This window comes from Schistocerca piceifrons, chromosome 5 (genome assembly GCF_021461385.2).
Source record: "Schistocerca piceifrons isolate TAMUIC-IGC-003096 chromosome 5, iqSchPice1.1, whole genome shotgun sequence".
Classification (NCBI taxonomy): domain Eukaryota; kingdom Metazoa; phylum Arthropoda; class Insecta; order Orthoptera; family Acrididae; genus Schistocerca; species Schistocerca piceifrons.
Window position 1 is genome coordinate 385,361,703 of NC_060142.1, and position 72,089 is coordinate 385,433,791.

Sequence of the window (72,089 nt, forward strand, 5' to 3'; positions counted from 1 at the left end):
AGGCTATGCTAACTATCGTCTCGGCAAATGAGAGCGTAGTTTGTCAGTGAACCATCGCTAACAAAGTCGGCTGTACAACTGGGGCGAGTGCTAGGAAGTCTCTCTAGACCTGCCGTGTGGCGGCGCTCGGTCTGCAATCACTGATAGTGGCGACACGCGGGTCCGACGTATACTAACGGACCGCGGCCGATTTAAAGGCTACCACCTAGCAAGTGTGGTGTCTGGCGGTGACACCACACATAGGACTGAATCTCAACACATTGCGCAAAAATTCGTAAGTCTGCTCTTAGCTACTATGTCACCTACTACTTTGGTTTAACGCCGCGTTATCGAACTGATGAAGTGGCGTCGAAACTTTGAGCGCCAAACTGTTGAGTGTCAGCAACCAACCCAAAAAAGGGTCCCTTTATTTTTACCCTTCTTTCATCCTATTAAGTTTAGACTGTGTCAGAGAGTGATATATTGTGGGTTCCCCTTAACAGTTGAAAAGTGGAAGGCGTTTGCTAATCTCATTTACCGGTCAATTTGAGTTCCGAGGTTGAAAGTAACGGATGTGTGAATTGGCGCATTGATACCATCAGGATAAGCCTCTATTAGTGTAAATAATTGGTCCGACAGTAAAAGTCCAGTGAACTGATGTGGTCGTGGGACTACACGTGAGTAATACTACGAAGAAGTTGTTGCACGACGCCCCGAATTTATTGTGCTCTGTAACTCACTTGCCCTCCTGAGAACTGTCATTGCGCGCAGCGTCCACCCCAAGATGGATGTGCAGCGCGCTCCGCCTAGCGGCCGGATGTAGACAACTCTTCGAGGAATGGCGAATCTGTAAACACAGCGCAATCGCAAACCGGCTGTCGAAACGCCAGTGCCACAGGAGTCCCCGCCAGAGGCGCTTTCTCTGGGAAGCGGGTCGCCGCTGCGCGAAAGTAACGCAACATGTGTAAACAGAATGGCGGCGCCAGAGGCGGGGCGTGTATAGAAACTGAGTTCACCGGAAAAAAACTTTACTCACTCCCTTAAAAGAGCACACTGGTCACCACGGAACGCTATAAACGCTGTAAAAGTGGGAAAAAGGAGACTATTTGACCCTCCATAGCTCATGCGCACTGTTGTAGGGAATCAGCAGGGTAAGATGGATCGACGTGTGGGCACTTGACGGAATGTCGGGAAAGAATTTTCGTGTTTGAACTTGTCCATGTCAACACCGTGAGTGAAGCTGCTCTGTTTGTTGATGTATCAACGCGGAATGTGACACTAATGCGGAGTTAACACAGACAGTTTTACGAAATTCCTTCACCAAGGAAGACGAAGTAAATATTCGGGAATTCGAATAAAGAAATGCTGCTGACGTGAGTAACTTAGAAGAGATACCCTCGGTGTAGCGAAGCAGTTTAAATCAATAAAGGCAAGTCTTCTGGCCCAGGTTGCTTACTGTTTTTGTTTCAGAGTATGCCGACGTAATAACTCCATACTTATAAACCATATAATGCCGCTCGCTCGGATTAAGATCCTGACCTAAGGATTGAACAGTTACACAGGTCACATAAATACAGTAAAAAAAGTAGAAATAATTCGCTAAATTGTTAATCCATATCGCTGACGTCGATATGCAGTACGATATAGGAAGCTCTACTTTGAGCGAACTTTTTAAATTAGCGTGAAGAAAACGACATATAGTCAGCAAAGATTTAGAAAATTACGTTCTTGTGAAACACAACTGGCTCTTTCTCTAAAAAAGAAAAAGAAATTGTTCAAATGGCTCCAAGCATTATGGGACTTAACATCTGAGGTCATCAGTCCCCTAGTCTTAGAACTACTTAAACCTAAGTAATCTAAGGGCATCACACACATCCATGCCCGAGGCAGGAGTCCAACCTGCGACCGTAGCAGCGGCGCGGTTCCGGACTGAAGCGCCTAGAACCGCTCGGCCACAGCGGCCGGCTTCACATGAAATAACGATTGTATCGACAAAGAGTCGCAAGCTGATTCCATGTTTCTAGATTTCCAAAAGCCTTTTGACACAGTAACTCACAAGCGGCGTCTGATCAGATGCGCTTGACTGTCTGTTGTGCGACTGGATTCGTGATTTTCTGTAAGAAGGGGTACAGGAATTGATGGGAAGTCATCGAATAATATATAAGTGATATCTGGGGTTCCCCTAGGAAGTGTGTAGCTGTTTCTAATCTATATAAACGTTTTAGGTGACACTCTGAGCAGCCTTCTTAGATTATTTTCAGATGGTGCTGTCATTTACCGTATAGTAAAGTCACCAGACGACCAAAACCAAGTGCAAAATGATTCGGACGAGATATCTGTATGGTGCGAAAAGTGGCAGTTACCTGTAAATAATAAAAAAGCAAGCTTATCCACATGAATATTAAAAGGAATCCGTTAAATTTCACACGACAAATTGAACCAATTTAAGTGCTGTCTTGTAACGCCCCCTTTGAAAAATTATGAATGACAGAGCTGGAAAAACTATTACGTTATTTGATTTTCAAATATCTGAGCAAAACTCAACGTACTCAAACAGTTTTCTCTTTACTTATTCTGATCATCACTAAACTGACACACAATATTTTTAGCGCAACGCAATCTGACTTTCAATCCCTACAAAAGAATGGCCCTGACTATACCTTTCATGAATCACTTACCTCACAAAAGTCTTCGTTACTCGAACTACTGCAATACAGCGAGTGCCAATACGGCCAGCTAAATAAAAGATTCTAACTACTGAAGGCACTAACTACTGATAGGCATAGTTAGCAAATGAAAGATTTTGATAGAGAACAAACAGTGTATTTGCCTTAACAATGCTCAAAAGTCATCATATATATATATATATATATATATATATATATATATATATATATAAACTCATGACATCCATCTTTAGAAATTTCCTTTTTCTGGCGGACAGATGTCCAGATCGTCCGCTTATAGTAACCTCTCAAAACTCTGGCATCTCTCTCTCTCCATATCCACCTCCGCTGGCGGCTCACCTCCAACTGCCCAGCGCTACGCGCTGTTCACATCCAACTGCCCAACACTACACTAGCGAAAAACTTCCAACAATGAGTCCAACCAGCCACAGACTGCACACAGCACAGTCAGCGATTTTCATGTAGAGCCTACGTGGCGTTACCAACATAAAAATCTAAACAGTCTGTACGACTTAATACCTAGGGATTACAGTTACGAACAACTTAAATTGAAACTATCACATGCTATTGTGTGGAAAACAAAGCAAAGACTGCGTTTTATTGGTAAAACATTTGGAAGGTGCAATTGGTCCAATAAAGACGGCCTACGCTAGGCTTGTTTATCCTCTGCTAGAGGTCTGCTGTGTGGTATGGAATCCTTATCAGATAGGACTGACGGTGGACATCGAAAAAGTCCAAAGAAGAGCAGCTCGTTCTGTATTATCACGGATATGTTACACATATTAGGGTAACAATCATCAAGTTCAGCTAGCTCGCAACAGGTGCTTTCAAATACATTATTGATATGATGCAAACGGCCAGCGTACATAAATCTATTCATTGAGATGAGGTGGTATCGCAATATTCATGATCACTAAACTTTGCTTTAGTGCCCTGGATTAAACTCCAAATCACTCCCCACTGTCTCATGAAGTGAGTGCGTGTGACACTGTTTATGGAGGTCCCTCCGTCGCATGGGGACGTTAACCATGCTGTCCCTTGGTGCTATTCTAGAGGGTAGGCTGTGTGCCGGCTTCTGGTTACACCCTCTCCCGTCTCCCATCATCAGGGAAACAAACATGATACCATATTATTCACATACGCATTAAAGTCATTTACACTGAACAGATACACAACTCGCATACACAGCTGGGTAGACGGCCAGTGTGAGCGGAGAAGGAAAACTCTTTCCTACTGTCATGGACTGTGTGGCTGGTCCCGGCAGAGGTCCCCATTGTTGTGTTGTCGGTGCAAGATTTTGTGCAGGAACTGACCTGTCGATTATGTCCCATAAACTTTCGATGTGATTCATGTCGGGCGATCTGCGTGGTCAGATCATTCATAAAATTGCCCAGAATGCTCTTTAAATCAATTGGGAACAGTTGTGGCCCGGTGATATGGCGCATTGTCATCCTCCATGAATGTCTGCAAACGGTCTCCAAGTAGCCGAACATAACCGTTTCCAGTCAATGATCGGTTCAGTTGTACGAAAGGACCCAGTCCATTCAAGTAAACATAGCCTTCACCGTGCTGGAGCCACCATCAGCTTGAATAGTGCCTTGTTCACGATTAGGGTCCACGGCTTGGTGGTGTCTGAGCCACACTCGCTCTTAGGAACTGAAATTCGGACTCAAGTTCGGAGTCCAACCGATATCGTTACTGTCAGCGTTGTACTCGCATCGGTCGTCTGCCGCCATAGCCCATTAACGCCAGACCCCTCCACGCCGTATTAACGGATACGTTCGTCTTACGTCCCACATTGATTTCTGCGGTTATTTCACGCTGTGTAGCTTGTCTGTTAGCACTACGCCAACGCCGTTGCTATCGGTCGTTAAGTGGACGCCGTCGGTCACTCTGGTGTCCGTGGTGAAAGGTAATACCTGAAAATTGATATTCTTGGAATATTCTTGACACTGTGGGTCACGTAATATTGAATTCCCTGACGATTTCCGAAATGAAATGTCCCATACCCCTAGTTCCAACTACCATTCCGCATTCAAAGTCTATTAATTCCCGTCGTGTGGGCATAATCGCGTCGGCAACCTTTTCACATGAATCATCTGAGTGCAAATGACAATTCCGCCAATACACTGCCCTTTTATAGCTTGTGTACGCGACAGTACCGCCATCTGTATACAGTGAGTCCAAAAAGCATTCGTCTAGCTAGTCCGTGTAACATAAAAAGAAATGTATACAAAATCTAAGAAGTACCTCAGGAAGTCATTTTTGTTGAAAAGCAAGGAAAGAAATACATCCAAATCGACAGCAGAGTTAACATAATAGAAAATGTAATACAAGAGCTAGATCATAAAGTATTTGTGCACCATGTGAACACTCCGAAATTCTGCGCGTAGTGATTAAACTATAACGCTGACCCACGGCACACACTTAAGAGTCAACCGTGCGCGGCCCCACGGCGTCGATACAGTGCAACTAGCGCCATGGGCCGTAAGGGTAGTGAGACAACGCTGAACGAAAGGAAACTTATTCTGCGCTTACATAATGAGTGAAAATCTTCTTACGAGATTGATAAAGTAGTCGGTAGACATAGAACGACGGTTCAGTCGATAATAGATCGATTTTGCGCAACAAAATCGTTAAGAAACCAACCACGTACCGGACGCCTTCACACTATGACTGATGCAGACATGAGATTTATCATGAGGGAAATGAAGAAACGTCTTCATTTTGCGATGGAACATAGATTCAAAAACGAAGACTTCTGGAATAGAGTAATATTTTCTAATGACAGCAAATATAACGTATTCGGGCCGGATGGCAGGCGACGGGTGTGGCTTGTCCCAACAGTTAAACACAGTGGTGGCTCCCTGATGGTGTGGGGCTGTATGAGTGCTGCAGGTGTTGGAAAATTACATTTCTTAGAAGGTACAATGGCTCGCCATATGTATATCAACCTTTTAAAGGACAATCTGAATCCTTGCGTCAGAAAATTAGGTCTAAAGGAAATTACATTTTTCTACAAGATAACGACCCAAATCATACTGCTCTAAATACAAGGCTGCGGCTCCTGTACAATACCCCAAAACAACTTAACAGCCCTCCTCAGAGCTTAGACATTAATCTTATTGAACACCTTTGGAAAGTAGTGGAAGATAGCATCAGAAAAAGACACATTTCAAACAAGAGAGACCTAAAAAAAGCGCTTCAAGACGAATGGGACAAAATTGCAGCCTCTCTGACGGAAAAATTGGTCAAGTCGATGCCCAGACGACTATAAGCAGTAATAGCTGCAAAGAGAAACCGCACTAAATATTAACTTTTGTAGCTGAAATAATTCAGATTGTAAATTTAAAAAAAAATATGAGTGGACGAATACTTTTTGAAGTAGCCCTTGAATAAATTCCACATTTTGTCAAATTTGTTATGGCTATGGATGTATTTATTTCCTTGTCCATCAATAAAAATGACTTACCAAGGTTCGCTGCATATGACGGGGTGTTCACATTTTATATTCCATTCCTTTCACTTGACATACGCTTAGTTTTTTAAAAAAAATTACAACTAGACGAATACTTTTTGGACTCACTGTATGTACATATCGCTTCCCCATGGCTTCTGTCACCTAACTGTATGTTCTTTACGTGATAAACTCTTTAAGACAAGGTAGTTCACTAAATTACAAGACGGTGCAACGTCGTCAATCGATAAATGCATATTAACTTTTTATGCAGAACGAGCGAAGTGGCGCAACGGTTAGCACATTGCACTCGCATTGGAGAGGACGACGGTTCAAATCCCCGTCCAGCCATCCCGATATAGGTTTTCCATAATTTCTCTAAATCGCATAAAGCAAATGTCTGAATGGTTCCTTTGCCTCTGAAAGAGCACGGCCGATTTCCTTCCTCGTCCTTCCCTAATCTGAGCTTGTGCTCCGTCTCTGATGACCGCGTTGTCGACGAGATGTTAAACCACAATATTCCTTGTACACATTAGGCGGTAGAGGAAAAAGCAACGTATAGGGAAAAAATTCAGTTTCCACAGCGTAAGTAGCTTCAGTGGATTTATGGAGTCGCACATGAAGGAGCAGGATCGAGGCGAAAATTAATGGAGGCGACCTAGAAGAATGCGAGATAACTACGTGCTTTGACAAGGAGGGGAAACATGTTCCGGAGACCGACAAATCTGTGGGAGGATGGCGAGAGGCATTGCAGAGCAACATCACCGGTTGCACCGTATGCGATGTCAGTCGTGTATCTTAACGGAGGTCGAATCAATTTCTGACGGAAGATCTGTTCCAAACAGCACAGGTGCAGCGGTTGGACAAGAAACACAAACACCACAAACACAACACATTACCACGCCTCATACGGTCTCAGAAACCGTTAGCATCCAAAACAGCTTTCAGTTGTCTCGGAATGGATAAATGCAAGTCCCGTATGGTTTTCAAGAGAATCTTATGCCATTCTTACAGAAAAATTATGGCAAGTTCAGGTAAACATGACGGAGATGGATGGTGGTCAGGCACCATTCTCTCCAAAGGAGACCACAAGGCTCGTTATTGCTGAAATCTGGTGTCTGTGGTGGCCAGGAGAGAAGCGGCAGTTAATTTTCCTGGTCACAAAACCAGTCCCGGACGACGCAGGCCGTGTGAACAGGTGCACTGAGGTCTTGGGACACAGCACCACTATTGAGGAACAAACAGTGTACCGTGGGATTGGCCCCATCAGCCAAAATTGCCACGTAATACACTACGTGATCAAAAGCATCCGGACACCCCCAAAAACATACATTTTCATATTAGGTGCATTGTGTTGCCACCTACTGCCTGGTACTCCATATCAGCGACCTCAGTAGTCATTAGACATCGTGAGAGAACAGAATGGGGCGCTCCGCGGAACTGACAGACTTCGAATGTGGTCGGGTGACTGGGTGTCACTTGCGTCATACGTCTGTACGCGAGAGTTCCACACTCCTGAACATCCCTAGGTCCACTGTTTCCTATGTAATAGTGTAGTGGAAACTTGAAGGGACACGTACAACACAAAAGTGTACCGGCTGACCTCGTCTGTTGACTGACAGAGACCGCTGACAGCTGAAGAGGGTCGTAATGAATAATAGGCAGACATCTATCCAGACCATCACACAGGAATTCCAAACTGCATCAGGAACCACTGCAGGTACTATGACAGTTAGGCGGGAGGTGAGAAAACTTGGATTTCATGGTCCAGCGGCTGTTAATAAACCGGTAAATGCCAAACGACGCATCGCTTCGTGTAAGGAGCGTAAACATTGGACGATTGAACAGTGGAAAAACGTTGTTCGGAGTGGCGAGTCACGTCACACAATGTGGCGATCCGATGGCACGGTGTGAGTATGGCGAATGTCCGGTGAACGTCGTCTGCCAGAGTGTGTAATGCCAACAGTAAAATTCGGAGGCGGCGATGTTATGGAGTGGTCGCGTTTTTCATGGAGGGGGCTTGCACCTCTTGTTGTTGTTTTGTGCGGCACTATCACAGGACAGGCCTACATTGATGTTTTAAGCATCTTCTTCCTTCCCACTGTTGATGAGCAATTCGGGGATGACGACTGCATCTTTCAACACGATCGAGCACCTGTTCATAATGCACGATCTGTGGCGGAGTGGTTACACGACAATAACATCCCTGGCCTGCACAGAGTCCTGATCTGAATCCTATAGAACACCTTTGGGATGTTTTGGAACGCCGACTTCGTGCCAGGCCTCACCGACCGACATCTATACCTCTCCTCAGTGCAGCACTCCGTGAATAATGGGTTCTCATTCCCAAGAAACATTCCAGCTCCTGATTGAACGTATGCCTGCGAGAGTGGAAGCTGCCATCAACGCTAAGGGTAGGCCAACACCATACTGAATTCCAGCATTACCGAGAGAGGGCACCACGAACTTGTAAGTCACTTTCAGCCAGGTGTCCGGATACTTTTGACACATAGTGTTCAGTGCTGTAGAGCGATATTTCCCAATAAACATGCTGCCTGCAGGACACATCGTAAGGCTTCCTCAACTATCACCGAAACCTAGCTATGTTTCACTCTTGGGACGTGACCTCGGCTAGAACTTGGAAGCAGTGTCCAACAAGACTCATCCGACCAAATCACTTTCCTCCATTGCTTGATCCGTAATGAATTTCTACCCTAGAGAGGTGGAGAACACTATCAACGACACGCTACCGACTCTCGCTTGGCTTCAGGATCGTACTGGTCACACATGATCTCATCTCCTGTAATGATGAGGATAGCCAGCAATGCGTGACCACGGTGCTTCGAGCGATTCCACAACAAACGTTTGCTGACAGTTTCCAACAGCACTGCAGCTGATGCCAGAAGTGTGTTGTGGGTAACAATGATTACTTTGAAGGTCAGTGAAGGTAGTTCGTAACTCTTGTTTCCTTTATTTTCTGAGAAAATTCGCCGAACTTTTCAGATGCACCATGTACAAGATACGGTAGAGCACAGAGGTGGCAGACTGTCAATATGGGGTAGCATACCGGCATCTGATGTAGGGAATGCACGGAAACACAGATACGAGGTCTGTTCAAAAAAATCCAGAACTTCATCCACAAAATTTTTCTACGCTTGCCTGTTACTTATTGTGCATGGTCTCCTTTGAAATACTCTCCTCCACAATGGATACACCGCTCCCAACGTCGTTTCCACTTCCAGAAGCTGTCTTGGTACGCCCCTTGCTGCATCGCGCGAAACGCCGTCTGCGAATTCCCGTCTAAGGTTGCAAATCTTCGTCCTTTCAACAGGGTTTTCCACCTTGTAAATAAAAAGAGTCTGCAGGGGCCGGGTCTGGAGAGTACGCAGGATGAGGCAGCACAGTAATTTCTTTTTTGTGCAATAGTCACGCACCAACAAGGATGAAAGTGCGGGTGCGTTGTCGTGAGGCAAGAGCCCTGAATGTCTCACCACATTTCAGGCTGTTTCCTTCTCACATTTTTATGCAGGCGTCGCAACACGTCCCGATAGTACAGTTTGTCCCTGTGGTACGAATTATGATGAACTAATCCTTCAAAGTCAAAGAAAACTACCTGCCTGGCTTTGACATTTGTCCTGATCTGACGAGCTTTCTTTGGTGTTGTTGAACCTTTCCCGATCAGTTGTGAAGATTAAACTTTGGTCTCAACATCATAACCGTTCTCAATTACGCAATCCAAAAGCTCTTCACAGACTGCGAGGCGAAAGTCTTTCTGGTCTTTATTCGTGAGCCGTTGGACGAACTTGGCGGCAACACGATGCTTTCCAAGATGCTGTCAGGATTTCATGACATGATCCAATTGAAATGTTACTTTCTTCTGCAATCTCAAAGAAAGTCAGCCTTCGATTGGGACGCACAGTTTCGCTGACATTCTTGGCATGAGCTTCGTCATAGACATCGAAGGGCATCCTGACCAAGGGTCATCTTTAACTCCCGTCTGGCCATTTTTAAACAGTGTGAACCGTTCGTAACACCGAGTACGGCTTAAGCAATCGTCACCGTAGGTTCCTGCATCATTTGGTGTGTCCGTATAAAGGTTTTCCTGAGTTTCACGCAAAATTTAATGCAGACGCGTTGCTCTTCTAACTCTAGCATCTAGAAATTCGTAAACTGTGCGACACAACGTTCTACTCAATGCAGCATTGAACTATAACTAATAGACATACAACAATTAGACTTCAGGCAGTAAAACATTAAACATAGACCTGTGCAGAGAAGCCAACCGCATTGCCCTCCAACACACCAAAATTGGTTCAAATGGCTCAGAGCACTATGGGACTCAACTGCTGAGGTCATTAGTCCCCTAGAACTTAGAACTAGTTAAACCTAGCTAACCTAAGGACATCACAAACATCCATGCTCGAGGCAGGATTCGAACCTGCGACCGTAGCGGTCTTGCGGTTCCAGACTGCAGCGCCTTTAACCGCACGGCCACTTCGGCCGGCTCCAACACACCATTTGCAAGATATTACGGTATACAGGGTGTTACAAAAAGGTACGGCCAAACTTTCAGGAAACATTCCTCACACACAAATAAAGAAAAGATGTTATGTGGACATGCGTCCGGAAACGCTTAATTTCCATGTTAGAGCTCATTTTAGTTTCGTCAGTATGTACTGTACTTCCTCGATTCACCGCCAGTTGGCCCAATTGAAGGAAGGTAAAGTTGACTTCGGTGCTTGTGTTGGCATGCGACTCATTGCTCTACAGTACTAGCATCAAGCACATCAGTACGTAGCATCAACAGGTTAGTGTTCATCACGAACGTGGTTTTGAAGTCGGTGCAATGTTTACAAATGCGGAGTTGGCAGATGCCCATTTGATGTATGGATTAGCACTGGGCAATAGCCGTGGCGCGGTACGTTTATATCGAGACAGATTTCCAGAACGAAGGTGTCCCGACAGGAAGACGTTCGAAGCAATTGATCGGCGTCTTAGGGAGCACGGAACATTCCAGCCTATGACTCGCGACTGGGGAAGACCTAGAACGACGAGGACACCTGCAATGGACGAGGCAATTCTTCGTGCAGTTGACGATAACCCTAATGTCAGCGTCAGAGAAGCTGCTGCTGTACAAGGTAACGTTGACCACGTCACTGTATGGAGAGTGGTACGGGAGAACCAGTTGTTTCCGTACCATGCACAGCGTGTGCAGGACCTACCAGCAGCTGATTGGCCTCCACGGGTACACTTCTGAGAATGATTCATCCAACAATGTGTCAATCCTCATTTCAGTGTAAATGTTCTCTTTACGGATGAGGCTTCATTACAACGTGATTAAATTGTAAATTTTCACAATCAACATGTGTGGGCTGACGAGAATCCGCACGCAATTGTGCAATCACGTCATCAACACAGATTTTCTGTGAACGTTTGGGCAGGCATTGTTGGTGATGTCTTGATTGGGCCCCATGTTCTTCCACCTACGCTCAATGGAGCACGTTATCACGATTTCATACGGGATACTCTACCTGTGCTGCTAGAACATGTGCCTTTACAAGTACGACACAACATGTGGTTCATGCACGATGGAGCCCCTGGACATTTCAGTCGAAGTGTTCGTACGCTTCTCAACAACAGATTCGGTGACCGATGGATTGGTAGAGGCGGACCAATTCCATGGCCTCCACGCTCTCCTGACCTCAACCCTCTTGACTTTCATTTATGGGACTCTTCGTGCTCGTATTGTGGACGGCTGTGATACAATACGCCATTCTCCAGGGCTGTATCAGTGCATCAGGGATTCCATGCGGCGGAGGGTGGATGCATGTATCCCCGCTAACGGAGGACATTTTGAACATTTCCTGTAACAAAGCGTTTGAAGTCACGCTGGTACGTTCTGTTGCTGTGTGTTTCCATTCCATGACTAATGTGATTTGAAGAGAAGTAATAAAATGAGCTCTAACATGGAAAGTAAGCGTTTCCGGACACATGTCCACATAACATATTTTCTTTCTTTGTGTGTGAGGAATGTTTCCTGAAAGTTTGGCCATACCTTTTTGTAACACCCTGTATAAAGCTATCACCGAGATTTTTGTAAAAAAGTGTGGATAATTTAACATCCCGTCAAGGACGATATCGTAAGGACGGTGCGCCAGCTCGGAATGGGCAAGAACAGGGAAGGCAATCTACTCCGTTCTTTACAGAAGAACGACCCGGCGTTCGTTTTAAGCAATCAAGGGAAATCACAGCAAACCATTCGTCAATACAGCAAGTTCGTTGCATATCAACGTCTCTCAGTCTGTGGTTATTTACCAGAGCAGTGGTGCATGCTTCGCAGGTCGAAGTGCTCATGGTTGGCAAGACATGTTTCACCTGTAAACAATCTCTTGCACGGAAACGTCACATAATTTTCTAATTTTCGCAGAGACCATTTGTAGAATTTTAACCTATTTTGAAAGTCAGTGCCATGATAGCGATTCTTGGTAGCAGGTTATCTGATCGCTGCAACAACAGGACACACATAACTTCTCGGGCTTCAAGGACCCAGCTAAATGCAAGAACCACACCTAACTTATACAGTATTTGGTGCACTACGGACGACGTTTGTGAGAACCTTTCTCCTGAAGGCGGGACAGATTTTTGGCTATAGTCTGTAATTACTAACTGTGCAAGTCTCTTACATATTCTGTCGCTGAGCTTATCTTGGAGGGCTTTTTCCAGTCACGGAAAAGATACATACTTCGACAAAAAAAAAACGGATGTCGTAATTCGGAAGTCATAAGAGGCAAATATTTCTTGCTTACGTAAAAAAGGCCCACCACGTGACGTACATGTATGGACAAACAAAACGATTATTATTTCAGAAAAATTGGATGATATATTCAAGCGAAAGAGCTTCACATACCGAGCACCCTCTGGCCTTTATGCAAACATGGGGTGTCTGGTTATGCTCCGGACAGCTGTGGGATACCAACTTGACTGTCACCCGCCATACGGCCTAACAACCATGAGTGGTTGTCATGCGAACTCTTAAGTCATGCTGGTACGTCGACGATATTCTACGCCCCGTTTTGGTGCTCTTCATAGCAAGCCGTCTTGGGTTTACTCTTCAACAAGATAATGCCCGCCTGTACACGATGAGAGTCTCTGCTGCTTGTCTTCATGCTTGCCAAATCCTACCTTCGCCAGCAAGGACGCCGGATCTCTCCAGAGTTGTGAACGTTTAGAGCGTTGTGGGCGGGGCCCTTCAACTAGCTCGGGATTTAGACGCTTTAACAAGCCAGTTGGGCAGAATTTAGCACTATATTCCCATGAAGACATTCATCACTTCTGTCAATCAGTGCCAAGCTGAATAAGTGCTTGCATAAGGGTCAGAGGTGGACCGATGCACTACTGACATGCTCAATTTGTGAAGCTCTTTCTCCTGAATAAGTCATCTAATTTTTCTGGTACTATAATTATTTGTTTGTCTTTACATTTAAATCACATCTACAAATTTCCGTCACATTTGGATAATCCTTCGTGGTGCGTGGCTTTTTGTCTTAGAATGTATTTGGGTGGAAAATTTTAACTTTCTCACACAGTAGACATAAAACATCGAAAGTTTTGTAATCGATTGTATTTTGTTGTTTACAACATTCTCCATTACACACTATTTCTAATTCTACATGTATATATTTTGTGTGTGTGTGTGTGTGTGTGTGTGTGTGTGTGTGTGTGTGTGTGTGTGTAATGTAACTTTTGTGTTGTATGACGATAAAGATGTGACAAGGGAGAATGTCGGCGAATAGCGCCAACGAGCCGCCAAGTTTAACGTCCCCATGGGGCAGATGCATGTAGTGATGGAGGAATTATATTAGAATTTGAGTACCTATTTAAGCCCGATAGGTCTGTCAAGTGACTTCAGTGACAACGACATAGAATCCCAACTAGAAACAAATAACATGTGAACCATACGCCATACTGGGTGCCCCATTATCTGCAACTGGTGATGGAGAACTTTATTAATTAACAGTTATGCGGTAATGCCACAGATGAATGTGCTACTCCATGGGGTGCTCTTGTGGTAATAACATACAAAAAAATTGAATGCAACTAAGGAGTATCAAGTTTAGTGTGACTACAAGTATCTCAAGAGTCGTACGGAAAGAGATGCACATTATATCCCGAGCGTGACAAAGACCCAGGACAATTTGGGGCAACGCAATTATTTCTCCAACATGGATCTACACTGTAACCGTCGTCAGAGAGGAGCAGTACCAGAGTACTTGCCATATGTGGCACTTACAGTTCCTTGAAGTTACTACTAACATAGGTGTATGATTTATGGCTTGCAAAATGCTACAACCATGTTTCAACGTTTATTTCATGGAATGTTCAGGGGATTAAAGCCAAAACAATGTGGGGTGTGTCTAGACAATATTATTGCGTTCGGAAAAGATATAAAGGGACATGTGTAATGTCTGAGTGAGGTTTTTAAGACGTTATGCAAAGTACACTTAACTCAGTATAGAGAAATGTCATTTTATGGTACAAGAAGTAAAGTACTTTGGGGCAAGAAATTAACCCAGATAGAGTGTGAACAGTTCTGAGGTTGATAAATGCTGTTCAGAATTTTCCAACACTTCATACAGGCAAAGAGTAGCAGTCGTTTCTGGGGTTAGATAACTACTGTAGGAAATTTGTCGAAAGACTTGCAGAAATAGCATGATCTCTCATACACTTATTTTTGAAAGGTATAAAGCTTCATTGGACATCAGAATGTGAAAGTGTATGTCGAAGATTTAAGGAAGTACTGACGACTAGTCCAGTATGAGTATATCCATATTATGAAAATGAATTTATATTATCATCTGATACTAGCAGGCCCACATTAGGGTGTGTTTTATGTCAGGATGTAAAGCGTGATGGGCATCCAGTTGTCTATTCATCACGAAAATTTAACAAAGTGGAGAGATACTGTTCTGCCATAGAAAAGAGGTGCTGAGTCTCATATGTGGCGTGCATTACTTTTGCTGCTATTTGTATGGAAAAAACTGTAAGGTGATAATAGATCATGCAGCACTGAAGTGGTTATTGGTGTTAACTTACCTGTTGGGTGCTGAAACTAAGTGAGTTTGACCTGGAAGAAGTCCATAAGCCCAGCAGGAACCGTGGTAATGAACATGGCCTCAGTAGGTAGACTGGTGCATTATGGATACTAGGGCCTACTAATGGGGAGTGGCAAAGAATACAGGCTGCTGGCATTGCTTGCAAACTATCTGCAACACAATCCCAGTTCATCATACGCAGTGACGCATTACACAAGATGATAAATCTTGGGCCTCATGCTGTGCTTCCCATCACTCTGTGGGAAGAAATGTTAAAACAGCGATGCGATCACTTATTATCCCGTCATGAAGGGCATAGCGTAGCTGAACATTGGTGGCAGTGTGTGCATAGACAAGATGTTGAGCAGAATGTTACAGACTGTGTGTCATGTGCGCAACAAGCGGAGTTAGGCCATCATTGTCTTCAACTGCAAAGGTTACCAGAAGGCAGCAAAACTTCTTAAATTATTGGGATGAACATTTTAGGACCTTTTAGCCAGACACCAGTGAAACCGCTATGTTCTGACCATAACAGATCATTTCTCGTGGTATCTGTGGACGGTTGCTACCCCAAATCCGCAAGCCAACCCAGTAGCACAGACAATGGTGAATAACCGTTTACTAAAGTTCGGAATTATGGAAACGATAATCGTGGATCAAGGAACTATTATATCCATAGGAAAATAAAAGAACAGAATGTGTACATCATACGAGATAGGAAACGCTAAGGCACTATGTGAATAGCCTTCACAATGATTTCGATACTTTATTGCTGTGCCTGGTCGTAATTTATAGTGGGAATTCCATGAAAGTACAAATTTGCATATGGTCGAAAAATGCTGTCATCATTTCAGACAATCAAACCTAAGATGGGAAAAGGTGGCGAGCCAGTGCGAAACTTCGTAAGGACGTTGAGAGAAGTATGGTAGCCAACACCAAGGTCTTTGAACATCAGGACTAGATGAGGCAGCATCATGCAAAGCTTCTGAACTGTAGTTAATAATAATAATAATAATAATGATAATAATAGTACCCTGAAAACAACAAAGCCAGTGGAGAAGACTCAATTACAGCTGAACTAATAAAATGATCTCAACCAAAAATTAAAACTAACCTTCAGGTCATGTTTGAAGAAATATGGGGAAACTGAGAAGATACCAGAGGACTGGAAAGTGGCTCTCAACCATCCCTTGCACAAGAAAGGTGATAAGCAAAACGTAAATAACTACAGAGATATATCTTTGTTGCCAGTGGGTCATAAAATATTTTCAACAATACTACTAAAAAACGTAAAAGCAACACCTGATAGCCAATTAGGAGAATATCAGAGTGGATTTAGAAAGGGCAGATCTAGCTCAGAGCAGATTTTCAACCCAAAATCCATAATTCGTCACAGACTTACAAACTCCAAAGATATAGTTGTAACATTTATAGATTTTAGAAAGGCATTTGACTTAGTTGATAGGGAAATACTAGATAAAGTGATCAGAGAATTTGGCATCAAATCTGACACCAAATCAAAAGCAAAGTTTCAGGGTGAAATTTCGAAGGCGTTCAACATAAAAACAGGTGTAAGGCAAGGTGACGGCCTGTCTCCACTCCTCTTTAACTGCGTACTAGAGAAAATAGTAAGAGAATAGAAACAAAAACTAAAAGAAGAGAAGGTATCACCAATCAGACTGGGAACTAAAAACAAAGGTATTGAAATCCACCGTTTAGCATTTGCGGATGATTTTGCCATTTTTTCTGAAAACCTAACAAATGCTCGAATACAAATTAATCTCTTAGAAGAAACAGTCAACAAAGGAGGTTTTAAGAATATCTGTAGAAAAAACAAAATTTATGACAAATATAAAAAATGCTCCGGAATCCCTAGCAACAGATATTGACCAGATAAAGAGGATAAATAAATTTAAATATCGGGGATAAATTATCCAAGAAAATAGCTTAGAAAAATTCGCTATAGAAGAAAGAGTACGTAAAATGGAGAGAGCTTATGGAATAACTGGGAATGTCTACAACAAAAGGTGTCTGTCTAAAAATTTGAAGATACAGCACTACAATACAGTAGTAAAACCAAAAGTTTTTATGCAAGTGACTGTTTAGTACTGAACTACAAATTACACAAACTTGAAGTCCTAGAAAGAAAAATCATTTGAAAAATACATGGACCACCAAAAAATACAGAGGTATGGAAATTAAGAAGCAATGAAGAAGTTTATCGCAACATAGAAAACATAAATGAAACACTACGAAAGAGGCGACTATTATTTTTTGGACACTTATACAGAATGAACAGCAACAGGTTAACCAAACAGATTTTTAAATATCTTTGGGACAAGAAATCAATAATAGCCTGAATTCAAGAACTTAGGAAAGATTTGGAAAGAAACAGCATAAGTGAAAAAGATGCAACAGAAAGAGAGTTTCAAGAGGTAAGTGTTAAAAAATGGAAGGATTCCAAGGGAGGAGGGAGAAGAAGACAGGGTCAAAATGGTCCGAGGAGAGAAAAAGGATACATAGTGAAAAGATTAAAGAATACTAGATGAAAAAGAAAGAACAACAAAGAAGGAACCATTGAAATTGGAGCATGCTCCTTAGATGACCCAAACGAAGAAAGAATAATAATAATAATAGTAACAATGTTAATTTCGTGTGGTTCACTGGCCTGGCGCAGTTATCCAACCAGGAAAGGAGATCTACAATTACACTCGGGATCTAAACCAAATGTCGTTTCTGGTGGCTCCTCACATCGTTAGGAGGTAAAGGCTCGTTTAAAATGCAGACTGAAAGATCCAAGGTCCGATTGGGATTCAGTACCGCGACCTCTAGGTTTCCAGTCACTCGTATTACTGCTAGACTACCAGGCTCGATAAGTGTTGTGTACATTAGTGGGTAACACAAGGCCATGCACCCTAAAGGGAAAAATGAAGAAATTCGTCACCTGGTACCATGGTCCAAACCAAGTAATTGAGATGACGTGACCAATAAACGTTAAATTGCAGCTTTTGACACATACAACTTTCGTACATGTTGGGCGTGCATGTTCTTTTCGGGGTGTACCAGAATCATATACGGAGGAGAGGACAGTACGAAAAAAGGCGAAACGTGCCACACCTGTGTAAGCTACATGCATGTTACAATATACACTGAGACCATGGAAGTAATAGTATGCTGTTACTTTGATGTTATATTCAGTGTATTTAATGTGTCATGTAGCACATAAAGGTATGTGAATTTTGTACAAACAATGAAGGAAATTATTGTGGTGTGCTGAAATATTAGTTGTAAATGATAATGTGTGGGTAGATTTCATTTTGGTGATAAATTAACAACTACTATGGTTTTTTTTTCTTTAGATGATGGACATAGGTAGAGAAGAGGAGTGTGATTTACAAACTTTCTGCACTTTTCCAAGATTTCTGACTGACGACTGGAGATGTCAGTAGTTACGTGTGTAAGAGAGTATAGATTATTTGAATGTACTTCTAGAGTCAAATTAATGTTCATAAAGAATGAGCTAGATTTGCTGCGTGCTTTTTATAATTAGTTGTGTTGGGAAACTTAGAAACGTTTCTCGTTAATTTAGTGTTGCTTTTGACTAATTTAATGAATATCAAGAATCCGCCTCGATTGCAAATAGACATTATTCCCTAGTATATTGCCTGAACTATTAAGGATGGCGGATTCCACACCATTAGTGTAAGTGAAATATTCGCTCACATGGTTGACAAACTATTGATCTGTAAGAAAACATATTGGCACGACGAATGGGCGTCAGTGCTTACTGATGAATAGTTTATTCGGTATTCTGTTTTATGTATTTATCTTGCTTGGAGTATTGTTTGTTTGTCTTTTTAGTGTAGTGAAAGGCGGTTTAGTTTGTTTTTATTTCGTTTTTTAGAATATCTGGCATGATGTTTGTTTTGTTGTATATAGTGTGAGTCAATTATGGTGAGGAATATGTTCTAGTGAATGATCGCAGTCGCAGCTGTGGCAACAGCATTTTTTTCCGAAAATATGTGCAGGGAAAAGAGGATTGTACATAAAGTTTATGAAGAAGAAGTAACGCTGAACGGGTTTTGTGTAATGCCATCACAGGTGCTCAAGACTGCCTCAGGGACGTGTGAAAGTAAAACTATTCTTAGGAGGGAGAGGAGTGGAAGGACGCCTGCAGCCTGTTCTTGTACTACAACCTAGTTTCCAGACTGCGGATCAAAACCAAGTATGTTATACACATATATATGGCGCGCTCGTTGCTATCGCCAGTTGTTACGAATGTGGCAACCTAAGGGTGTAGAACAGTTAATGGGGCACATTTATAAACAATATGACCTGTGACACTTTGTGGCCATCTTTTTAACTCCCAACAACCATAACACGTGTTGTGTTTCTGTACATGACATATATGCTACTGCACTTCCTTGACAAACCTTTAGATACACTACTCGCCCAAAACGTGGCCTTGCTGAACCAAAATATTTCTGTGGTAAGTTAACAGCAGCGCAGAAGGAGCGTATGCTTCAGCATGTGCAACGGTATTGCAGTAATTACCACTACAAAAGAATGGTGATACGCTCCTCAACTTCAAGAACTATCTTCATTCTGGTTCTTATTTCTGCAGCCTATCTCTGTCTATGGTGAAAAACCAGCCACAGTTATGGACTCCCTGAACGTCATATACCGATCAAATGAGTCATCTTTAGCTGGTAAGTAGTCGTTAAGCATACCAGTTACCACACATTGCAAACTGGACTGGGTTAGTGTAAGAACAGTTGGAATGATAAACGAAAATACACGTAAAAATGTAATATGTATGTGATATTTAGAGGTAATAAAGACTGTGATCCAGTAGCACGGATCTTTTGAAAACGGCTGGAGTGTTCTGGCACAATCTTTCCAAATCGGCATCCGTAAACTGCAGCCAGATGAGCCGGGAGGCTGCTTGCCAGATTCTGCTGCTATGGGAAAATGGTGACCTAGTATAGTGAAAGCCTCCACGCAGGCGCTGTAACATGAGAAGGGTTACCACACCCTGCATCCCGTCGCCTATTGCTGGGCCTCAAACGTGACTGGAAGCAGCGTCTTTTCGTAATAAGTCTTTAAGGTGCGTAAGTATAAATGCTGGCCATCCGCACCCAAAACTATCTGTCGCCGCCTGCTGCCTCCACCGAGAATTACTCCACACGAGCTATCGACCACATGTGGATCATCCAGTCTCAACTACGATTAGTTGCTGCCTCCAGTAGCTGCAGCTCTGTTTGTCGTGCCTAGCCCTGATGTTGTTGGGACCTGAACTGGAACCCTCGAGTTGGGGCCTTTGTTCACAGTCCACACTTTGGTGCCTCTTACAATTCACCTACTGAGAGCTGCCAATGGCGTGGCCAGCCCACACCAGGGGTTGCTGCCACTGCGAGCCTGCTTCTGTAGCCCCCACTCGGCCACACACATGCTTGCGTCCTTGAGCTAGAGGCACCTCCTGCTGCCTAGCACTGGGCTGTGTAAGCATCTCTGCCCAAGTCCATCGCACGCCACTAACACGCTGTCCACACCAACTGTATAAATTCTTCTTCTTCCTCTGCCTCTACACTTTAAGGCCTAGGCAATACGCCCTTTACAACGCTACATAATTGACTCCATCTCTTTCTTGTCATCTTACATCTCTTCTTCCCGAGGGATTGTACTTGTTTACAACGAATGGAGTTCTGTCTGCATCTATCTGCTTGAGGTGTTGACTCCATTCTTCCCAGTTTCTTCAATCTTCTCATTTAAACTATAAATTCCCAATTCTGCCCAGATGAGATCATTTTTAAGTGGTCTCTCTTTTAGTAACTTTTGACAGTTCCTAGAAATCTCATTTCTGCTGACTGTATGTTATTTTTATCTTCTTTTCTCTCAGGCCAAGTAGTACAGGTGCTGCCATTGTTTTATAAGGTTTTAATGTTGTGGTTTTTCTAACTTTATTTTTTTAAAGTTTAATTTATAGTTTCACATATATGCGGAAATTTGTTGGCTTTTTTTATATGTCCTTATCTACTTCCAGACTTGCGTCACTGCCTAAATAACTGAAACTAGAAGCTTGGTCAAGCAACTTGTTTTCAATAACGAGCTTTGGTCGAACTGGGAATTTTCCATAGTGGGCCGTAGCTTATGTTTTAGCAACAGATTTTTTAGATTGTAATGTTTCCTTCCCAACTCATATTACTTATAGACAACTTACATACAGAGCGTAGTAAGTCTCTCTGTCATTAGTAATACAGTTACATCATCTGCACGCAGCATAACATGTAAATGGTAGTTCCTTTTTAGCTGTATGCCTTCATGGACATCCTTCTTCTAGTTACTTATGAGGTCTTCAGTATAATGTTAAAAAGAGTCGCTGACATGCTACATCCCTGTCTGACACCTTGGTTTATTATTATCTCATCTTTTTTCGAAGTGCCTATATTTACGTTTATATTGATGTCACCGTATATGCCTTTGATTACCCATATAAGGTGCATGAGGTATCCTCACTTGTCCATTACTGTCCACAGTCTATTTCTAATGACCGAGTAAATGGCTTTCTTGACGTCAATAAAAGCAACATGTGTTACTAAATCCATTTCAAATCGTTTTTCTGAAATTCCATTGATATTAAAATATTATCGCTGCACGAGTGCCCTTTCCTAAACGCACTTTGCTCTTCTCCCAAACATGCACCTGTTATTACGGTCAAGCAATTGTTTGTTACTTTTGAGTAGACTTTATAAATTTGTGCGATTTTTACCTTTATAATGGTCACATGGATTTCTTTGTCCCTTTTTGAAACAGAAATTACTTCGGAGGTTTTCCAGTCATCATGGATTTTAAAACTTATTCGAAACTCATTAAACCAATATAAGTCTTTGATCGCACAGCGTCCCTCCTTACTTAATAAACTCTGCATTTATTCCTCCTGGCCAACAACTCCTTCGATTTTTCAAACTTTTAAGAATCTATTGAACCTCGTCTAATGTTATTGCTCATATATCTTGAAACAATAGGGTGTTAGGTATTTTGTATTTATTGCAGCACTTTCACAGTACCATAACTTCATGTAATACTGTATCCACTTTTCTTCAATAATTACATTAATTCTAGCATTATACCTTTATAATTGATTTAATTTCTTTAACATTTTATATTCTAAGTTCTGTTCTCATACGTATCATGTTTGGCATTTATAACTAATTTTTCCCAAGAGTCTTGATGTGCTTTTCTTATTATCTGCTTAGCACGGTTCCACTTATCCATTACAGCTAATGTTATCCTGCAATGTTTTTCTCAGGAAAGCTCATGCTGCCTGGAACTGGTTATGAATGCCTATCTGCGATGTGCATAACTTAATCATAGCTAACACTTGGTTCAAGAAGGTTGTATACATGGAAGAAGCCTGGAGATACTGACAGGTTTCAGATAGTTTTTATAATGGTAAGAAAGAGATTTAGGAACCAGGTTTTAAATTGTAAGACATTTCCAGGGGCAGATGTGGACTCCGACCACAATCTATTGGTTATGAACTGTAGATTAACACTGAAGAAACCGCAAAAAGGTGGGAACTTAAGGAGATTGGACCTGGATAAACTGACTAAACCGGAGGTTGTAGAGAGTTTCAGGGAGAGCGTAAGGGAACAATTGACAGGAATGGGGGAAAGAAATACAGTAGAAGAAGAATGGGTAGCTTTGAGGGATGAAGTAGTGAAGGCAGCAGAGGATCAAGTAGGAAAAAAGACGAGGGCTAGTAGAAATCCTTGGGTATCAGAAGAAATATTGAATTTCATTGACGAAAGGAGAAAATATAAAAATGCAGTAAATGAAGCACGCAAAAAGGAATACAAACGTCTCAAAAATGAGATCGACAGGAAGTGCAAAATGGCTAACCAGGGATGGCTAGAGGACAAATGTAAGGAAGTAGAGGCTTATCTCACAAAGGGTCAGATACATACTGCCTACAGGAAAATTAAAGAGACCTTGGGAGAAAAGAGAACCATTTGTATGAATATCAAGAGCTCAGATGGAAACCCAGTTCTAAGCAAAGAAGGGAAAGCAGAAAGGTGGAAGGAGTATATGGAGGGTCTATACAAGGGCGATGTACTTGAGTATAATATTATGGAAATGGAAGAGGATGTAGATGAAGATGAAATGAGAGATGCGATACTGCCTGAAGAGACTGACAGACCACTGAAAGACCTGAGTCGAAACAAGGCCCCGGGAGCAGACAACATTCCATTAGAACTACTGACGGCCTTGAGAGCCAGTCCAGACAAGACTCTACCACCTGGTGAGTAAGATGTATGAGACAGGCGAAATACCCTCAGACTTCAAGAGAATATAAATCCAAGCCCAAAGAAAGCAGGAGTTGACAGATATGAAAATTACCGAACAATCAGTTTAATAAGTCACGGATGCAAAATACTAACGCGAATTCTTTACAGACGAATGGAAAAACTGGTAGAAGCCGACCTCGGGGAAGATCAGTTTGGATTCCGTAGAAATATTGGAACACGTGAGGCAATACTGACCCTACGACTTATCTTAGAAGCTAGATTAAGGAAAGGTAAACCTACGTTTCTAGCATTTTTAGACTTAGAGAAAGCTTTTGCCAATGTTGACTGGAATACTCTCTTTCAAATTCTGAAGGTGGCAGGGGTAAAATAAAGGGAGCGAAAGGCTATTTACAATTTGTACAGAAACTAGATGGCAGTTATAAGAGTCGAGGGACATGAAAGGGAAGCAGTGGTTGGGAAAGGATTGAGACAGGGTTATAGCCTATCCCCGATGTTATTCAATCTGTATATTGAGCAAGCAGTAAAGGAAACAAAAGAAAAATTAGGAGTAGGTATTAAAATCCATGGAGAAGAAATAAAAACTTTGAGGTTCGCCGATGACATTGTAATTCTGTCAGAGACAATAAAGGACTTAGAAGAGCAGTTGAACGGAATGGATAGTGTCTTGAAAGGAGGATATAAGATGAACATCAACAAAAGCAAAACGAGGATAATGGAAAGCGGTCGTATTAAGTCGGGTGATGCTGAAGGAATTAGATTAGGAAATGAGACGCTTAAAGTAGTAAATGAGTTTTGCTATTTGCGGAACAAAATAACTGATGATGGTCGAAGTAGAGAGAATATAAAATGTAGACTGGCAATGTCAAGGAAAGTGTTTCTGAAGAAGAGAAATCAGTTAACATCGAGTATAGATTTAAGTGTCAGGAAGTCGTTTCTGCAAGTATTTGTATGGAGTGTAGCCATGTATGGAAGTGAAACATGTATGATAACTCGTTTGGACAAGAAGAGAATAGAAGCTTTCGAAATGTGGTGTTACAGAAGAATGCTGAATATTAGATGGGTAGATCATATAACTAATGAGGAGGTACTGAATAGGATTGGGGAGAAGAGAAGTTTGTGGCACAACTTGACTAGAAGAAGGGATCGGTTGGTAGGACATGTTCTGAGGCATCAAGGGATCACCAATTTAGTATTGGAGGGCAGCGTGGACGGTAAAAATCGTAGAGGGAGACCAAGATATGAATACACTAAACAGATTCAGAAAGATGTAGGTTGCAGTATGTACTGGGAGATGAAGAAGCTTGCACAGGATAGAGTAGCATGGAGAGCTGCATCAAACCAGTCTCAGGACTGAAAGCCACAACAACAACAACAACAACATCTGCGATGTTCGACTCTTTGATCGTATTTCACCATCATAGCCACAGCAATTCTGGCTGCATGCAGACAAGCGCAGAGATTCCCATAATTACTGTCTGGTCTATTGCTTTATCAACGTACATTGTCCCTCACGTTTCTCCTCGACCTTAACGCTCTTGTCTGAACAACATGGCAGAAACAGCCGTTCCCATGACAGTAAAATCTTGTCAGTCCCACTCCATCGTTCAGCCATTTTCTCGAAGTCCTCAGCAGCAGGAACCCGCCTTTGGAATAACCTCCCACATCATACTAGAGAACTTAATATCATCTCCAGCTTCGGAAGGCAGTTAATGACATATCTACTAAAGCAACAATAATGATAACCATTGTTCCTATTCGCAGTCGCTGTCCTTGCACATCCTTCTTTACAACCAGATCTTCCCCATTGTCCAGTCTTCTTAGCTCCTTTCCTCAGAACTTGCTATGTCGGAATAGACCTATTTTGTATAGCTATAAATTGTTTGTACATCTTACGCTGTCGTAATTGTTATTACTGTTATTGTTATTGTGATTATTATTATTATTTTATTAGTAATGTTATTATTATTACTGTTACCACTATTAGTGGTGGCAGTTGCAGCAGTGGTACAGGTACTGCCAGTATTAACTTTATTACCTCATAGTCAGTATTTTTATCCACATTGTAGCTATAGACACTCGAATTATTTTAATACTGTTTGTCACATCAAACTGTTATTTCTTAGGAAACTATGATGTAAAAAGCGCACTGTATGCGTGAAACCCTGGTCTGATATAATAGAGGTCCTGAAGAAACCTGATCAAATCAGGTTAAAAAAATAAATACAATATTCCATATTCCAACTCCTTTCTCCTTCTTAGCTTTTTCTTCTTACCAACTCCTTCAAAAGCTGCTCTTTCCATACAGTTTTTCATACTTCTCCACTCTGATTCTCCATCATCCTCAGTTGGAAATTTTACTAGGTACTCCTGTAGTTACTGTAGAAACAATTTTCCAATACTCTTCTCCTGTAATAAATTTACTTTGAATACTTCTTCTGAAAAATCTGGTTTCCTTTCAGCCAATTTCTTCCATCCAGCTATTGAAGGTATTGTTCCAACTATATATCTTATCCTCTACACATCCTTACATCTTGATCCCCCATATTTGAGTTCGCGATAAACTATTATATTTTTGATTTATAACCTCGTGCCGTCCGTGTATACTTATGAATGTTTTTTTTTTTTACCAAGAAAAGGAATTACATATTTTCAGTAGATTGTTTGAACTGTCTTAGCTCTGGGTCGTTATCATCAATTATTTGGTGTCCAAAAGTTCCAACTACTTCTGGTACTGGCTGTCTTCCTATTCTTGTGTTTAGGTCATCACATAATATAACATTGTATGTCTTGTTTGCCTTCTTTAATTACTTTTGCAGGTTGTCATAAAATTCCTGGGTCTGTTCTTTCCTTTCTTCTCCATTTACACGAATTACAGTGAGATAACTTCTGCCTCTTCTGTATTTCCATGTGAAAATTCTCTCATTTACATAGCTATAGCTCACTCCCATATTCCTCCTTGTCATTAAATAAAACTGATAGACCATTACAGGCCTCTCATTTTGAGGCGCTCCATTGTACATCATTACGTAGTTCTGATATTCTGTTTTCCCCTTTAATTCACTTTGTATGAATTTGGATGAATAAATTATGTTGTCATTTCCACCACCTTTAAGTTTCAACAATGGCCGAGGAACTGAGTCTCACACTTGCTGCCCAGTCAAATCCTGCAGTATTGTCGTGGCCAGTTATAAAGTCAGTAAGACTCGAACCATCCTGAACTCTTAATAGCGGGTTACAGAATCCGCATGCGTGGTCACAATACGACAACAGTATTTAAACCTCTAGTGCACATCGCTTATACAATCGCTACTTGAGTCTGTCACCTGCCTTCCTGACGGCTAGATTTATCTTAATCCCGAAAGGTGCTCCTGGAGCCTTTACGGTTGTGACTGATTCCAGGGACAGACGGCATATAGACAGGATATGGACATTGCATTACATTTATTTACGTCAGAAACCCGCAGCCCATTTGGATAGGCGCTGACAATTTTTAAGGCTCGCTCTATTTACAACTAAGTTTCTAACGATGTCATCTCTGTGTACGTGACCATGTGTACATGATATGTGTAATCCCATATGTATGGTCATTCCTGGCCGAAACCGGTAGTCTAAGGGCCAAAACTTTTGTCATTATTAACGGAAATAAGAGAAATTTATCCTATATACTCTTATACTCTGCCTGACAGAAAGTGAGGTTCCCAGAAGGGTAGGAGGATACGAAATGAAACATCACGGGGTAAGAATGTAAGGGGGGAGGCTATATAATATTATTTCAGCTATTGCAAATTTAAGTCGAATTTACAAGAACTTGACACTATGAGCCCCGTTATCAGTATGACTTTGCACCCCATTTGACCCAGATGTGTGCGCTTATTCGGTTCGGAAGGGTATCATAAAGCTGACTCTCTCTCTCTCTTTCTCTCTCTTCCTCACTCCCTCTCCCTCTTTCTGTCCCTCTTCGTGTGTGTGTGTGTGTATTTGTCATGTAATGCAACTCGGTTCAATCGGAAAGATAGAGACTATCTCTGCAACAGTGGGTACTTCCCCTTGTGAAGCCGATAAATAGGCCGTGGTGTCGTTAAACGGCGACAGCGTGAGGCTCCGAAAGTGGGGAACACGTGCAGACCACGTGACTTCTATCTCTTTCTGTATGCGCGATACACTCAGTACACTGGCTTAACAACCTTCGGGCTTAGCACGTTACAAGCGACTGAAAACTGAGACCAAGCTGCACCGTCAGCTAATAGTTGAGAAGAAGCAGACCGTACACCGTGCCTCTCCACAACCCAGTTAATAAGAAATAACAGTAAGTCACTACGCTGCAGTTAGGCCGTAATACAGCTTATCTACTTCATGAAAGGGAGGTGTCGCAGTGGTTAGCACACTGGACTCGCATTCGGGAGGACGACGGTTCAATCCCGCGTCCAGCCATGCTGATTTAGGTTATCGGTGGTTTGCCTAAATCGCTTCAAGCAAAAGCGGGGATGGTTCCTTTTCAAGGGCATGGCCGACTTCCTTTCTCATTCTTCCCTAATCCGATGAGACCGATGACCTCGCTGTTTGGTCTCTTCCCCCAAATCAACACTCCCATCTAATTCGTAGTGACCACTTCAAACCCAAGGTCAAATAACAATCATTATAGCTAACCTTCCTCACCATAAACAAAGTGTTTTCAAAATATTCTGTTAGTTACATAGTAGATGTATTATTTGGGTAATAATAGTGATTAACTCACACTTCCTACGGTTTATTGCAGTACTTGGTAGAATATTCCGATGAATACGAGAACCGTTTTATCGAGCAATTTTGAGATTCTTAAACGCAGAACAGTCTTAATAAGACTAATCCTCAATGGTAATGAATTATGGCGATAATATTTCCACTCCTCACGATTTTTCAAAAGTGGTTCGATGTAAAATATTAAAAATTAAGGAAGAGAAACGAGACCCATCCCATGTGCTGAATACTGTTAACAGCCGCTATTGCGAAATAAACATTGAAATGGAAGTAAATTAGCAAAAGGCAAGCAAGGGGTCTCAAATCAGATGCATTATTTAATTTAAATACAGACAACAAAATTCTTAACAAGAAAAAAATGGTTGGTTGTGAAATATAATAATCGGCATCACAGGTAACCTTACTTTCTTGCGTTGATGGAGGATTCATAACGGAATAAGATGATTTGCAAATTTCATTCTACAATACGTGGAACGAAGATTCAAACATTCACCGAGAAACACTTGACAAGAGCGAATATCTTAATAACAGACTAACTTGCGTAATGGGGTTATTGTTTTTAAATACTTTGAGTTTAGTTTAGTCAGTTCTAAACATTGGCTCCGAATTAAATCATTCCGTTTCTAATGTGCCATTAGGAAGTGGAAGAAAACTAAGGCGAAAAAGGCTGCAGGAAAAATGTGAAGAAATCGAAAAATAAATAAGCGTTGGAAGGAAGATTCTCCACATAAAAAGTTTAAAATAAACTTCGGTGATGCTAAAAGCAAAGGTGTTAAAATTAAGAACTTAGGAGAACTTCCGTTGTTAAATGTAAAGGAGAGAGCGGATAGTTGGAAAGAATACGCACAAGCTCTCTTCGAGGGGAAGGGAGTGTCTATTATTTGAAAGAAGGAATAAATTGATGGGGAGCTGCTAGACATAGTGGATACAGTGCTACATTCAGAGTTTGACAGAGCTTTGGAAGACTTGTAATCAAATAAGGCAGAAGGCATAGATAAAATTCCTTCGAAACTTTTAAAAAGATTGGAGGAAACGGCTACCAAACGTCAATCAAGGATATAAAATTTATAAACTGGAGACATAGCATCACACTTTCGGAAAAATATCATCAACACATTTTCGAAAATAATAATGGGAGATAGTACTGAATTAGTTAACAGTTCATGGGCCAAAGTAGCTGACAAGAATAATACACAGAAGAATGGAAAAGAAACTTGAGTATCTTTTAGTGACGACCAGTTTGACTTAAGCAAAAGCAGAGGCACCAGAAACAGAGTTCTGACGTTTTGCTTGGTAATGGAAGTAAGATTTACGGTCTGTAGACCTAGAAACACCGTTGAACAACGTAAACTCGCAAAATGCTCGAAATTCTCAGGAAAACAGGTGTAAAATATAGGAAAAATGGGTAGTATGCGATTTGTATCAGAACCAAGAAGGAACAATAAGAATGGAAGACCGAGAACAAAGTGCTTGGATAAAAAAGGGTATAAGGTAGGTATGTAGTATGTCCCCCTACTGTTCAATCTGTACATCGAACAAGAAATGGCGAAATTAAAGATAAGGATCAACTTTTCGGTCTAAAGAATGCAACTATAATGTTCGCTGTTGACACTGCTATACTCAGTGAGAGCGAGGAAAAATTGCATGGCGTACTAAACAGAATGAACAGTCTACTGATCACAGAATACGGATTGAGAGTAAACCAGAGGATCAGAGTAGTGAAAATGCGAACAATGAGAAACTTTAAAACCAGAATCAATGATCATGAAGTAGATGAAATTAAGGAGTTCTGCTACCTTGGAAGCCAGATAACCTATGACGGACGGAACAAGAAAGAGATAAAAAGCAGCCTAGTACTGGTAAAAAGGGCATTCCTGGCCAAGAGAAGTCTACTAGTATCAAACATGGGCCTTACTTTGAGAAATAAATTTTTGAGAATGTTCGTTTGCATCGCAGCATGGTAATAAAACGTGGACTGTGGGAAAACCGGAACAGAAGAGAATCGAAGGATTTCAGATGTGGTGCTAGAGAAGGATGCTGAAAATTAGGTGGGCTGATACGGTAGGGAATGAGGAGGTTCTCTTGAGAATCGGCAAGGAATATATGGAAAACTCTGACAATAAGAAGGGACAGGATGGTAAGATATTCTATAAGACATCACAGAGTAACTTCCATGGTGCTAGTGGGAGCTATAGAGGGTAAAAACTGTAGAGGAAGACAGGGATTGGAATACATCTAACAAATAATTCAAGAGGTTGGGCCTAAGTGCTGTTCTGAGGGGATAAGTTTCGCACAGGAGATGAATTATGGCGGGCCGCATCAAACCAGTCTGAAAATTGATAACTCCCACTCACTCCTAAAAAAACCATAGATAAGAATGTGAGATCGCTATGTAAATGATATTGTGTTTTGTAGCTTTACACTTCATTTGAGATTGAGTTTTTTGGAAATTTGCGGTAAGGTCTTGTGGGACGAAACTGCTGAGGTCATCTGTCCCTAAGCCTACGCACTACTTATTCTAACTTAGATTTACACTAGACAATACACACACCCATGCCCGAGGAAGGAATCGAACCTCTACCTGACCTCTGAAGCAGTTAAACGGTGCGCTGTAAAGTAGCTGTAAATATAGAAGGTGTTCGTGGAGGCCTCTGCATGACCTTGCAACATTTGAAGAATTGATAGATTGAAGTATGCTGCAGTGCACCTCAAACGACGGCGTGAAGTGAAGGTATCAAAATTCACAGAGCTGCAGTGTCAGTAAACTGTACTGGCCCATACTGGCCATAAATCTGCAAAATTAGTTTCGTATTCATGGTAAAGAAATCAACAAAGTAATGGAAGTGAAGTGTCGCTACCCAGTTTTTAGTGACATCTGTGAGGAAGTCACTGTGAAGTGCTGCAGCAGCAACTACGGACCGCAGTTTGGGGACATGTGGGTTAGAAGAAATATGCAAAGGAATTGTGAGATGGGCCAGGCGCGCTTGGCGAAACTTGCACCACACAGTGGCAGTAGTCTAAATTGGCAGGACGATATCATCACACCAGGACCCATGTTAGGAGCTAAGTGACTGGCAGTCTCATAAACGGATAAATAGATGTGAATTTTGAGATACATTCGGAGTCCGTCAGCACCACCCCACGCTGATCCACGCTAGCCGATGAGACAACTCCGCACAGCCAGCTGGAGCCACGGGTTCGATACTGAAACGGGCCAGACGCGTCCTGTACTGGGTATCTTAGTGGGTGCAGCAGTGCTGCTCATATGTCGTCCGTGCCTGCGCTCGCGAGACTCCTGTCAGGGGGCAGCAGTTCGTGTCCTGCAGACGGCAGTCTTCACCTGTCTTCGTGATGGAAGCGCGCGGAGCTTGCGTTGGCAGGTGTGGTCATTCCATAGTGGAACAGCTTCAGAATAGAAGTAGGAGAATGGTATTGACATCAAGGCTGTGGTCTGCTGTCACACCACCTGCCACTAATCGGCGTGACATCAGCATCACAATGTGCCTACAAGTGCATCTCCTCACCAGAGTGGAAGCTTTCACCTGTGAGCTGAAGCCAGCCAGGATCTCCTGAGTGAAGTATGTCTGCCTCACATTACTAATGACAGGATGTGTATCTGAAATTGAATAAAACACTTCTGTCGACGGACAGTGTATCTTTGTGCACACAGGGCTGTCACTCCACCACTCACCCTAGTGCGTTCAACCTACACTCTACAGAAATAATGAACTTTGGGCTACAGACATCATAAAATCATGAAGAAGCAACGCATACTTGAACAGTGCGGATAAAATGATGTCATAGCCATGCTGCTTTTTTTGACATATTGACCATTTAGGATGATCATTCTGTTTCCTTGACTGGAGTTTACCCCTGTTTCCACTAGCCTGGTTCTTTGTGTTTCTCTTCTCCTTCTGTCCAAGACTGTTAATATTTTGCATTCTTTCTCCAGTTTCCTACCCTTCAATATGAAGGAAGAATTAAGAAGTATACATATTTCAGTGACTAGAGTGTCAATGTAGACCAGGTTAGACATGAACCAGAGAAGAATGGAGCATAGTGGATGTAAAGTAGAGGAAGATGAGGAGGAGGAGAAGTATACAATCCATCCGATATTGAAATGATTAAAAATGGTGTGGTACGATGGGGCAATTGCAGTGTATCGTGGAAAATTATCATAGAAGTCATCAACCAACTCTACATCTCCGATACATGTCTATGGAGCTTGCTAGGAGTAAGGTGGCCGAAAGTAATAGCCAGAACTAAACTATGAAAAATGGGTTACAGGACACCAATAGAGGAACAGCTCAAGACCAGAGAACAGGTCAACACACTCCCTGTGTCAATGAGGAGGACCAGCAGCGAAGTACAGCCCTGATTGAAACATTCAACGGGGGATACGAGGGAGCCCTCAGACTACCTGTCAGAGATCTGCAAACAAGGACATGGCAACTGTGAGTAAGACACGGAAAGCAGTAAATGATACAGCAAACTGCAGACCACGATTGTAGCCTTTTGTGTATTTCACTGGGAATTAAAGACTCTATCCTAATTCCAAAGACAGCAGGTGTTGACGGATGCGAAAATTACCGAACTATCAGTTTAATAAGTTACAGCAGCAAAATACTAACACGAATTCTTTACAGACGAATGGAAAAACTGGTAGAAGCCGACCCGGAGAAGATCAGTTTGGATTCCGTAGAAATGTTGGAACACGTGAGGCAGTACTGACCCTATGACTTATCTCAGAAGATAGATTAAGGAAAGGCAAACCTACATTTCTAACATTTTTAGACTTAGAGAAAGTTTTTGACAATGTTGACTGGAATACTATCTCTCAAATTCTGAAGGTGGCAGGGGTAAAATAGAGGGAACGAAGGCTATTTATAATTTGTACAGAAACCAAAAGGCAGTTATAAGAGTCGAGGGGCATAAAAGGGAAGCAGTGGTTGGGAATGGAGTGAGACAGGGTTGTAGCCTATCCCCGATGTTATCCAATCTGTATATTGAGCAAGCAGTAAAGAAAACAAAAAAAAATTCCGGAGTAAGAATTAAAATCCACGGAGAAGAAATAAAAGCTTTGAGGTTCGCCGATGACACTGTAATTCTGTCAAAGACAACAAAGGACCTGGAAGAGCAGTTGAACGGAATAGACAGTGCCTTCGAAGGAGGATATAAGAAGAACATCAACAAAAGCAAAACGAGTATAAGGAATGTAGTTGAATTAAATCGGATGATGCTGAGGGAATTAGATTCGCAAATGAGACACTTAAAATAGTAAATCAGTTTTGCTATTTGGGGAGAATAAATAGTTTAGACAAGAAGAGAATAGAAGCTTTCGAAATGTGGTGCTATAGAAAAATGCTCAAGATTAGATGGGTAGATCACATAACTAATGAGGAGGTATTGAATAGAATTGGGGAGAAGAGAAATTTGTGGCACATCTTGACTAGAAGAAGGGATCGGTTGGTAGGACATGTTCTGAGGCATCAAGGGATCACCAATTTAGTATTGGAGGGCAGCGTGGAGGGTAAAAATCGTAGAAGGAAATCGTAGAAGGAGACCAAGAGATGAATACACTAAGCTCATCGAGAAGAATGTAGGTTGCAGTAGGTACTGGAAGATGAAGAAGCTTGCACAGGATAGAGTAGCAAGGAGATTTGTATCAAGCCAGTCTCTGGACTGAAGACCACAACAACAACATCATGTAAGGGGCTATACAGTACTACTGACAATAGTATGTTGTAGTAAATCGTATCTGTTCTGTGTCGGTGGTCTTCTGGAACTTTCGAAGGAGCTCGCCTTTTTCTCCACTAGTGGCAATGCCTTGCTGTTTTGCGTTCAGCAGTGCAAGACGCTACCGTCATGTACCAGAACTTGAAAAGAGAATCGTTTTGTTGGGGTTTCAAGCGGACTGGTCGCTTGTAGTTTCGTTGCACCTAAGTTATTCGAGCAATTTGCTAAACTGATGAATTATGAGTTTGGACGTATTATGTAATTTGATAGGGTAATATGGTTAACAATGCGGTTTATACGTGTAATGTGCAAGTAATTACATATGTAATCAGTGGGCGAAACCGTACTGTCATTCTCAGTCAATAGCTCCAGATATCGGAATGTAGTATTTTTTGGACGATTATAAAAAGGCTGTCGTGGACAGTCGTAACGTGAACAGTTGATGCAGAAAAGGGATGCGGCACTGGCAAACCTCAGCGTGAAAGTGGAGTAAATTCAACTGTTAATACAATCAAGGTGTGGTCTAAGAATTGTTAGGAAACGTGCGACGTGAAAAAAGTTAATAAAGGAAGTAAAAGGATCTGTACCGTAATCCTTTTGCGTTTGATTCTTTTAGATAATTTTTTAAGAAACTAGCCGAAATAACATTTACCGATTCTCCCGTGTCCAGAAATATTATTGTCGGAACGTCTTCCACCATGACCCAAAGGAGTAGAAAGTGGTACCAGGGGTATTCCTATTAGTATTGGTTAACACCTTCGCAGATATCACTCCTCGTATCTGTACCTCTGTTTAGCGAAAGAATTTTAAGGTTTCTTCGTAACCGCTGATCCTGCCCACGACCGTTTTCCTGGGACACAGTGTGTTCGGGATTAGTTTGTGCAAGGGTTTCCAGTGAACGAGCACCATCGTCTACTATTTTGGTTGTCACAGGGTACTGGGTGGTGGAGACAGCTTCTGGTTCCACTGTTAATGGTTTGGGATTGGTATATAACCTGGATTGCATCTCCTATAACAACGATTTTGGAGACTCCGCTATGACCTAAAACCATTTCCATTTCCGTTTGGCATGTTAATATTCCGATTATTCCCTGCGTTGAAATTCTTGGAGTTGTTTCGCTGCCGACGAGCTACATTTATTTCAGATTGCGGCTTATTATTACAGTGCCCAGTGCCATACGGTTGAAAGTTATGTTGACTTTGTTGGACTCTGACGTGTTCTTGTATTAGATCAATGGAATTCAGCACTGACATGAAATCCTTAAGACGATAATCTGATACGTGTATTACCTCCTCCAGAATCTGCACGAATAAATGTGCGCTTCAGATTCCCAAATTACTGCAGTTTTGATATCGCATCGACCCAATAGCGGGCTTTCCTTAAATATTTTTCAAAGTAGCGTCACCGGCTTCATTACAGAAAATCGTTCGGGGTTAAAAACCTCCATTCGCAAACTCTGTTGAATTCTGCAGGGCCAGTATTTGCTGAGGAAAGCTCTTTTGAAGTCCTCGTGTATTTTACATGTTTCGATAGTATCTGTGACCCACATCGCCCCATTACTGTGGATATAACCTGTTACGAAACTCATTTTTTGGGTTTCTGTCCACACTCTCGGCAGTACTCCTCTGAAGCTTCTTTTTCTCTTCCATTAACAAAGCTGTAGACAAGTTTGCTGCAGGAAGAGAGACGTGTGGTGAACGTAAATTGTTGGCTGACGGCTGGCACGAGTGCACACCATCACAGAGTGACCTGGAGCTTGAGGCTGGTTGAGCCTCAGCGTCACGTAAGGGGCCATCCATAAATTACGTCACACGGTAAGGGTGAGGCCCACGAGAAAGACAGGCCGCGGCGCGTACGTCACCATGACAGGCCTCAGCTCGCTTACTTGCTCAGTTCAGCAGACGAAATACATTTCTAGACCTATTAGCTCGTAATTGGGCGTTTACGTTCTAATGAAAAAAGCATATTCCGCTGAAAACTGCTTTTATGGATTATTACTGACTACTAGTATTACAACAAAATACACCATCGTGCAGTATGCTCTATTCTAAGACCTTTCTTTTTAAGTTCTCCACTATGTGTTTCTGTATGAAATTTACCCCAAATTTAGCTTCCACACTATAAAACGTCTGCGTATTATCAAAACTATGTTCCCACAAAGTGTTATCAGACTTAAACTAGTATGCTAATCTTTGACTAAGGAGAACCTAATTTGAGTACAACTCGTCCTTATATTAAATGCTCAACTGAAGTAAAACAATTATCTGGCTCTAATCAAAAATTTCGCTTAATTGGCGTCTTGAAAACATTGTTACAGGCTTCTCGACAGCACAACAGCAAACAGCTAGCAGGCAACGGCTAAACTAGATTTCTACGTTTAAATAAAATATACAAACAATATTCAAACTGACGGGTACCATTTGGTGCAATGTCATGGCGCATAATGATAAACCTTCTTTTTAAACAGTGGGATGGGTAGAGAAACTATACTTGTGAAAACGATATTACAAGACAACGATTTTAAAATGAAGTATGTATTCAAAAAGACAGAGTAAATCTTCGGCTGATCTTCACACACAACATTGGTCTGAACAATACTATGCTTAACAAAGTGACCAATCATTCAAAAAAAGTACAATGATAACAGAGAATTTCTATAAAAATCAAAAACCTTAGTCAGTTGACATGTTAACACATGACTCAGGGAGGTTGGGTGCTCTTTCTCTGAGCTCTGAGCATGCTGTCCTTTAAAATAAATCCTTCTTGATCTAGCACATACGATCATAAGTCAACACAGTAATACTGTATACGTCCATCACCTACCACACGCCATCTAAGAATGTATCAGTCTGCGCAGAGGCAAAGACTGTGCCACATCAAGACCAAAGATTGTTTAATAGTAACATAAATTACTCCCTCTCTGACGTGCACATCGATAACTTAAAAAAGTCAAAATGACATCTCCATCTTACAGTCTGTGCTCAACATAAATGGTATAATAGTTCGTTTACAGTACTTAGTCTCTTCTGCTTAAGAGTCCTCATTTCATACAATATGTAGTGCTTCAGGCAACTGTTAATCACTTTGGCACGATTTTAACTTTATTGTACCCATTACGGCCGTAACAAATTATTAGTAGACCAAAGGACTCCCGATCGTTGTAGGACTAATAAATACTAAGACTCCTTAACAGCGGATTGCAGTAGAAGATGCAATTATCATTTGTACGTGAACAACCAATTACGAATTAACAGGTGTAGAAACATAATCCCTCCTCTGAGCTGAGCGAGCGAGCGAGATCAGGCCAACGTACGCGCCGCGACCTGTCTTTCTCGCGGTGGTCGATAGGAGGGGTGGGGGGGGAGGGGATGAACAAAATGTAACATCGTGTGACAAGAGGGGGGGGAGGGGAAACACGACTCATAAGCTTCATCACGTTACGTGTATAAATCCAAAGTATTACAACTCTAATAAAAACTTGAAAATATTACCAACTCCATCAATGTTATTAAATAATGTTTAAATTTGTTTATATCATTCTTTGGCATATGGCGAACACGTGAGTTCGTGATTGCGGTACCTACAGTGTCGCGTCTCGGCCGTCTTTGACATAACTGCGAATGGCCAATACCGTTTCTGAGGCTTTGACAAAAACCGCCGCCGCCCCGGTTTCGTCTATGTTTAAAAATTTATATGATTCAGTCGATAATTGACTTTCGCTGAGTAATGGACGTGTAGTTATTAGTTGTAGTATTTTGTGATTTTCATTTAATCTAAGAAAAATAAAATGAATAAAAAATTGGTTTTGGTATTCTTTACTGCAAGTTATACGATGTAAGCAGTGTAGCTTACGCTGATAAAAAAAATTAAATGCAAGGCAAAGTTAACACCTTATGGCTGAGATTGAAAAGTAGTAACAATAGTGAAGATGGAGTCGATTCGAAATTCAAAGATTTGTAAATAAAACTGATATAAAAGGCAGTAGCACTTGTAGACTTGTTTCAAAAATTCCTTCGTCACCAAATCCACCAAAACAACTAGAGCCCATGTGCGCAAAAATAAGTTTGAGTTTTATATTACTTCAGTATTTCGCTCTCCCCTGCATAAAATATATTTAGTGTTCCGGCGTACATTGAAAAACGGAAAAACACAGTCAGTTAAGTTCAGTTGTTATTCAGTACTCATTATAAAAGAAAGTCAGCAACTAAATCTTTGTGGGTGGTTATTCCAGATGCTCTGGGAAAGCTACAGGGCCGATTTTGATCCAGTTTTCACTATTGTGTAGCTGTATTCTTCAGGTGATTTAGTAGTCTACATGTTGTGTAAAATGTCATAGTCAACATTTTAGATGTGTTTTTTTAATTGCAGGAAGAAACCAAATAGGACATATCAGAAGACACTACAAGTATATATGCTAGTTACTTCAAACAGCACCTACATCTAAGCCTAGTTAGAACATTTCTAAGAATAAAACCGTAGTACTAGAATCTTAGTTCAGCAGTTTGCTATTAGCATACGATGCTAACATGGGAAACCTGAAGCTATGACACACTCTGGACATATATTCGTAGCGATTCGTAGTGAAAACCCACCTTCCTCTGATGAGCTCATGCCACAGACGTACATAAACTTTCCGAATTAGCTGCTTTCGAAAAGTTTGTGAGAACGTTTCGTAAAACTCGTGTTTATTTTTACTTGCGATGGCGATCCCGACAAAAATCCGCTATACGAGCGAGTTACTGTTTCAGCTGTACAACATTTTGAAGATTTTGACTTGGATGCTATTTATATTGGAACAAATGCTCTGGGAAGAAGTGCAGCTAACAAAGTGGAGCGACGAATTGCGCCTCTTAGTCGCAAACTTTCTGGTGTTGTATTAAAATGTGATAATTCCGGTTCCCATTTCATTTCAGTACTCGAACTACAGACTTAGATATAGGAAAACGGAATTTTGAGAGTGCAGGTATCGTGTTGCCTAATATACAGGGTGAGTCACCTAACGTTACCGCTGGATATATTTAGTAAACCACATCAAATACTGACGAACCGATTCCACAGACCGCACGTGAGGAGACGGGCTAGTGTAATTGTTAATATAAACCATACAAAAATGCACGGAAGTATGTTTTTTGACACAAACCTACGTTTTTTTAGATGGAACCACGTTAGTTTTGTTAGCACATCTGAACACATAAACAAATACGTAATCAGTGCCGTTTGTTGCATTGTAAAATGCTAATTACATCCGGAGATATTGCAACCTAAAGTTGACGCTTGAAACCTCCGACGTTCAGCTGCGTGTTGTAACAAACACGGGCCACGGTCGGCGAGCAGCATCTGCAGGGACATGTTTACGACGACGACCGTGTTGACGAGTGTGGCTGTAGTGCACTGTTGTGGTTTGGTCTAGCTGTCGCAGTGTCCGCATGTAGCGCTTGCTGCTATTGTTATTCTGCATTCGTCTCCGCACGCAGACCAGCTGTAGTACACCGTGTTACCAGACGTCTGTGATAGTGTAGTGTTGTAGGAACTGTGACCATGGTGTATTCGAACTCTGAAAAGGCGCAGATGATACTCATCTATGGCGAGTGTCGACGAAATGCAGCTAAAGCCTGCAGGGTGTACGCAGAACAATACCCGGACAGAGAGCATCCAACGTGCCGCACATTGCAAAACATCTACCGCCAACTGTATGCAACAGGTATGGTCGTAGCACGCCAACGGGTCCGTAACAGGCCCGTCACAGGAGAAGCGGGTGCAGTTGGTGTGTTAGCTGCTGTTGCCATGAACCCACACATGAGTACACGGGACATTGCGAGAGCCGGTGGATTGAGTCAAAGTAGTGTCATGCGCATACTGCAAATCACCGCTTTCACTCGTTTCATGCGTCGCTACATCAGCAATTGCATGGTGATGACTTTAATCATCGAGTGCAATTCTGTCAATGGGCATTAACAGAGAATGCGGTGAAGTTCTACCTGTTTACCGATGAAGCGGGTTTCACAAACCACGGGGCAGTGAATCTACGGAACATGCATTACTGGTCCGTGGACAATCCTCGCTGGCTCAGACAGGTAGAGCGACAGCGACCGTGGACTGTAAATGTATGGTGCGGAATCATTGGCGACCACCTCATTGGTCCTCACTTCATTGCAAGGGTCCAAACAGCTGCAACATACATCGCGTTTTACAGAATGATCTGCCAACGTTGCTCGAAAATGTCCCACTGGAAACGTGTCGACGTATGTGGTATCAGCATGATGGTGCACCTGCACATTCCGCAATTAACACTAGGCTGACCCTTGACAGGTTGTTCGACGGGCGTTTCATAGGAAGTGGAGGACGCATAAATTGGCCAGCCCGTTCTCCTGATCTTACACCTCTGGACTTCTTTCTGTGGGGTACGTTAAAGGAGAATGTGTACCGTGATGTGCCTACAACCCCAGAGGATATGAACGTATTGTGGCAGCCTGCGGCGACATTACACCAGATGTACTGCAGCGTGTACGACATTCATTACGGCAGAGATTGCAATTGCGTGCAGCAAATGATGGCCACCACATTGAACATCTATTGGCCTGACATGTCGGGACACACTCTATTCTATTCCGTAATTGAAAACGGAAACCACGTGTGTACGTGTACCTCACCCCTCATGGTAATGTACATGTGCGTCAATGAAAAAGACAAATAAAAATGTGTTAGCATGTGGACGTAATGTGCTGTTCCAGTCTCTTCTGTACCTAAGGACCATCACCGTTCCCTTTGGATCCCTACGTAATTCAGTGCTCTCCGATACACACGATCGAACAGCAGAGGAGTGATACTCAAGCGTCAACTTTAGGTTACAATATCTCCGGATGTAATAAACATTTTACAATGCAACAAACGGCATTGATCACTTATTTGTTTATATGTTCAGATGTGCTAACAAAACTAACGGGGTTCCATTTAAAAAAACGTAGGTTTGTGTTAAAAAACATACTTCCGTGCATTTTTTGTATGGTTTGTATTAACCAATAACACTAGCCCCTCTCCTCACGTTCGGTCTGTGGAATCGATTCGTCAGTATTTGATGTGGTTTACGAAATATATCCAGCGGTAATGTTAGGTGACTCACCCTGTATAGAGCAAATGGTTACTGACGATTGTCCTGGGATGCCAAATATGTTATGCTAACAGATACCAGGCTGGATATCGTACAGACCGGGGCATTGAATGATTATGCTATGTAGTAGACAAATCATGTACGTGCCTCTCACTATTTATTACAAATTGTAAAATGCGAGGCCGTCGCGTTTTACAGTGTATGGCAACATAGCCTGTGGCGGTTACGAAAGGTTTTTTTTTTACCAACACTTGTTTCGATTAAAAAGGCTACAGACAGGTTTGTAACCGTAGGAAGTGATGACTCCGAAGATAAATTTGCTCCGCCGTTGCTATAGCTGTCCTCGGATCTCCGATCGTCATTACATTTGAAATAAGTTCCGTTGACTATTGTCCCAGAGTCTAGCGGTATGTATTTAAACGATAATGTAGTGTCTTCGGTCTATATTTTTCTTCAGAGAAAGCCGCTAAGCAACACATGCAATCACGTAAGAACTAAGAAGAGGTTTTGCCCATCAGGGAGATTCGTCTTCCAAGAATTGCAGCTGGACTTGCAAAGGAAGTTCTTTGTTTGATAAACGATGATGTTGCTGCGTAACTGAATGAAGAAGATGTGGAAACACTGAATGCCCCTAACATTATCCAAATAGTGAACGAAGTGTCTGCCCTGCATGTCATAAATAATGTAAGGGAACTGGTTCAAAGTCCATGAATACAAAACGACTAAATCTTAAATCGTTCACTTGATTTGTTATGTTTCGTTAATTTTCTGAAATGTTTGATTTATTGTTAATTTTGTGTTTAAAAAGGTTTTGTGCAGAAATATAAAATTTTGGAAATGTTTTTTTTAATTAAATAATGTCTAAATCAAAAATCTGAAAATTTTGGGACGTCACAACCCCTGGTTTACACAAATGTGACCACTCTGACAAGAACTGTGGAAGGGAAAGGGGGGAGGTGCTACAAAAATCACTAAATTCGTCTGACGTAATTTATAGATTGTCCCTAATCCTTTTTGGTATTCCTAGACTGCCTCCTTGACTGCCCCAGACTTCATTTATGTCACACGTAACCGTTTAGAATGTCTCAGATAATTAATTGTTTACTTGACAAAGTCCAGGTCTAAAGTTTATTTCGTTTTTTGTATCTCCTGTTTTACCTGACCGTCAATAGATAAACTTGCAGACGGCGAATTTGTAACTGTAGCCTGCATGCTTTAGCTGACGCATTGGGCAACTTGTTCCTCTTTCTATTGTGCCCAAGGGTCTAATTCTGCTGCAACATTTTTTCTTTTTTTTGTGGTCAGTGAACTACCACGCACTAAGTTCTTCGGGAGCAGCAGAGACGGTTTCTACTTTTTTCAACAGTTTTTTCTGCTGTGTTGTCTAGCTTCTTTTTTCATCCCTTAATTCCGGATACTTTGGTAAAGAGCGTTTGTCCTGTCAACATACACTGTTCTTGTGTTCTGCTCATTTTAGAGAATTTCGTTTGGTGCGCTGCTAAGTCCTAAACGTGACTAGCTACAGCAGCAAGATCGTTTAGTTGGCATTTCTTCTACCTTTAGTAGTGTTTTGTTTCGTCTATAAATTTTCCATAGTGGTGCGCATCAACCTTAACTGTTGCAAGATCGTGGTTAAGATTTCTACCATTACGAAGCTAGCAACTTCTGTTTCGATAACGAGTACTACGTTTTCTACAGACTGAATATTCTCTGGCTGTTGATGCTTCATTTTACATTGAGCACGAATCCTAAGCATAATAATGAAATTCACTACTTCTACTTAAGACTGCCGCACCCTTCTTAAATATTACATGACAAAATACGTACATGAACTACCTGTTATAAAATGAATATACATATAATCACTACATATTTTCTGTATAACTACAAAGTAATAGAAGTAGAATGAAATATCTGTGTCTAACAGAAAAGGTCTGACAGTTTGCACCGCCATCAAAATTAATTAGAACCCTACAAGGGACTAGGGCACAGGTGACACGGGAGGTAAGAGTTATTGTAAGAGCTTGTTTGGGATGTCTTCCAACCCGAGATATTCATGTGTGATTGACATCAGTGACCGCCAATGCCGCATGACCCCACCAGTATACGCCATGGATCAAAAATACAATACAGTGATTAGTATATTACAATAACATTACAATACTCAGTGGACCTGGTTAGTGTATTCCACATTCTACGCTAAACTACAATAACTTCAATACAATATTTAATTTGTCTTTGAGAGTAGTTATGACACGTACTGTGAAAGGTTAGTATTACAGGAACCTACACGACACTTATAACTAAATGTACACCAAATTATATTATTAACTGTGGTCAGTAAACGGTAATGATATATTATTGTTCTGTGTGATACCTTCCCATGACAATGCTGATGGCTTTCTGGGATAACCAAATGTTCTTATTTGTGTTGCGTGATTTTGTCAGCTAGGCTACCAAAAAAACTAACTATAGGATATTTGACAAGCACACCATCGACTAAAATTCATGTTTTGGATTGACGAAATTTTTGGTATCTACTTGGATATATCATCAAAAATTTGAAAAATTTTCACAACCATATCTCATAAATTGTACTCTGTATTCGGTCCTTCTGTGATATATTTGCAATAAGGTAGGGAGGCATACGGAGAAAATATTTACGCCATATACCTCTCTTGCGATTGTGGGTTCTTTAGTGCGTGACGGGAAAGAAAGAAATTGTTTTCCATTGTAAGGGGTGAGTAAGCCTTATTTCAGCGAATTCCTGACGCTATCACTCGTCCTACATACTAACAGTAATCAGTAAGAGCTTTGCTGAATAAATGAACTTGATTTTTTCCTGTATTGCAACACCTATGAAGCAAGAACAACATGTGCTGTGAACTCCCTCGTTGTACTCTAGAGACCAAAACAAGTAAACAAGTTACAACAACGAGTCTCGCATAATGCAGTGCACTGTTACACAGTTTGCTTGCAGTGTTGAGTTGAATTAAGTTCAATACAGTGTTTGTCCCAAGGGTGTCCGTGTGCAAAATTACGCGTTTTGCTGATGTTTCGCAATGGGACCTAATCCTAAAACGAAAAACATTACAGATAGGTTTTGGAGTCCTATCCTCAAATTAAAGGGTGGTTAAGTTTTGTTGAAAATGGTACTACAATAGCCTAATGTACTTACTGCAAGTGCGAAATTAATGCGAAATAAACAGACATTAAAAAGAATATTAAAACACAGAAACAAAGCATATTTTCGGAACCGTACGAAAGCTCTCGACAACGGAGGCTTCTTTTTAAAAGCGAGACTAAACCAAATGCCCATAAATTATCGGAAGCAAGAACCTGCATGGTCAGTGTTGACCACAGTTCATTTCTTTCGTGTGATCACTTATCAGAATTGTGTCAAAAACAATTTTCAGATAGTAAATGTGAGAGGGAACTCCATTTGCAGAGAACTAAGTGCAGAGAAAGTGTCGCAAACTTGTTAGCTCCACACTTTTCGGAAATGCTGCGTCAAGATATTGGTGTAAATGGATTCAGCATAATTTTAGATGACTCAACAGATATAGCCATTACAAAATTACTTGGTGCTTGTATAAGCTATTTCAGCATCTCGATGAAAAAAAATTGTGAATGTTCTTGGGTATGGTGAAATTAGAATTTGGAACAGCTGAAGCCATTGTTAATTCAAAAGATATTTCGGAGTGTGATAAACTTAACCCAGAAAATATGATTGGGATCGGGTTTGACAATGCGTCTGTAAACACATGATTAACAATGGTGCATGTGAGAGGCTGAAACGAGATTTACACAGACCATACCCCTGATTATGAAGCCTTGTGTTAGTCATTCAATGCAGTTAGCAGTCACTCATGCAACAGAAGAGATATTGCCAAGAAATATCGACTTTTTCGTTTGAGAAACCCACAACTCGTTTCAAATAGTTTTTGCCAAGTAATGTAGAGGGACATGCATATAACATTAAATAGAGGGGAGGAACCTTTGAAAACTCCATCTGTGTGTGAGACGCGATGGCTTTCTATTGAAGCGGTTGTTACAAAAATAATATCACAGTGCAAAGAAACGAAACTTCACATTCAGATTGCCAGATGTACAAGATGTGCAGAAATCTTGCTACGCAGCAGACATGCTGTACAATGCTTTGTCTGTCACTCTTTGCAATTAGCATTCTCTCATGAAACGGAAGAAATATTGCCAAGAAATATCGACTTTTTGCTTAGAGAAATATACAACTGGTCTTTGCACTCTTCAAAGTGCCAAGCAATGTACTAGAACATCTATAAAACATTAAGTCAAGGGGAGGAAACTTTGAAAATTCCTGCTGCGAGACGTGGTGGCATGCTATTGAGCCGGTTGTTAGAAGAATATCATCACAATGAAAAGAAATGATACTTCACTTTCAGATGTCATATCTAAAGAAAACTGCTACACAGTAGAAATGCTGTATATCATGTATTGCGGTCCAATGAATGAGTTGTGTTTGTGTTATTTAAAACCGGTAGAACAGCAAATGCAAACGACAACCAAGGTCTTTTTAAGTGAGAGCGTTGACCCTACAAAATTACTTCATGATTTGACAAATCACATCCTGTCAGTGAGTATGAGAATTGTAATACCTACAGCGAAAGCAGATATCAAATGTCTTTTTATTCCCGTCTTTGATCACAGTATCAATTCTTTTGACGATGACCGGTTTCAATCAGTAATGACCATCCTTAGATCTTTTGTACACCATGTCCTAAAGTGATACGGCCGTAATGGCATCGTCAAAACATATAAATATACTCAGCACTGCATCGTCACATAGATCTAAAATAAGGTAGGCCACATCGTCCACACAGCCATCTTTGCAAAATCTACACCTCATTTTAGATCTATGTGACGATGCTGTGCTGAGTATATTTATATGTTTTGACGATGCCATTACGGCCTTATCACTTTAGGACATGGTGTACAAAAGATCTGAGGATGGCCATTACTGACTGAAACCGATCATCGTCAAAAGAATTGATATTGTGATCGAAGACGAATAAAAAACCTTTGACAGTATTGGATCACTGTTCATATACGCGACTATGTCGCATCTGGTGAAAGTAGATATCCTGACAAGTGATTCTGATTCGTATGTAGATCGTAAACCATATATGGGGTATGAATTTGAGAAAATGACTTCAGAAATTAAACTCAGTCGTGAAACTAAAAAGTCCTTCGTAAATGGTGCATAAATTTCACAATAAAACTCACCAGAGAGCTAAGAAATAGGTATCCCAATAACATTCATATCCTGAAAAAAATTAACATACCCTTTGTAAACGATGTTCTCAAGTCTCTTAAAGAATCTATTACTGAATTGGCTGTAATATTTGGTTAGACTATGCCCAATGTAACTGAATCCATCATAGGTCAGTGGCGGAATATCAGTTTCATAAAATGGGGCAACATTAGTAATACAGTGGCTTTTTGGGCTGAAGTACGTACTTATAAGGATTCCACAGTCACGAATTCCTTTCAAGGGTTATGGTGTCTCGCAATTAAAGTGTTAAGTCTTCCCCCTTTCAAATGCAGAAGTGGAGAGACTTTTCAGTCAAATGAGCATTATGAAATCAAAATTGTGTAAGAGGATGATATCGATACACTGAACTCGACTCTTACATTAAGAAGTGGACTGAAGCGCATAGGAAAGTGTTGTCACTCACATGAACCAGCTGACTCCGTGTTGAAGTTGACAGGTGCAATGTCAAATTACCCCAGACAGTCTACTCCTGACAATGAAGCAGCTGCACCTAGTCATCTTCAAGAATGGAGGAATATGGAAGTGAGGTTGAGGACTTAATGTACATGTAAGATTCAAAGAAAACGCATATTTTAAGAAGATAGTAACTGTTCTCGAAAAAAACATATACCATTGATGACCGTGCAGCTTCTCTAGAATAAACGATAATTAATTGAAACCCTCAGCTTCCGACAGGTGTTGTTGATATACCTCGATGGGGACAGCTGAAAATGTGTGCCCAGATCGGGACTTGAACCTGGTATCTCCTGATTACATGGCAGACCCTCTACCCATCTGAGCCACCGAGGACACAGATGAATAGCGCGACTGCAGGGCCTTATCCCTTGCACGCTTCCCTTCAGACCGACATTCCCAACTGTCCACAATCTACATACGTAATGTACCTGATAGATATTTGCCCATCCACTCATTACTCGCGCACACTAAGGAGACGATTGCCGTAAGAGTTCGGGCAACCTGTGCGCATTCGCACAACTAAGGCAATGGCTGGGTAGCCTTTAACTAGATATATGAATATAGTAACTGTTCTCGAAAGAACAGATACCATTCATGACCGTGCAGCTTCTCTAGAATAAATGATAATTAATTGAAACCCTCAGATGCCGGCATGTGTTGTTGATATACTTCGATGGGGACAGCTGAAAATGTGTACCTCGAACGGGACTCGAACACAGGATCTCCTGCTTACATGGCAGACGCTCTATCCATCTTTTTTGTTTTTTTAACCTCATTTTGTTCGCTTTTGTTCGTTGCATCTGTTCGGGGCGGACGTCGTAAGACATCCGTTTAAGTTCGTTGTTGATCTATTAACTCAGTTTTTTTTGTTACAGAGGGCAGCTAACCCTCCGATCCACCTGAGCCACCGAGGATACAGGTCAACAGAGCGACTGCAGGGACTTACCTTTGCATGCTTCCCGTAAGACCCACGTTCCCAACTGTCCACAGTCTAATACGTAATGTACCTAATAGATATTTGCCCATCCACTCATTACTCGCGCACAATAAGGTGACGATTCCTGTAAGAGTTCTTCTAGAGAAGCTGCACGGTCATCAGTGGTATCTGTTCTTTTGAGAACAGTTACTGTCTTCATATAAATATATAGTTAAAGGCTACCCAGCCATTGACCTTTGTTCTGCGAATGTGCACAGGTTGCACGAACTCTTACGGGAATCGTCACCTTAGTGTGCGCGAGTAATGAGTGGATGTGCAAATATCTATCAGGTACATTACGTATGTAGATTGTGGACAGTTAGCAATGTGGGTCTCACGGGAAGCGTACAAGGGATAAGTCCCTGCAGTCGCGCTATTCACCTATGTCCTCGATGGCTCAGATGGACAGAGCGTCTGCCATGTAAGTAGAAGATCCCGGGTTAGAGTCCCAGTCGGGCCACACATTTTGAGCTGTCCCCATGGAGGTATATCAACAACACCTGTCGGCAGCTGAAGTTTTCAATTAATTACCATTTTTTACTTGTTTTAAGTAGTATCTGGCATCATTATCAATTTAGTTTAAGTATAGTAATAAACTTTAAGCGAAATTTGACATTTTATTCATTTCAATATTTACTATCAAAAAAAGTCGTGATCAAGACTGTTTTTGATAGTAAATATTTGCAACACATTGATCACTGTCACTCCGATAATGTATTCAAAAGTAATTTCTATATTTCCTTTAAATTAGGGGTATTTTGATTAAAAACGACGACATTTTAAATGGCTTTTGGGAACGTTCAGCACCACCAAACTGACAACACTGGTAGAACAAACACTCCAGTGTTACGTCTCAAAGCTCAACAGACGGAGTAAAAGGGGAGTGAACTGTTAAGGACTGTACTGTTAACCTCTTAGACGAAGTGTTTCCCACGTATAATCGAATTTTGCTTCCATAAACGTGCTTCAGAGTTTGGAAACGTGGCCAGATCTCGCAAAGTAACTTGTTCTCTCTGCTAACAATCCCGTACAAAAACCCTACGATCACGAAGTAAGTGAAGCAGATGTTACAACTATTACTAGGGTGAAAATAATATCACTCATGACGTTATGTCATATCCCGGCACTCAGGGGGATTAATGAAAGTCCCCCCTCCCGCACTATCTGGCTCGGTCGCAGAGTACACCACCTTTCCGGAGGAAACATTTCCTGTGGTGACCAATTGTTATTGCACGGTGATTGATGCCGCGGCAAATCCGTGTCCAGGCTATGAGATCAGCTTTAGCTGTTCGCGGCGGCCGGCGCTATCCCGCGATAACTGGCGCCAGTCCGTTATCTAACCGTGGCGGGGAGGGAATTCCCGGCCAGGCTTTTTGCGCGGCCGTCGCCTCGAGCGAACTGCAAGCTCACCGCTGCCTGCCGGAACCGCCGCGCGTCCGGCCGCTGGCGGCAGCGGCTGCTGCCTGCGATAGCGCCGTGCCCTGCCTGCGCGCGACCCGGCGCCATCCCAAGCTGGCCGTGGCGTCCGCACAGTCAGCTTCCCGCGGGCTGCAGACAGTCTTACCCTCGCAAACCTCTCGTCACATTTTTATAATTTTTTTATTTGTTTCATTTCTATCCACGTATGACTTACCATCTTGGGGTACAGACAGGTCGGATTTATCTCTGTTTTCAAATATACGTTTGTATCAGTTAATAGAATTAAATTATTTTATCAGTCAATCACTTAAAAAAATGGAGTCAACCGTACAGTAAAATGAGGTGAATAGAAACAATGGGGCGATTACAAACGAAACTACAAGACAGTTCTGTGCTGTCGTGTCAGAAGACAAGTAGTATAATTCCAAGGTTTGTTGGTCTATGTTAGTAATGAATCACCGTAACAGGTGTAATGGTTCTCTATTTACGTGACCATTACGGCACTCCAACCCCAGTTCTCGATACCAGTAATATCGTAATAATTTTCTGCGAAGTACCAGTCATATTGGCGCGAATGCGCACAGAGCAGTCTTTGTTTCACTTTGGCAGAAGTTAACTTGTTATTTCGCTTTGTAAAACAACAGTCAAGTCTTGTGTTTGGTTAAAGTGGAAATTAAATATACGAAGATTGATACAAAACTGTTTTCTTGATGATGTGACAATTAAGAAAAAGTATATGTGAATTTACAAGAGGTTTAATAAAAATGTGTATCGTGAACACCAAGTCAAAAATTACTTCTAGTATACCATTGTTCTGATCTGGGATTGTTTGATCATTAAGAATTTCCTGAAAAATGCGTTTGTTAGGTCTTCAAATTTTGCTAAAATACAGATCTGGGTCTTCTAGCAGTCAAAGTGGAATCACCCTAGAATCAACAAGATGAGCCATAATAACTTCGACGAAATCTACGTGGGAATCCATTTAAAATAAGTGCCAAATTAATGACTTTTTAACAGTGACCTCATTATTTCCATTCCGACGATACCATTCACAGTCAATAACTTTGTTGTTGCCCGATAAAGCGAACATATGCTGCGTGAGCAACATTATTAATCTGATTTCTAACCTACTTTGCAAGTGGTGGTTCAAAGCTAACGACACTGTCTGCTGATATTTTGTTCAGCCTATGACAAACATTGGATGTGGTGCTGAATTTGCGAACTTCAAATTTTATTTGTTAGGGTCAGTCTCAGTGGTATTGTTTTAATTTAGGTACAAGGCACACAAATTTGCAATTCCGTTTCATTAAACAAAGATTCGGTGTTGAAGTGTACTATTCGGTGTTGAAGTGTACTTTGATCGGCTAACAGAAAACTTAGGGTGTTTTTGGACTTTATGGAGCGAATAGAAACAATAATCGTCAGTGTTTCTTCAGAAGAAGACAAAGAATTTGACGGAAATGAACAACCACCTGGCACTGTTCCCAGCCCAGGAGATTACGGAGTGATTACAGTAATATGGAAAAAGTGAGAAGTCATCTAGATTATATCCATGGAAAATATGCTATTTCGAAGATAAAAATTATGTCGATGCTTTTTTTTTTTAAGAAAGCATGGTCGATTCAACATGTTTATTTTAACATATGAACTGTAACTATTTAGTCAAGGAGAAGTTGTTAGAAAGCTCTTCGTTATGACTTGTAGACTAAAATACACCATTTTCAATGTTATGTCAGTGACGTAATGTACACCGTTGTGCGATACTTGACAGTAACTTTCGGGTGATGTGTCACTACCAAGTAACACAGCTCGTTGAAACTTGGACCATAGAAATAACTGCTACAGTACACACCGAAGAGCCAAAGAAATTGGTACACCTGCCTAACATTGTCTAGGGCCCCCGCGTGCACGCAGAAGTGCCGCAACACGACGTGGCATGGCCTCGACTAATGTCTGAAGTATTCTGGATGGAATGACACCATAAATCCTGCAGGGCTGTCCGTAAATCCGTAAGAGTACGAGGGGGTAGAGATCTCTTCACCACAGCACGTTGCAAGACATCCCAGATAAGCTCAGTAATGTTCATATCCGGGGAGTTTGGTAGCTAGCGGATATGTTTAAACTCAGAAGAGACTTCCTGGAGCCACTCTGTAGCAATTCTGGTAGTGTGGGGTGCCGCATTGTCTTGATGGAGTTGCCCAAGTCCGTCGGATGCACAATGGACATGAATGGATGCAGGTGATCAGACAGGATTCTTACGTACCTATCACCTGTCACAGTCGTATCTAGACGTGTCAGGGGTCCCATCACTCCAAATGCACACGCCCCATACCACTACAGAGCCTCCACCAGCTTGAGCAGTCCCTGTTGACATGCAGGAGCCATGGATTCATGAGGTTGTCTCCATATCCATACACGTCCATCTGCTCGATACAATTTGAAACGAGACTCGTCAGACCAGGCTCTGAAAGGCCATATCGATGATGTTTCATTACATGGTTCTCACACTGACGCTTTTTGGTGGCCAAGTATTGAAATCTGCTGCAATTTCCGGAAGCGTTGCAGTTCTGTCACATTGTCGATTCTCTTCAGTCGTCGTTGGTCCAGTTCTTGCAGGATCTTTTTCCGGCCGTGGCGGTGTCTGAGATTTGATGTTTTGCCGGATTCCTGATATTCACGCTACACTCGTGAAATGGTCGTACGGGAAAATCCCCACTTCATCGCTACCTCAGAGATGCTGTGTCCCATCGCTCGTGCGCCCACTATAGCAGCGCGTTCAAACTCACTTAAATCTTGATAACTTGCCAGTGTAGCAGCAGTAACCGATCTAACAACTGCGCCACACAGTTATTGTCTTACATAGGTGTTGCCGACCGCATCGCCGTATTCTGCCTGTTTACATATTTTTTGTATTTGAATACACATACCTAATACAGTTTCTTTGGCGCTTAAGTGTAGTATACTATAGTAACTGAAAGAAATAGGCAGAGGTACGAACAGAAATGACACTGTTACTCAAAGGCAATAATTATGCCTCAGTCACGGCGATACATGATGATACCGTGAACATTACTGAAGGAGTGACATGGTTCTTGATAGTGTGCGTGATCCCACACAGAGCAGTTCCTGCCCTGCTAAGCGCTCATATGCAGGCCACAAGGTTGGTGAGGACTTCTAGTGATGGGGCGTTCCATTCCCACACCAGCGCGGCTGATAACAGTTGGGTGGCCATTGGCGCATGTGGGCTTACTGCCGTACGTCTCCACAATGCATTTACACGTTCTCACTTTGATTTAAGTCGGAAGAACGAACAGGCCAGTCCATCTATGGAATATCCCCTCGTTCCAAGACTTCCTCCAACTGCACTGTTCGATGCGGCCGCGCGTTGTCATCCATACAAATGAAACCGCAACTGAATACACTCCTGAAATGACACACGTGAGGAAGGAGTACAGTAACACAATTATGTTGACCGGTGAGTGTGTAGTGTTCAAAGATTTGGAGGTCAGTACGCCCATGAAACATTATGCCTCCCCACACCGTGACACTTGGACCACCAAAACTGTTATGATCGACAATGCTGGACATAACCTCAATAGCGCGAGGTGGAAACACACAATCTACCAATCTGCCGAACAAGATGTTTCTGTAGGTCTATGGTCTTCAGGCCAAAAGTCACAATAAATAAATAAAATGTCGTTATTGTGGTCCAGGTCTTAAGGTGTGGGCAGGCATAATGTTACATGGGATTACTGACTTCCAAATCTTTGAATACATACACTCATTGGTCAACATTATTTTGACACTCTAGTCCTTCTTCATGTTTGTCATTTCAGGAGTGCATTTGAGTCTGACTTCATTATTTGGATGATGGCGCACGACCGCACCGAACAGCACTTGTACAGGAGCTCTTGGAACGGGCGGGTATTCGCCGACTGCCCTGGCCTTACCGTTCCCCTGACTTCAGATGCTCCACATGCACCAGCGACCATCTAGCAGTGGTCACCCTTGCAGGTGGAGGAGTAGAACGCCCTGCACAAGAACTGCTTACTAACTTTGCGGCTTGTATGGGAGTATGTACTTTGCAGAGCATGCATTACCGTCCGTGGCGATCACACACCATATTAAGAGCCATGTACTGCCTTTTGTAACGCCCAGTGGACCATCACGAATGGAGGTAACTTCTGTGCACTAACTATCTTCACGATACAGATGTAATTTCTGTTCGTCTCATTGTGTATCTCTTTCAGTTACTTTCTTTACCATACTACGGTAATTACATCTTTGAACGGGCTAAGTTACCCTGAGCTACTTGTATGTTACTTGGCAGCGACACATCACGAGCAAGTTACCACGCCATTGTATTAAGAAAAGAACCAAGTCTCCAATTTAATGTTACAATAAAATAATTTATGTATGAAAATTTTTATTTGGAAATAGAACACAAACCACAACTCATGCAATATTTTTAGCTATTGTATTGAATAAAACGTTTTTGAATTAGATACATTTTGCTTCTTATTCTTTTTGAGGTTTTGTCCGCAGAATGAGGTCTCATGCAGAAGTTGATATCTCAAGACGCCACCGCGAGTAAAGACAGTCGCTGCCAAACGCAGCAACGAATCGTAGACATCGGTGTAGACATGCCCCCTAGTGTTTCCTTACATCGCCGCAGCCAGAAAGCTGTTTACACCCTAGCGTAGGACCACTCAACCCTTTGTATATGTAATCTGCGATCAAGTGTAATCATCGCTTACGACGACAGTGCCGTTGTAGTACGGATTTGGGTGCGTGCAGGAAGAACAGTTATTCGGAATTTATTACGTTTAAGAATATTGTACTCTAATGTGAAACTACCATTCTGTAATGAGGTACTAAATGTTTTAAGCATCAGCAACAACTACATGTCATCTGTGTGGACAAAACTTATTTCCAAGATTAAGTATTTACCACGTCCAACTTCTTATAAAATACTAATAATTTGTGTGTGTGTTGTGTATCCGCTCGACCTGCTTACTGTAATACGCCACAGTAACAATGAAATGCCCCGTTGGGTATTTCCTCCGCAACATAATGGCGACGCTGAACGGTACACGTTTCGTCCGTGAGTAGTCTCCCCAAGCTTCCTTCTGGCTCAACGTGAATCGCATGTTACGGTGTCATTCATATTTGTCTATTCCCTTTCGTGTCTAACATTGTGTTGAACCATGTCAGATCCCCCACGAGAGATGTGTGTAAACGGCGTTGTTCAGTTTCATGTGCAGCAGACTAAACTACTGCTTCTAAGCCAGTGTTGCCAACTCGGTGATACCGAAAGTTCCCATTCTTCGAGACGACTGACTACGCCCGGCTGTTCCATTGTCAGGAGCAGACTGTCTGGTGTAACTTGACGCTGTACCTGTAAACTTCAGCACGGAGTCAGGTGGTCCATATAAATGGCAACACTTTCCTATGCACTTTAGCCCTCTTCTTGATGTAAGAATCGTGTTTTGAGCATCGATGTCATCCTCTTACGCAATATTGATTTCACAATACTCATTTGACTGGAAACCCTCTATACTTCTGCCTTTGAATGGGGGAGAATTAACACTTTCATTGCGAGACACCATAACTCTTGAAATTGATTCATGCCTGGGAATCTTCATAAGCATGTGCTTCAGCCAAAGAAGTCTCTATATTACTAGAGTTGCGCCATTTTATGACACTAATAATCGGCCACTGACTTATGATGCATTCAATTACGTTGGGCATAGTGTAACCAAATATTTAAGCTAATTCAGTAATCGGTTCTTTAAGAGAAACTCTTTTACAGAGGCTATAATTTTTTCAGGATATGAATGTTATAAGAAAGCCTGTTTCTTAGTTCTTTTGTGAGTTGTATCGTTAAATCTATGCACCGTTTACGAAGGTCATTTTTAGTTTCACGAATAAATTTAATTTCTAAAACCATTTTCTCAAATCCATACACCTTACATGGTTTAGGATCTACAAACAAATCGGTATCACTTGTCAGGATATCTTGAGAGGCACCCACATGCCTTGTTCATACTGTGGCATCAAGCAGTCAGGCCTGCAAGATGAGTGGTCTGTCAAGCGAGTGGACTCATTCTTATTCATCGAGTAACATGAACTCTAGTACTCACAATTAAGCTACAAGTTATTCTCCCGTTTGAACATTACACAACTGAAACGGAAACGCACATCTGACTATTAGTAATTTACATAACTCTGACTGTTCACTACGCACTGGCAATACCACATTTTCTTTCTTATTTCAAGGCTTTGATCAACACGTGGCCATCCCACTGAATATGAATGGCGCACACATTATAAATTCTGGATATCATGACAACATACAATTCGAAGGAAAAGGCTACCAATCTTTTTCTTTTCACTATCTCTGTTTATTCCGATACATTCTATAACCTAAACACACCAATTCTACACTCCTGGAAATGGAAAAAAGAACACATTGACACCGGTGTGTCAGACCCACCATACTTGCTCCGGCACTGCGAGAGGGCTGTACAAGCAATGATCACACGCACGGCACAGCGGACACACCAGGAACCGCGGTGTTGGCCGTCGAATGGCGCTAGCTGCGCAGCATTTGTGCACCGCCGCCGTCAGTGTCAGCCAGTTTGCCGTGGCATACGGAGCTCCATCGCAGTCTTTAACACTGGTAGCATGCCGCGACAGCGTGGACGTGAACCGTATGTGCAGTTGACGGACTTTGAGCGAGGGCGTATAGTGGGCATGCGGGAGGCCGCGTGGACGTACCGCCGAATTGCTCAACACGTGAGGTCTCCACAGTACATCGATGTTGTCGCCAGTGGTCGGCGGAAGGTGCACGTGCCCGTCGACCTGGGACCGGACCGCAGCGACGCACGGATGCACGCCAAGACCGTAGGATCCTACGCAGTGCCGTAGGGGACCACACCGCCACTTCCCAGCAAATTAGGGACACTGTTGCTCCTGGGGTATCGGCGAGGACCATTCGCAACCGTCTTCATGAAGCTGGGCTACGGTCCCGCACACCATCAGGCCGTCTTCCGCTCACGCCCCAACATCGTGCAGCCTGCCTCCAGTGGTGTCGCGACAGGCGTGAATGGAGGGACGAATGGAGACGTGTCGTCTTCAGCGATGAGAGTCGCTTCTGCCTTGGTGCCAATGATGGTCGTATGCGTGTTTGGCGCCGTGCAGGTGAGCGCCACAATCAGGACTGCATACGACCGAGGCACACAGGGCCAACACCCGGCATCATGGTGTGGGGAGCGATCTCCTACACTGGCCGTACACCACTGGTGATCGTCGAGGGGACACTGAATAGTGCACGGTACATCCAAACCGTTATCGAACCCATCGTTCTACCATTCCTAGACCGGCAAGGGAACTTGCTGATCCAACAGGATAATGCACGTCCGCATGTATCCCGTGCCACCCAACGTGCTCTAGAAGGTGTAAGTCAACTACCCTGGCCAGCAAGATCTCCGGATCTGTCCCCCGTTGAGCATGTTTGGGACTGGATGAAGCGTCGTCTCACGCGGTCTGCACGTCCAGCACGAACGCTGGTCCAACTGAGGCGCCAGGCGGAAATGGCATGGCAAGCCGTTCCACAGGACTACATCCAGCATCTCTACGATCGTCTCCATGGGAGAATAGCAGCCTGCATTGCTGCGAAAGGTGGATATACACTGTACTAGTGCCGACATTGTGCATGCTCTGTTGCCTGTGTCTATGTGCCTGTGGTTCTGTCAGTGTGATCATGTGATGTATCTGACCCCAGGAATGTGTCAATAAAGTTTGCCCTTCCTGGGACAATGAATTCACGGTGTTCTTATTTCAGTTTCCAGGAGTGTATAATCTACAACAATAACACATGAGATATTTCGCCCAGTGGACATGGCTTTACATTGGTGATTCTCTATCTTACGGTCTCGTAATTATTTAACGCTACATTGCACTTTCAGGGTAGGATGGTAGATCTTTTGCTATATCTCACACTTCGACTCTCACACCCATCATCACGAAAATTTCCTCCAGACCGAGTGGTACAAAAAGGAACATGCATAACCCACTGCCTCTGAAACTATCTTGTTACTCTCCCATGCCAACCACACATACTTAAATTTCATGAAATACATCACACTGGCAACATACAATACAAAGAATAGTCACAACGTTATAATCACATCACTTTCAGCTTTCCCACTTCAATTAGTATTTATCCCCGTTTCACACGACACTGCCCCACTTCGTAACTTTTCTTTGCTACTATGAACTCTGGAGGATACATGCACGTCTTCCTGTGCAATGCAAGCCAAGTGGCGTTGCTGGATAGACAGCTGACTTACCTTGCTTCTCTGTCAGAGTATTATAGTTTGAATCAAGCGTCACACGGAAACATAACACGCCTGGTAATATTAAGAACATATTTATCACACACGCGAGTCCTCAACTGATACCATGGACGAGTACTTCTCTTTATCCTTTGTCTCATACACAGATTGAGACTCACACAGTACTCACCACGTGGAAGTACTCGTCTCTAATTTCTAGTCCTGCACACGTCATTTCTTAAATATTTCAACTTATAGTACACACGCTAGTAATTCAGCTTAACTTAAGCACTCGGAAGTATTTCAGCTTATTGCTACACGTGGTTTCATTGTGACCGTTGGTCACTTCCGAAGATTACTACGATCCCCTTAATATTACCTGCCTGACATTTAATTCTTCCCACAAAAGTTCCTGAAATAGAGAAATTATTATTTCAAAATACTCTTAAGTATTTCACATGCATACCGTCTACACTCTTCTGTATTTACGGAGCACACCTAGGACACGTCTTACCAACATTAGATCCAGTGGCAGAATGCTGAAACATGGCCTTTCTTCAGGTCATCTCGCACCTCTGTCGAGGTGGGGTAAGACCATGTGTAAGTAGGTTGTTTAGGTTTTTTTATTGGTAACGCCACCTCTGTATGAAAATCACTGGCTGTGCTGTGTGCAGTCTGTGGCTGCTTTGCATTGTTGTAATACTCGCCATTGTAGTGTTAGGCAGCTGGCTGTGAACAACGCGTAGCGTTGCGCAGTTGGAGGTGAGCCGCCAGCAGTGGTGGATGTGGGGAGAGAGATGGCGGAGATTTGTAATTTGTCATGAACTGCTATATTTATATATGATGATATCAAGGTAAATACATTGTTTGTTCTCTAAAAAAAAAAAATATGTAAGTAGGCTGTTTAGGTTTTTTTTATTGGTAACGCCACCTCTGTATGAAAATCACTGGCTGTGCTGTGTGCAGTCTGTGGCTGCTTTGCATTGTTGTAATACTCGCCATTGTAGTGTTAGGCAGCTGGCTGTGAACAGCGCGTAGCGTTGCGCAGTTAGAGGTGAGCCGCCAGCAATGGTGGATGTGGGGAGAGAGATGGCGGAGATTTGTAATTTGTCATGAACTGCTATATTTATATATGATGATATCAAGGTAAATACATTGTTTGTTCTCTAAAAAAAAAATGGTTGGTTCCGATTCAACAGCTCTGTCAGGAAGGTCAATATAGAGTTAGATCAACTGCTTTTGGTGGCTACTTTGTCAGGCATGGGTTTGGTTCCTTTTGATACAGTTGGTACGTGGGACTTCAAAAGATATGGCCTGTATGTCAACAGGAAGGGGAGGGGTAAATTGGCGGGAAAGATAGCATAATCTTTAAGGGTGGCACTGAACCTCATGGGAATATTTCTTTTTTTTGTGATTCTTCAACTTCTCCTAGCGTATTTCTTGCTCGAACTGTCCACGGGTGTACTGCCAGTACACTATTTCTGAAAACTTGGATTCTTTGATGTGTTATCTGTCCAAGGGAAGCAAATCATTGTTTGTGGCGGTTGCAATGTAAATTTTCTGAAAGAGCCTGATACAAAGAACGTCCATAAATTATTATTACTTGTTTTTTTTTCAATTTGATATCAGCTATTAATTTTCCTGTTCATGTAGTACAGGAAAGCAGCACACAGACAGATAATGTTTTTGTAGACCTAAATAAAGTTAATGAAATAAAACCTTTTCCTGCTAAGATGGTTTCTGATCATGATCTACAGATAGTTACAGTTTATGACATAGCTGCATACAGTAATGCAATACAATCCTACAAAATAGTGCATTCATTTAACAAGTCAACAATTGCAGATTTTAGGGAAAGCTTGCAATAATTAGACTGGGATGAGGTGTACAGGCAACCTGATGCTAATGTAAAATTTAACCTATTTCATGATACCTTTGTGAGTATATTTAAAACAGATTCCATAAGAAAACAGTGTAACATAATTGTAAGAAACCATCTAAAAGCCACTGCTTACTAAAGAAATAAAATTATCTTGTAAACAGAAAAGGGAAATGTATCTTATGGCTAAAATGAGTAATGATCCAGAAACAAACATTATAAAATCTACTACACTGTTTTAAGAAAAGTTATTAAAAAGTCTAGAAGTATGTGTATTATGTCTGAGATTAGCATCTCTGATAATAAAATTAAAACAAGTTGGAATATTGATAAAAGTAAAGCAGGGCAGTTGAGAGCACAGGAAGACCGTATTTCTATAAAATTCAATGAAAAATTTGTAAAAAAAAATCAGAAGTAGAAAATATTTTAATATCAATTTTTTAAGTGTTTTTGAGGAAAGAGGATCCAACTGTTCATTAGAAAATGTAAGGTTGTATATGGAAGAGGCAATACCCATGCAATTTGATAAAATTGAAATTCCATTCACCTCTTCTATTGAAATCAGAAAAATAATAAATACGCTCTAAAGTAAAGGTCATGTGGGATTGATGGCATTTCAAACAGAGTACTAAATGCTTGTTCCCACCAGATAAGTAGGATTCTCTGTCGCAATGCCATAGCTCACTGAAACAGGGCATTTTTTCAGATAGACTGGAATATGCTGTTCTTAAACCATTGTACAAAAATGGGGATAGGTTTGATGCTAACATCTACTGCCCAATCTCACTTCTGATGGCTTTGTCCAAAATTATTGATTAAGCAATTTATTCAGGAGTAGATTCACATATTTGTAGAAATGAAGTACTAATAAATTGTAAATTTGGTTTTTAGAAAGACTTTTCAACAGAAAATGCTATATATGCTCCCACTGGTCAAATTGACACATCCCCTTAGAAAAATTTATGAATTACTGTGCTGATAAACCCCTTACATTATTTGATTTTCAAACAGCTGAGCAGAACTGAATGTACTCAGACATTTCGCTCTTTACCTATTCTGATCAACACTAAACTGACACACAAAATTTTTAGCGCAACGCAATCTGACTTTCAAAAAATCCCTACGAAAGAATGGGCCCTGACTAACATTAACCTATACCTTTCACAAATCACTTACCTCACAAAAATCTTCGCTACTCAAGCTACTGCAATACAGCGAGCGCCACTACTGCCAGCTAAATAAAAGATTCAAACTATGGAAGGCACTAACTACTGATAGGGATAGTTAGCAAATGAAAGATATTAGTAGAGAACAAACAATGTATTTACCTTGATATCATCATATATAAATATAGCAGTTCATGACAAATTAGAAATCTCCGCCATCTCTCTCCCCACATCCACCACTGCTGGCGGCTCACCTCCAACTGCGCAACGCTACGCGCTGTTCACAGCCAGCTGCCTAACACTACAATGGCGAGTATTACAACAATGCAAAGCAGCCACAGACTGCACACAGCACAGCCAGTGATTTTCATACAGAGGTGGCGTTACCAATAAAAAAACCTAAACAGCCTACTTACACATGCTACTGTATTGGTCAGCCACATTTCAGGCGCTCAAAGCTCTGGTAAGTTTCATCTCTTTGGTTCCACCAAAGGTGACCAAAGGATCGTCTCAAAGATGATCATATATTTACATTCACTATCTGCAGTTAGCAGACGACCATACATTCATTTCTTCTGGTAAACCTTCCGGGATGTAAGGTCGTGGTCCATGAAACTCTTCAGCTCCTAACATTTCGTCCAGAGCTGCGCTGGACATCTTCAGAGGGGTGTTTCTCCTCCGGTGAGTCTTGCCGACTGACGGGTTGGACTTCTGAGAGCGACTTATGTATCGTAGAAAGTGGGCGTGACCAGAGTTACACGTAATATGCAGAGATAACCTTTGTCAGAGATAAAACTTAACTATCGATCGTAATCTCGTCACGGATAAAACTGTCTAGCAATTCTGTAGTGCTACTGTCCAAATATCACTAAGTTTCATGGTCTCTTCTTTCCGATTAGAATTATCCCTATGTTTATATATTTCAATTGCTTCTCTACAAAGCAGATCTCACCAAACTGGATGTAGGGATTTATTTTGTGGGAGTGCACATGTGATCAATTAAATAAATACATTATAATTCTTCCCCACACTGGTATCTGGCTTCGCTGTATTAATTGAAATTGAGCTATTATTAGAAAAAATATGTTGTACTGACAAGAATAACGAAGAATGTTGTACCTATTTTCAATGTCGGGCGGTACTGTACCCTTTCACCACCGGCTACCTATGCAGAAAAAAATGGCACAGTACTATCCTTGCAATGCGAGGATAGTTCCGAACATTTTTTTTTAAAGAAAGGTGTATTAGAACAAATGTAGCAAGTCATCATAATAACCAGGAGGAGACCTTAGCCCCTGGCGACCACAAATAGACGACCAAATGCGGTTACTTTACCAAATTATTGACTCAGTTGTTGCATTATTGTACTCTCCACAATCCGGAGTAACATACACATACAAATTTACAACATTCAAAATGACAAATAAAACATTAAATCATACAAATAAAAGATAATGGTGAGATAAAAATTTGTTTAGTTACCGGGATCTCCATTATTTTTAGGAGTAATCCTAACTTCTCTGGTTCTATAACAAATTAAAAAATTACTAATTGTACTCATGAACTTTTAACTAGCTCACCATCCAAACACTGAGCAAGTAAGCTAACATTCATAAATTGCAGGGTAATAATCTTTACACGGCAATGTCTAAATACAAAACAAAATCAACAAAACAAAGAAATTGCGTACACTAGTTTCATGTAGACTGTCAGGCTCCATATCATTACTCTAAAATGTACATCAAACCTACAGAGAAATAAAACTGAGAAGAAAAAACAATGAAATATACCACAAGTTACATACTGGTTACGTAATATAGTTCATCCAAGACATCATGTCATACCTCATTAACTATCATCACTTAAGCAATTGCCATCACTACTCGACTGTGAGTTTAACCTTATCCTTGTCCACCAGTACAAATACCTGCTGCTGAGCTAGTCAGTCCATCAACTTTGATCAGTACACGCAGTAAATAGTTAGCAATAAGTGCTTGAATCCACCGGTAGCTCTCGTATTTTACTCTACTGCTCATTTCTCTGTTGTTACATATTTAGACGACAAGAACTTGCATTTCGACTAGCCTCCATTACGCTTCAATGTGAAATATCACCACTATGATAATGAAAATAAGTGGCTTCAGTCAACACACCAACAAGATTATTACTGTCCATGACCCCAAAATGCATCAGTTATTTCCGATATTTGTTGTGCAATGCAAACCCTTGTCCCCTGTGACAACCTTACTGACCAATGCAACAAGAGCCGCTACTTTATTATTATGACACTGGCTAATAATTAAAGCATCCTTGTACCAAATATTCTAATAAACGTGCTACATGAACTTAATAACCCAGAACAAACAAAAAAACATACTAACTATTCTAAACACATACGTTAATGAAATACCATTACACTTGCTGTCCCTTCAGAAATAAAACACATAAAAAATGTACACAGTTACAAATACAAATTCATTATTCCCTGTCTTGCGAGTCACATGGAATCATTTCACTCTGTGATTTTCTTGGGATCAAAAAGTTGCTGATAGTTTTCCTAGAAACACTGTCTCGGTGTCAAAGCTCTCCCATGGTTACCCGGACGAAAGTCTTTAAGTCACTCAAATCGGCATTTTGAACATGCACTGAACAGTAAAGTGTATCTCACATTAAACACAAATGTTACAGTCACTCTCAGAGTACCGTCCACAAGAATCTGGTCGTCCAGAAATGGCCCTGCAACTACTATTATCCACGGTCCTGTCCTTTCAGTTCATGGTGTAATTAAAAGTGTTAAGTTCCAACAAACAGCACTTATTCCCACACCAATTAAAGAAATGTCTCCTACTACAAATGCAAATGTCAATGTCCCACTTTAGTTTCTTGCATTCATACAATAATTAGTCACCAAACGACAACTGTCCTCTTTAAGTATACCAAGTGTCCCACATGCAATTTACAAAGCACACTTAACAAGTCACTGCCAAAGGTTTATGGATCCCACCGTTCAGTGATCAAAACAAAACAAAACAATCGTCCTGTCTGATAAAGGCAAAATCTTTTCCACCACTCACAATGTGGAAACACCAGTCCTTCACTTTCCGCCTTACTGAGACATACGAGCAGTCATCTTGTTTCACGGCTCCACAGTCCAGTACTAGTGAATAGTTACTGTTAAAAAATGCCCACCGAACTCCGCCGCGGGTCGTTCATTCTACCATCGCGCTGCCGCTGTGCGCCGTTGAGCAGAAAAAACCACCCGCTGTTGCCTCCGCAGGATACTGTCTCCAGTCGTAAGGGTGACGCAACTTATGAATGGCCTGTTGTAGGTGCGTGTCGCCCTAGGCCGTTGACCTGTTGTAGTGGGCGCGTGGAGTGTACCCCGACCGACAGTGGAGTGGGGAGTGCAGCGGCTCTGTCGCCTCTCCCATGGCGATGTCAGCTTGGCCTCCGGCTAGCGGTATGGGCGCGTTCTGCATAGCACCTCAGCGCTACGACACCCAATCAGTCAGACCCTTCCGTGCATCTCGCAACATTACAGACAAAAGGATATTCTTACAGTATTTAAATACTCATTGATTACATGTATGATCTATTAGATACATTGGTAATAAAAGAATCTTTGTTCTAAAAAACATAAAATCATACACCCTAGTTTTCTACACATACAACATCAACATTTATCCCTTTTCTACATACAGCCCACATTTGTGCTATTGATTGTACCTGTCGTCTCTCATACAAAACATGAAAGTGTCAACAAAAAAAAAGGAATAAGAAACAATCTATACAGCTCATAATTACAATATCAAATAGTAGACTACTTTAACATCCTATCACAGTGAAAATATTAGAAGCTGTTGATCGTAAAACTACAATATACAATGAACCTTTGTGCTTGTGACAGACTGAAATTAATACCCTTTGAAAGTGTTCTAACAAAAAAATAAGAAACAATCTACACAGCTCACAATTACCTACCACATGACGTTAAATAGTAAACTACTTTAACATCCTAACACAATACACATTTTAGAAACTGATGACTCTAAATCTACAACATACAATGCACCTTTGTGCCTGTGACAGACTGAAATTAGTATCTCTTTACATATTTTATCATTTATTATATATAACAACATTTCTAGGACATGTATGTACCATCCACATGATGTCAGATCCTGCCATCGAGGTTCATCCAAATAAAAAAAAAGCACAATAATGTTTTAGTTATGGATCGGTAGCATCCCCTTTACAGGAATGTGCGCATTGATCACACTACTCTACGACTCTCACTCAGATGACACCACATTTTCCTTCTCATTCAATCCATTAATACACCAACAGAATAGGTCTAGAAGTCAGCTAACCTTAACACCACCACACTCATGTCAACATACCATACCTTTGCTCCCCTATACTCAACCACATAACACATGGAGTTGTTTTGGAGATAGCATTCCAGTCTCCGATTATGTCCTTTCACTCTGGCTTCTCTCTCCATTGGCTTACCTCTGCATTCACTTTACCGATTATTCATCCTGCTAAATATCACTTTAGTATTGCGACATTTCATCTAAGAACAAAAAATACACAAATTATTCATCCTGCAAAATAACTGTACACATTCTTGGTACCGTTTTGGTTAGTTATACTGGTACTAGGCTTCAACATTAATCCTAAATAACCCCGTAGCTGACGTTTTGTTCTTGGCACCGGAAAATATCTGATTACTTCGAGTTTGTCTGGATTTGGTCTTATTCCCTCTGGTGTCCCAATGTGACCTAGAAACTCGATTTCTTTTCGTCCAAATTCTGATTTACCCAAATTCGCAGTTACCCCATGTGTCTCCAATGCACCAAGCAATATGCTTAACGTTCTATTGTGGTCTTCCCAGTTTCTTTCTGCTACCAGGACATCATCCACGTACTGTGTTACCTTATCTTTTATTTCATTAGGAATGACAGTATTTAGCGCTCTGATAAATGCCGCAGATGATACATTTAACCTAAATGGTAATTTCCAGAATTGATACGATTTCCCGTAGCACAAGAAAGCAGTGTAACCCAAATGGTAATTTCCGAAATTGATACGATTTCCCGTAGCACAAGAAAGCAGTGTATTTTCTACACCCCCTATCTAACTCCACCTGCCAGAAACTCATTCTCAAATCAACTGAGCTGAGAACTCTGATCCCGTGAAACTTTTTTAGCAATTTGTCAAGTGTCAGTGGCCGATCTGTCTCTGGCTCTATTATCTTATTAATCCTTCTTGCGTGCAAAACTAATTGACCCATCCTTTTTTTCAACACAAACTAAAGGGCTGTTGTACGGGCTGGATGCTGGTTCGATAATCCCTACTCTTTCTTTGTACACAACAGGTATCGGGTACACTTGGGCCATAAACTGTTTATGGGGCTTGACTTAGAATCTATACACAAAATTTCTTATTGTTTAAATACCTTCCTGTACTCGTATAAAATTTTATGCAATTCGCCGTAGACCGTGGTCCCTCGGAAATGCCGTATTTTCTCCTTGATCTCCTCCTCCAAACATTTATGAATTTCCTCCTTCTCTTGTTCGAACCCCTTATTCTGTGCCTGTCTACCGGACTTTACCGTGAGACATAATGCTAAGTGTGTGTTATCTTTAGCACATAAGCAGTCGTCGAATCTTAATGTAATATCCTCCGAATCTCGTTTCAACTCCATCGAACCATTTCTCATGTTAACGACTGCTTTATATTGGTTCAAAAAATTTACGCCTAATATCCCATCAACAGTTAGTGACGACTCAGTCATGAAGACTGTACTAAACCTCTTCGCCTGGCACACAAAGTCTACCTGCGCTTGTAACTTCACCTCAGTTCCCTTTCCTGTAACTGCCCCTCTCACTGTTATCCTTTGCAATGGCAACGTTGGCCTTTGTTTTGTAAGACTACAACACTTAAACACATCTTCCTCAAAACACTCATTACACTGCCTGTGTCGATGACACATGGTACGATTACATTATTTATTTCTACACTAATTATTGGGTGGACTTCACTCCCCACATCTCCTACCTCCTCTAACAGATTCTCCCTTAGTTTTCCGTAATCGATATACCTAATATTTACATCATTAATAGTCCTGGCTTGTACCCCTCTATCATGTAGTCGCCTTCTTGTCCTTCCGTCATTGTGACAGTGCTCGTCCTGTCGTGAACCCAATGACTGCCTATCCTCCCTTCGCCCATCATTTTCATTTTCCCTTCTTCTTCTATCTCTGTCCCATCTTCTATTTTTCCGGTTTGACGGTCGATATACCCATGAATTCTGCCTACTATTTCATCGCCATCTTCCATTTCCGTCATTCCTCTGATTCCATGCTCTCCTGTCAGTCTGATAGTTTCTGCCGTTCCTATCCTCGACTCTGTCTGACCTATGAGTCGTATCTCCGTTCACGATGTTGCTCTCATTACCCAGTTCCTGTAACAAGTGCTGAAATGACGCGGAATCGTATAAGCCTCTGCCTGCTATCACTGTATCTCTGTGCAATCTCACTGGCAACTTCGTTATTCAGATCCTAATGAGCTCCCCAGGTTCGTAGGGCACATCCAAATACCTATTTCGTCTCAGCATTTCCTGATAGCACGCCACTGGATCTCTTATACCACCTTCGTTACAATTTGGCATCATCAATATACTTTGCTTAACCTGGTCCTGCTTACTGTTCGACCAGAATTCATTTAAAAACTTGTCACAAAATATCTTGTAGCTGCTACAGTCTTTAATAACTTCCTGCATTTTCGCTCTAGCCGCGTCCCTCAAAAGGTTACACACAAACTTCATTTTGAGGAGCAGTCCCCACGATGAGGGTAATGAATCTTGAAACTGAGACAGCCACAGGCATGGATGTTGGTAGTTATCAGGATCCGGAAAACAAGTGTACGTTTGTACCGACACGAAGTGCCTCCTACATTCTTCTTCCGCATTTATGTTTTCCGACCTTGGACTATACCCAGTTGGGTTTTCCACCTGTTTTATCCGACACAACCGTTCTTCTAACTCTCTGAGTTCGTCTTCCTCTTTCTGCCAATTTTCTTTTTTTGAATTTATCTCACTCTCCCTCTGCAATCTACTTGCTGGTGTTTCACCTTCGCTCCTGCACGGTAATTGCAACTGCGCTAGTTCTTCCCTATGTTTCCTATTTATTTCTAATTGTGTCTCTTTAAATTGTAATAGTGATTGTATCTCCTCCTGGTCGGCATAAACCTCTCGCTGCGTACTGTCAGAGCCTGTTTCGCCGCTAATCGTATTCATTCTGACCACTACCTCCGCAACTTCATCCCTGTGTTTATTTAGCGCCACTTCCCGCCGGGTGACTTGAGCTTCCACGCTGTGTAATGCCCTTTGTTTATCTGCAAGTAAGTCCTCCACTACCTCTTTGATTCGCTCATCCGGCAACACGTACCTACGTTCTGTAATATCACTCTCTATTGCAATTATTCGTACCTCCAAATTATTGGCTTTCTCTTTCACGGCGTCACATACTTGCTTCAGCGCACCCAGATTCATCTCCCCCTCATCTAACCGATTATTAACTGCAGACAGACGCTCATCGATAACTGTGTGTAGCTTCCTGATTGCCTCTTTATTTCCCTTATCCATTGCTTCCAATCTTTTCTTACCATCTTTATCCATTGCTTCCAATCTTTCCTTATTATCTTTATTCATCGCTTCCAATCTTTCCATATTCGCTTCCAATCTTTCCTTATTATTTTTATTCATCGCTTCCAATCTTTCCTTATTATCTCTATCCACCCTCTGTAAAAACTGCAGTAGCACACTGTCATTTGCTACTTTCGGTGCGCTCACCTCGTTCGCCTGAGAAACCGTAGCTTCGCTAAGGGTAGCTACACTTTCACTGCATACCGGACCTAATACCGGCTCGACAGTGTCGTCGGGAAAAGACCCCGATTGTGGACAAAGCCCGCCGCCTAAAGGATCACCTAGCCGTGGTCCACTGACCAATTCAGCCCCTTCCGAATGTTTGCTGTTCTCGCTCATTAACCCAAGGTCGACACCCACTTCCTGTTCCACTGCTACGTTCACCCCAGAATCACTCTCCTCCATGGTGACTACACTTTTCGACTGCGACCTAGTTACTACGGACATTACGCAAAAAAAATTATACAACGATCTTCCAGACTTGGACGATATAGCAATTAATTACATAAAAAAATAAAAGATCCTCACCAATCCAGAAAGAATTTGCAAACAAAAAAATTTACTTGTTAGCGCTATCACAATATATCCCATAAAGAAAATCTTAACAGCCAACCCTAACAGCAAAATCCTGGCAGGGTCGAAATTATGAGAGGCACTCACTGTGGCATCAAGCAGTCAGGCCTGCAAGATGAGTGGTCTGCCAAGCGAGTGGACTCATTCTTATTTATCGAGTAACAAGAACTCTAGTACTCACAATTAAGCTACAAGTTATTCTCCTGTTTGAACATTATGCAACGGGTACGGAAACGCACATCTGACTATTAGTAATTTACACAACTCTCACTGTTCACTACGCACTGGCAATACCACATTTTCCATCTTATTTCACAGCTTTGATAAACACGTGGCCATCGCACTGAATATGAATGGTGCACACATTATAAATTCTGGATATCATGACAACATACAATTCGAAGGAAAAGGCCACCAATCTTTTTCTTTTCACTATCTCTGTTTATTCCGATACATTCTATCACCTAAACACACAAATTCTATAACCTACAACAATAACACATGAGAAATTTCGCCCAGTTGACATGGCTTTACATTGGTGATTCTCTATCTTATGGTCTCGTAATCATTTAACGCTACAGTGCACTTTCTGGATAGGATTGTGGATCTTTTGCTATATCTCACACTTCGACTCTCACACCCATCATCACGAAAATTTCCTCCAGACCGAGTGGTACAAAAAGGAACATGCATAACCCACTGCCTCTGAAACTATCTTGTTACTCTCCCATGCCAACCACACATACTTAAATTTCATGAAATACATCACACTGGCAACATACAATACAAAGAATAGTCACAACGTTATAATCACATCACTTTCAGCTTTCCCACTTCAATTAGTATTTATCCCAGTTTCACACGACACTGCCCCACTTCGTAACTTTTCTTTCCTACTATGAACTCTGGAGGATACAAGCACGTCTTCCTGTGCAATGCAAGCCAAGTGGCGTTTGCTGGGTAGACGGCTGACTCACCTTGCTTCTCTGTCAGAGTATTATGGTTTGAATCAAGCGTCACACGGAAACATAACACGCAAAGTAATATTAAGAACATATTCATCACACACGCGAGTCCTCAACTGATATCATGGACGAGTACTTCTCTTTATCCTTTGTCTCATACACAGATTGAGACTCACACAGTACTCACCACATGGAAGTACTCGTCTCTAATTTCAAGTCCTGCACACGTCATTTCTTAAATATTTCAACTTATAGTACACACGCTAGTAATTCAGCATAACTTTAGCACTCGGAAGTATTTCAACTTAGTGCTACACGTGGTTTCGTTGTGACCGTTGGTCACTTCCGAAGATTACTACGATCCCCTTAATATTACCTGCCTGACATTTAATTCTCCACACAAAACTTCCTGAAATAGAGAAATTATTATTTCAAACTACTCTTAAGTATTTCACATGCATACCATGTCTCCACTCTTTTGTCTTTACGGAGCAGACCTAAGACTGGTCTTACCAACACTAGATCCAGTGGCAGAATGCTGAAACATGGCCGTTCTTCAGGTAATCTCGCACCTCTGTCAAGGTGGGGGAAGACCATGCTACTGTATTGGTCAGCTACATTTCAGGCGCTCAAAGCTCTGGTAAGTTTCATCTCTTTGGTTCCACCAAAGGTGACCAAAGGATCGTCTCAAAGGTGATCATGTATTCACATTCACTATCTGCGGTTAGCAGACGACCATACATTCATTCATTTCACAGATCTCACCAAACTGGATGTAGGGATTTATATTGTGGGAGTGCACATGTGATCAATTAAATAAATAAATTGTAATTCTTCCCCACACTGGTATCCGGCTTCGCTGTATTAATTGAAATTGAGTTATTATTAGAAAAACTATGTTGTACTGACAGGAATAACGAAGAATCTTGTACCTATTTTCAATGTTGGGCGTTACTGTACCCTTCATCACCGGCTTCCTATGCAGAAAAAATTGGCACCTTACTATCCTTGCAATCTGATTGGCTGAGATTTGTCAAATCGTGATGTAGGGTCAACGTCTCACTTTCAAAAGCCTTAGTTGTCTTTTGCAGTTCCCAGACTATTGGTTTTGAATAACACAAATATAACTTATTCACAGGACCGCAATATACGTTGTACAATATATATATATATATATATATATATATATATATATATATATATATATATATATATATATATGACAGTTTGAAAGTGACCCACTGTGATAATATTTTTGTAACAACTGTTTCAATTGAAAGCCATCGCGCCGGCTGCTGTGGCCGAGCGGCTCTAGGCGCTTCCGTCCGGAACCGTGCTCCTTTCGCAGGTTCGAAACCTGCCTCGGGCGTGGATGTGTATGATGTCCTTAGGTTAGTTAGGTTTAAGTAGTTCAAAGTCTAAGGGACTGATGATCTCAGATGTTAAGTCCCATAGTGTTTAGAGCCATTTGAAAATTTGAAAGCCATCTCGTCTCACGCACAGCTCGAGTTTTCATAGGTTCCTCCCCCTCATTTAACGTTTTATGAATTTTCCTGTACACTGTTGGCGAAAACCTGTTGAATCAGTTGTAGGTTTCTCGAGGGAGAAAGTCGATATTTCTTGGTAGTGTCTCTTGTGTTGCATGACAGATGGCTAACCGCAATGAACGACGAACACAATGCATCATAATCAGGTGTGATAAGTTTAAATCTCGTTTCAGCCTCTCATATGAAACATTGTTATTCATAAATTACAGACGCATTGTCTACCCCGACCACAATCATATTTTCTGGGTCAAGTTTATCACACCCCAACAAAGCTTTTATTGAATTAATAATGGCTTCAGCTGTTCCAAATTCTAATTTCACCATACCCAAGAACATCTACACTTTTTTTGCATAGAGATGCTGAAATAGCTTATACAATCGCCAATTAATTTTGTAATGTACCTGTTGATTCATCCAAACTTAAACTGAATCCATTTACACTAATATCGTGACGCAACATTTCCGAAAAGTGTGGAGCTAACAAGTTTGCAACAATTCTCTGCATTTAGTTTTGTGTAACTGCAGTTCCCTCGCACATTTGCTGTCTGAAAATTGTTTTGTATATAATTCTGACAAGTGATCACACAAAAGAAATGAGCTGTGGTCAACAATGAACATGCAGATTCCTGCTTCAGATAATTT